General features: G+C 36.8%; 2 protein-coding genes and 1 pseudogene across 3 annotated transcripts; 1 reads left to right on the forward strand and 2 right to left on the reverse strand.

Annotated features, from left to right (window-relative positions):
• Positions 1–24,844: 24,844 nt before the first annotated feature.
• RBL15 (RHOMBOID-like protein 15) lies at positions 24,845–41,091 on the forward strand. The gene is made up of 13 exons (XM_039026805.2): positions 24,845–25,069; positions 26,365–26,530; positions 27,276–27,579; positions 27,938–27,970; positions 28,087–28,178; positions 28,274–28,347; positions 35,142–35,236; positions 35,326–35,395; positions 37,911–38,056; positions 39,204–39,252; positions 39,323–39,379; positions 40,596–40,670; positions 40,766–41,091. The coding sequence occupies exons 1-13, from the start codon at positions 25,046–25,048 to the stop codon at positions 40,769–40,771; spliced, it is 1,191 nt and encodes a 396-aa protein (XP_038882733.1). The 5' UTR covers positions 24,845–25,045; the 3' UTR covers positions 40,772–41,091.
• A 3,177-nt stretch (positions 41,092–44,268) lies between these two features.
• On the reverse strand, positions 44,269–47,241 carry ANT1 (aromatic and neutral transporter 1). Of its 2 annotated transcripts, none has more exons than XM_039027962.2 (3): positions 46,957–47,241; positions 45,444–46,091; positions 44,269–44,733 (listed from the first exon to the last, which is right to left on the reverse strand). In XM_039027962.2, exons 1-3 carry the CDS (start codon positions 47,167–47,169, stop codon positions 44,326–44,328), a joined length of 1,269 nt encoding a protein of 422 aa, XP_038883890.1. In that variant the 5' UTR covers positions 47,170–47,241; the 3' UTR covers positions 44,269–44,325. The 2 variants fall into 2 exon arrangements, with proteins under 2 accessions (XP_038883890.1, XP_038883891.1); XM_039027963.2 differs by having other exon boundaries at positions 46,971–47,222.
• On the reverse strand, positions 47,178–52,703 carry LOC150037383 (uncharacterized; annotated as a pseudogene).
• Between the last annotated feature and the right edge of the window lie 19,386 nt (positions 52,704–72,089).

Below are 72,089 nucleotides of genomic sequence, written 5' to 3' on the forward strand. Positions count from 1 at the left end.
CAAGCTCATGTCCCTGGCAATGGCGCCATAAACTTTGACACAATGAATTTTATATCCTATCTTACAGCATGTGAACAAATATGAATATGAATGAATGAACACCAAGCTCATGTTGCCATAAACTTGTAACGCTAAAAAAATGGAATGTCATGTTGTGTTATCGCTTATGCACACTACTTCTAAATATATGCGTTGTTAATGATATGCTCGTAGTATGCGATAGAGTAATCCATGTCACAAGTTTCCTTGCGTTGAAAGAAACTATAATTCCAATGCAAGTTTCTCAGAATAATCTGAGGTCGAACATAGGGATTGTTTTCGTTAATGTGTTACTTTTGTGATACAAGTGATCGGTTTTACAATTAATAAAGAATTGTTGTTTATATAAGAATTTAAATTGTGACAAGATAAAATTGCGTTGATAAAATAAAATTGCGTTGAAAATAAAATCCTAAACTAAGATGATACAAGATACAAGATACATGATACATGATACCGAGTTCGAGACTGACTGTGAAGTTTATACAAAGGATCGTGGTATGTGATGGCAAGGCTTTATGGATGAATCAGAAATAGGAAGAATAAATAGTAAAAACACTACAAGTTTGTTAATTGCGTTAAATATATAACTAAGGTTCCGCTTTCCCTTGGCGTACACCTCTCGGTGATCGGCCGCATTCCCATATCTCTATGGTGAAATAGGGATGAACGTTATGAATGTAAGGTTGCTTCCATCTCTGGAAGTTCTTCTTGCTTTAGTTAACACATTCTTCCAACCCTCTCTCGATAGGCGGAATAACATCTTCACTTCTGCTTTCATAGGTGAAGATGTCGTCAAGCATGTTTTAGCTAAACATAATTATTTCCTTAACACAAATTAATTTACTTGCTTAATTCTTGCTAATTACCCAGGGAATTTAGGAAAACATCATGGAGAAAATGGATTATGGATGAACAGAAATAGACAGAGAGATGATAATGGTAATGGTCATAACAATTAATACCCTTTTATTCTGGAAGGGGATATGACCGTGGTAGCTACTAGCCCTACTACCAGCACTCACCACCTAAGCCTTCTAATCTAGAAACCAACCTATTCATTTAATTAGTAATATACGCAAACAGTTAACCTCCCCCTTAAGTTCTCATGAAGATTACATAATTACAAGCATACAGCCAAGACGTCACTTTTATAGAAAAATATTCATAGGTGGCCCAACATTTCTACAGAAACCCTAGTCCCTCACAAAATATGTGTACATAAACGGATTATCAACCTAAGTCTTTTAATAAGCCGAGTCTTTCGGTGGCAAGCAACAGCAGGATCAATCTTGAGGAAGCTGACTACTACTTGAAAAGAGAAAACACAGAAATTCTGTGAGCTAAAAGCTCAGTAAGTGACTATAGAATTGTAAAGCAACAAGCGTAGCATCACTATAAACATGTAAATATACCAATGTGTAAACTCAAACATTTGTGTCTATATGTAGCTGTAAACCATTCTCAGACATCATTAAACATTATTATTCCCTAGTTAAGAACGAGCCTAAACGCTCTAGCTCCCAAACCTTTATTACCATCTAAGACACCCATACTTCGGTTTCTCATTCATAACTGCCTACGTGCACGTGGCCACACTAAGTACCATCATATTTTAGGTACTTCCACTCAGATACCTTCTCAAATTTGTCCTTCAGTATCGAGCTACTATGATACTTTCTCATATGTCCTTCGGTATCAAATTGGCCAGATACCTTCTCAAATGTCCTTCGGTATCAAATTGGCCAGATACCTTCTCAAATGTCCTTCGGTATCAAATTGGCCAGGTACCTTCTCAAATGTCCTTCAGTACCTAATTGGTTAGATACCTTCTCAACATCCTTTGGTATCAAATGTGTATTTTGTAACACCAAATTAAGTTCTATTGCCTAGTATTTACACAAGAGTTGTTCTCTTGCCACTCATTTACAACAAAACTCATTCTCTCATAGTCTTCCTCTAGGAACCATAAATCAAAATTAGAAACACAACTTTTGTAATGGTTACATAACATACCTTGGCCTGTGTTACACACATACAAGCAGGGAAACATGCATTAAGTTATTCTCCAACCATTTGTTGCTCGAGGAAATTTAAATACATCATTAATGTCACTGTGCTTTACTTGATCATATATGCATGAGTATTGGAAACCTTAAGTTTACTGAGTCACTCACTATTCGTCAGGCTCTTATTGGTTTATACGCTTCCCCTAGCTCTTATTGGCCTGAAAAGACATAATTCCCGATTAAACTACTTAGAATTCCTAGTAAAATATCTCAAATATTCATTTATTACAGGAACTTCAATCAATACAGACAGCTCTACTAGCGAGATTCCCCTAAGCGAGGTCAGTGAGATCCCCCTGAGCAATGCTAGCGACATCCCTCTGAGCGAGGCTAGCGAGATCCCCCTAAGCGGTGCTAGCGAGATCCCCCCCTGAGTGATACCAGCAAGATCCCCTAGAGCGATATCAGTGAGATCCTCTAAAGGGATACCAGCGAGATCCTTTAGAGCGAGATCAAGCTTTTCCTGTGAAATTCATAGCGATACTCACCTCAATTCCTAGCGAGATTTCCCCCTAGAGCGAGATCCTCCTTACAAAATCAGTGAGATTTCTTTATAAACGAGATCCTCATGCCCAAATCTTGCTATAATTCTCCTTGATGAACAGCTTGCTTGTTCCTCACAAGCAGCTGTCTGCTTATGCACCAATTCCCTGTTATATCTTCAAAAATTCATAACTCAAAATCCAGAGCTCTTTTCAAGCAACTTCCTTCTACAAACTTGTTTAGATTTGAGTTACTTCCTTACCTTAAAATTTCAGCCTAGAATTCCTTATAGTTTGGCTTAGAACTTCCAAACTTCACCTCAGGCCCTGATTAATCTGTGGTTCTGCCTCTTTTGCAAATTTTCCACTTTTTTTCTTTTCCTCTTGCAATCTTTCTCCAACAAAACAACCTTGAAAACTAGATTCTCCCAGCTTTCAAATGGCACCGAATTCGCTAAATTTACTCTTGTCAATTGCCAAAACCATGTTGTTGAAGTTTCACTTCCCTTTTTAATCTTCCTGCCGCTTCCTGAGTTCAAAGAATTAATTACCACGTCACTCCACACTTAGTGCCTCCAGCAGACTAATGATTGAGTTTCTTCATTTGATATTTTTTTTCCTTCCTTCATAATTCCTATAAACAACATGAATTTCTATTTAATAAATATATAATATAACATTCCTTTGGCTAAAAATGCTTATCTAGGGAACCTAAGTTCAGGGGTTTACAGTCATCCCCCCTTAAAAGAAATTTTGTCCTCGAAATATTACCTGATATGTCATTTGAAAAGTTGAGGGTATCTCTTCCTCATTTGCTCTTCAAGTTCCCAGGTTGCTTCCTCGATCCCATGATTATGCCACAACACTTTCACCAAAGGAATCGTCTTAGTTCTGAGTACCTGATCTTTCCTGTCCAAAATTTCGATGGCTTCTTCCTCGTAAGATAAATCTTTTTTGAGCTGCACCAGTTGTGTTGCTAGTATGTGCATAGGATCAGGCACGTATTTCCATAGCATTGACATATGAAATACGTTGTGTATACGAGCTAGCTCCATCGGCAATTGCAACCTATAAGCTACTGGACCAATTCATTCCACAATTTCATATGGTCCGATGTATCATGGACTTAACTTCCCTTTTCTCCCAAACCGGAGAATTCCTTTCCATAGGGATAGCCAGAGAAATACCCCTTCTCCGACTTCAAATTCTAGTTCTCTTCTTCGTTTATTGGCGTAGCTCTTCTGTCTATCACGAGTTGCCTTAAGATTATCCCTGATAAGTTTCACATTCTCTGTTGTTTGTTGAACTAATTCTGGACCCAGTAATTTTCATTCTCCGACTTCGTTCCAGCATATTGAAGTCCTGCAAGGTCGGCCGTACAATGCTTCATAGGGAGCCATTTCGATACTAGAATGGTAGCTATTGTTGTAGGTAAATTCAATCAACGATAAGTGTGTATCTCAACTTCCTTTGAATTGTAGTACACAAGCTTTTAACATATCTTCCAGTGTCTGTATAGTTCTTTCCGACTGTCCATCTGTTTGCAGATGAAAAGCTGTATTGAAATGCAATTTAGTGCCCATAGCCTTCTGTAAACTAGGCCAAAATTTTGAAGTGAACCTCGAATCCCGATCCGACACTATCGACACTAGGGCTTCATACTGATTGATTATCCTATCCACATAAATCTTAGCTAGACGGTCTAGTGTAAAAGTAACTTTTACTAGTATGAACTTGGTTGTCTTAGTTAGTCTATCGACTATTACCCAAATGCCATCAAATCCTAAGGGTGTCTTAGGCAAACCAAAAGGAAGTCCATTGTCACATGTTTCTACTTCCACTCAGACACTGAAAGTGGATTGAGTAATCCTGTTGGTCTTTGTCCTCAGGTTTTACTTGTTGACAGACTATACATCGGTCCACGTATTGTGCTATGTCTCTCATCATCCCAGGCCACCAGTAAGATTTCTTCAAAGTTCTATACATCTTGGTGCTACCTGGATGCATGACATAAGCAGAACTATGTGCTTCCTCTAAAATGGCTTGTTTAAGCTGTAGCTTGTTAAGCACACACATTCTCCCCTCCTTTTCTAGCACACTGTCTACTCCCAGTTAGAAGTCAACCCTGATGCCCTTACTCACATCATCAGCAATCTTCTGCAAATCAGGGTCTTCCAATTGATCCCCCTTAAGGTTTTCTACTAAGGTCGGCCTTATCTGAAAAGTAGCTATCAACCCTCCTGACGGTTCCACTAATAAGGCGGTTCTGGAATTCCTGAACTGCTGTAATAACATTCCTCTTATTGAACCAGTAATGGCCTTAGGTCCCGAGGATTTTCTACTCAGTGCATCTGCCACAACATTAGCCTTACTAGGGTGATATTCGATGGAACAGTCGTAATCTTTAATCAATTCAATCTATCTTCTTTGTCTTAGATTCAACTCCTTTTTATAACAGATATATTTCAAGCTTTTATGATCTGTAAATATCCTGCAGTGCTCTCCAAATAAATAATGTCTCCATAACTTCAGAGCTTGCCAATTCCAGATCATGCATGGGATAAATGCCCTCGTGTTTCTTAAGTTGATGAGAGGCATATGCAATTACCTTCCCATCCTGCATCAACACACATCCCAATCCTTGTCGAGATGCGTCGCAATAAATCTCAAATTTCTTACCTGGAATAGGCAAAGTAAGCACTGGTGCTGATACTAGTTTCTGTTTCAGCTCCTGGAAACTATATTCACACTCCAACGACCATTCAAATCTCATGCCTTTCTTGGTCAGGTTCGTCAACGGAAGGGCTATCTTAGAGAAATCCTCCATAAACCTCCGATAATAACCTGCCAACCCTAGAAAACTTCATATTTCTAAAACGGTTGTGGGTCGATCCCAATTAACTATTACTTTCGTCTTCTGAGTATCTACACTAATGCCCTCTGCTAAAACAACATGCCCAAGAAATACTACCCGGTTTAACCAAAAATCGCATTTACTTAATTTAGCATACAACTGCCTATCTCGCAACGTCTGCAACACTATCCTTAGGTGGGTAATATGATCCTCCCTACTGCCGGAATACACCAGTATATCATCAATGAATACTATCACGAACTGGTCCAAGTAGGGATGAAATATCCTGTTCATGAGATCCATGAATACCACAGGGGCATTTTTCAATCCGAAAGGCATTACCCGGAATTCATAATGTCCATATCTCGTTCTAAACGTGGCTTTAGGGATATCGGCTTCCCTCACTTTCAGTTGATGATAACTCGATCTCAGGTCTATCTTCCAAAACACCGTGGCTCCTCTTAGCTGATCAAACAAATCATCAATGCGTGGTAACGAGTATTTATTTTTAATCGTTACCTTATTCAGCTGCCTATAGTCGATACACAATCTAAGTGTACTATCTTTCTTCCTCACAAATAATACTGGAGCTCCCTAAGGCGATACACTAGGTCAAATGTATCCCTTGTCAATTAACTCTTGCAACTAAACCTTTAGTTCTTTCAACTCAGTCGGCACCATTCTATACGGTGCCTGCGATATAGGAGTTGTTCCTGGAACTAAGTCAATAATAAACTCCACCTCCCTGTCAGGTGGTAATCTCGATAATTCTTCAGGAAATACATCCTGAAATTCATTTACTACTGGGACATCTTCTGGGTTCAGCTCTTTCCCTTGAGCAACCATCACATGAGCCAGATAGGCTTTACATCCCTTGCTCAATAGCTTCCGAGCGTTCACTATCGATATCAAATTCCCTACGACCAATCATTTGTTTCCTGTTAGCATTGCATCTTGGCCATTTGATTTTCTGAGCACTACCTTCTTTTTGTAACAGTCTACTGAAGCATAGTACTTACTTAGAAAATCCATCCCCAGGATAGCATCAAACTCCAACAGTTCTAAAGGAAGTAAATCAGCATAGAAGTTCTGATCAGTATCTCACAATGATTATACCATCTATCTATTACTATCACATCTCCCAAAGGGGTAGAGATAAATAACTCTTCAGGCATAGGTTTAACCAACCTATCTATAAGTGCATACATGCTAGATATAAATGAATGTGTGGCACTAGGATCAAATAAAACATAAGCAGACTGCCCACATAATATAACATTACCAGTCACAACATCTGGAGACTCTGCTCCCTCCTGGTGTGTCACGGCATACATTCGCCCCTACTATTGAGGTCAACCTACGACATTCTTCTGCTTGGCAACATTTGACCCTTCGCCCCGATTTCCGGCACACTTTGGTTGGTTAACTGTCTGGGAGGTCGGCTATTGTGCTATTGGAACGTCCCTATTCATTTGGGGACAGTCCCTCTTGAAATGCCCTGTTTGTCCGCATTGGAAACATGTACCTTTGCAACTATAGCAAGCCCCAAAATGCCTCTTGCCACAACTAGGGCATATCGGTCTCCTGTCTGTGCTAGCTACCGACTCACCAGCTCATGGCATCTCTGATCGGCTAACTGCACCGGCCAAGGGTCTCGTTTTCTTTTTCTTGGATCCCTGCCAACTGGTTCCCCTGAAATGGCTTCCACTAGTCTGGGTTGCCACTAGAGATCTAAATCCCTTGTCTCTAGGCCCTACTACGGTCTCACTACCTCTTGGCAACTGCTCAACATCTGCCAAACTCCGCTCGACTCGTATTGCTATTTCTACTAACTGGTTAAAATCTAGCCAATTAGCCGTAGATGTCACTGGAGTTCTGATTTCCTTTCTCAAACCTTGTTCAAATTTCCTGCATCTATCTCTTTCCTCAGCAATAATCGGCAGGGCATACTATGATAATTCTGTAAATTTCTGCTCATATTCTGCCACCGACATCGTGCCCTGTGTTAATTTGAGGAACTCATCCCTTTTTGCATCTCGAAACGAGCTGGGGTAATACTTATCTTCAAAGGCCTTCCTGAACTCAGGCCATAACATCACATCTGTACTGACTCGTCTGGCGGATATCACTTTCCACCATTTCTCTGCTCCTTTCTATAATAGAAAGGTGGCTAATCCCACTTTCCTATCCTCTGGACAACTCATAACTTTGAAACATTTTTCAACTACATCTAGCCACAACTCGGCTTCAGCTGAATCTGTTGTACCTTCAAATGTCACAGCCTCTAGGGCTTTAAAACTCTCAATACCATATTTCTTTTCTAGGTTGGCTCGTGGCTGCTAACCTCTGCACTATCCTGTCAAACACTGCATCTTCTAGCTACGAATTTGCCCTTGCTTGGGGAGTACTAGACTCTCCCTCGGACATCGTCTCCTGACCCACTGAATCATTCACCTTCTTTTTGCCACCCGGTGGGTTCTCCCCAACCTCCGGGCCCCTATTGGTAGGTTCAGTGTTCCTGCCACCTGTCTGCTTACTTGGTCTGCCATGTTGCCTCGGCATTTTACCTAATACAATGTACACATGTTAGGGACTCACACTTAGGGACTTAGACTTATGCATAAACTTCCCTCTCATTCCCAAAATCTTATGCTCTGATACCAACTTGTCACACCCCCTCACAGATTACCATTTTATTCTGGAAAAGGATATGACCGTGGTAGCTACTAGCCCTACTGCCAGCACTCACCACCCAAGCCTTCTAATCTAGAAACCAACCTATTCATTTAATTAGTAATATACGCAAACAGCTAACCTCCCCTTTAAGTTCTTACGAAGATTACATAATTACAAGCATACAGCCAAGACGTCACTTTTATAGAAAAATATTCACAGGTGGCCAAACATTTCTAAAGAAACCCTAGTCCCTCACAAAATATGTGTACATAAACGGATTATCAACCTAAGTCTTTTAATAAGCCGAGTCTTTCGGTGGCAAGCAGCAGTAGGATCAACCTTCAGGAAATTGACTGCTACCCGAAAAGAGAAAACACAGAAATTCTATGAGCTAAAAGCTCAGTGAGTGACTATAGAATCGTAAAGCAACAAGTGTAGCATCACTATAAACATGTAAATATACCAATGTGTAAACTCAAGCATTTGTCTCTATATATAGCTGTAAACCATTCTCAGACATCATTAAACATTATTATTCCCTAGTTGAGAATGAGCCTAAACGCTCTAGCTCCTAAACCTTTATTACCAACCAAGACACCCATACTTCGGTTTCTCATTCATAACTGCCTATGTGCACGTGGCCACACTAAGTACCATCATATTTTAGGTACTTCTACTCAGATGCCTTCTCAAATTTGTCCTTCAATATCGAGCTACTATGATACCTTCTCATATGTCCTTCGGTATAAAATTGGCCAGATACCTTCTCAAATGTCCTTCGGTACCTAATTGGTTAGATAGCTTCTCAACGTCCTTCGGTATCAAATGTGTATTTTGTAACACCAAATTAAGTTCCATTGCCTAGTATTTACATAAGAGTTGTTCCATTGCCACTCATTTACAACAAAACTCAATCTCTCATAGTCTTCCTCTTGGAACCATATATCAAAATCAGAAACATAGCTTTTGTAATGGTTACACAACATACCTTGGCCTGTGTTACACACATACAAGCAGGGAAACATGCATTAAGTTATTCTCCAACCATTTGTTGCTTGAGGAAATTTAAATACATCATTAATGTCACTATGCTTTACTTGATCATATATACATGAGTATTGGAAACCTTAAGTTTACTGAGTCACTCACTATTCGTCAGACTCTTATTGGTTTATACACTTTCCCTAGCTCTTCTTGGCCTGAAAGGATATAATTCCCGATTAAACTACTTAGAATTCCTAGTAAAATGTCTCAAATAATTCATTTATTAAAGGAACTTCCATCAATACAGACAGCTCTACTGGCGAGATCCCCTTGAACGATGCTAGCGACATCTCCCTGAGCGAGGCTAGCGAGATCCCCCCCTGAGCGATGCAAGCGAGATCCCCTAGAGCGATACCAGCGAGATCCTCTAGAGCGATACCAGCGAGATCCTCTAGATCGATACCAGCGAGATCCTTTAGAGCGAGATCAAGCTTTTCATATGAAATTCTTAGTGATACTCACCTCAATTCCTAGCGAGATTTCCCCTTAGAGCGAGATCCTCCTTATAAAATCAGCGAGATTTCCTTTATAAACGGGATCCTCATGCCCAAATCTCGCTATAATTCTCTCTGATGAACTGCTTGCTTGTTCCTCACAAGCAGTTGTCTGCTTATGCACGAATTCCCTATTATATCTTCAAAAATTCATAACTCAAAATTCAGAGCTCTTTTGAAGAAACTTCCTTCTACAAACTTGTTTAGATTTGATAACTTCCTTACCTTAAAATTTCAGCCCAAAATTCCTTACAGTTTGGCCTGGAACTTTCAAACTTCACCTTGGGCTCTGATTAATCCATGGTTCTGCCTCTTCTGCAAATTCTTCACTTTTGCAATCTTTCTTCAGCAGAAAAACCTTGAAAACTAGATTCTCACAGCTTTCAAATGGCACCGAATTCGCTAAATTTACTCTTATCAATTGTCAAAACCATGCTGTTGAAGTTTTACTTCCCTTTTTAATCTTCCTGCCGCTTCCTGAGTTCAAAGAATTAATTGCCACGTCACTCCACACTTAGGGCCTCCAGCAGACTAATGATTGAGTTTCTTCATTTGATATTTTTTTCCTTCCTTCATAATTCCTATAAACAACATGAATTTCTATTTAATAAATATGTAATATAACATTCCTTTGGCTAAACATGCTTATCTAGGGAACCTAAGTTCGGGGGTTTACAGCGTCATATCCACATCTGGGGTTGCCCAGCACGTGTGCTTGAGACTAATCCTAAGAAACTGGAACCATGTTTGAGGCTGTGCTTGTTTGTAGGCTATCCCTAAGGGACACGAGGGGGTTACTTTTATGATCCTAAGGAAAATAAGGTGTTTGTGTCAATCAATGCTACTTTTCTTGAGGAGGATCATATAAGGGAGCACAGTCCAAGAAGTAAAGTCGTTTTGCGTAAACTTTCCAAAGAAACCACTGATACTTCAACAAGAGTTGTTGAAGAGCCTGCTACATTAACAAGAGTTGTTGAAGAGCCTGCTACATTAACAAGAGTTGTTGATAGGAGTTCATCTAGTAGGTCAAATCCACCTCAAGAGTTTAGGGAACCTCTACGTAGTGGGAGGGTTGCGAACCCACTTGTTCACTGTATGGGTTTAACTGAAATCCTATCTATGGTAGCCGATGGCGAGGTTGAGGATCCGTTGTCTTACAGAAGGAAATGGAGGATGTTGACAGATATGAATGGGTCAAAGTCATGGATCTTGAAATGGAGTTTATGTACTTTAACTCAGTTTTGGATCTTGTAGATCAACCCGATTGGGTTAAACCTATAGGTTGCAAATGGATCTACAAGAGGAAATGGGGTGCCGATGGGAAGGTGCAAACCTTCAAGGCTAGACCTGTGGCAAAGGGTTATACCTAGGTGGAGGGAGTTAACTATAAGGAGACTTTCTCACCTGTTGCCATACTTAAGTCTATTTGCATCCTCCTATCCATTGCCTCATATTATGACTATGAGATATGGCAAATGGATGTCAAGACTGCCTTTCTGAATGGTAATTTTAAGGAGGCCATTTATATGGTGCAACCCGAGGGATTCATAGCCCAAGGTCAAGAGAAAAAGGTTTGCAAGCTGAATCGGTCCATTTATGGGCTAAAACAAGCATCTCGATCTTGGAACATAAGGTTTGATACTGCGATCAAATCTTATGGCTTTGACCAAAAATGTTGATGAGCCTTGTGTCTACAAAAAGATCATCAACAGTTCAGTAGTTTTCCTAGTGTTATATGTAGACAATATCCTACTCATTGAGAATGGTGTAGGTTTACTGAATTCAGTTAAGAACTGGCTAGTGACCCAATTCCAAATGAAAGATTTGGGAGAGGCTTAGTTTGTTCTTGGGATTCAAATCTTTCGAGATCAAAAGAACAAAGTGCTAGCACTATCTTAGACATTGTACATTGACAAAATGTTGATCAAGTACTCGCTGCAGAACTCCAAACGGGGCCTATTGCCTTTTCGGCATGGAGTTACATTGTCTAAGGAACAGTGTCCTAAGACACCTCAAGAGGTTGAGGAAATAAGACGGGTCCTCTATGCATCTGCCATTGGCAGTTTGAATGTTATGTACTAGACCTGCATCTGCAATGTTGTAGGGATAATCAGTAGATATCAGTCTAATCCAAGACAGAGTCATTGGACTGCCGTCAAGAACATCCTCAAGTATCTTCGGAGAATGAGGGACTACATGCTTGTGTATGGTTCTAAGGATTTGATCCTTAGGGATACATGGACTCTGGTTTTTAGACTAATAAAGGATTCTTGGAAATCCACTTCAGGATCAGTGTTCAATCTTAACGAAGGGGTTGTAGTATGGGAAGCACCAAGTAGGGGTGTATGCTGACTCCACCATAGAGGCCGAGTACGTAGTGGCTTGTGAAGTTGCTAAGGAGGCCGTTTGGCTCAGGAAGTTCCTGACTGATCTAAAAGTTTTTCCAGACATGTCTAGGCCCATCACTCTTTATTGTGATAATAGTGGTGTTATGGCGTATTCCAGAGAGCCTCGGAGTCACAAACGCGGCAAGCATATAGAGCGAAAATACCATCTCATCCGCGAGATTGTGCATCGAGGGGACGTGATTGTCATAAAGATTGGAGCACAATTTTGTTGATCCGTTTACGAAGGCTCTCACAGCTACAGTTTTTTAGGGTCACCTGCAGAGCATGGGTCTACGGGACTGACCGTGGCTTGACTAGGGTATTTGAGAGATCTTTTACTGGGCCTTTGTGCAATAGTTTATTGTTTTGAGTACTTATAATGTGATTATTTTGTACACCCCACTAGCTTTAGGACAAGTGGAAGATTGTTGGGGTTGATGCCCTAAATCTTGTAGGGTCCTGTAGTTTGTAAACATCTGTATGAACAAACAGTTCTGTGATTTATAATATGAGATATTTTATTCACTTCAGTCTATGAAATATAGGATATTTTAGTTGTATTAACCACAAACCAATAAACTAAGATCCCTGGTTATCATTGTAACTTAAGCATATATGTGGAGACATACAAGTAAATCATGCTTTAAGTGATAACATAAATGGTTTGTAGTATATGGATAAAGGAGGGAAACCTTATCCTGGTGACACTACGAATACGACCTGCTTTGTAGATGTTACAAGTGTTGTAAAGTGCTACAAATGATATGATCCTGATCATTCATGTGGAGACATGCAAGCGGGGGTATCCTATACAAAGGAGTTTATATAAGACCAGACCACGAAATGCTTAGTCTCATTATATAACGTTGTTCATGATAAAGACTTTCATTTCATTAGGATGACCATAGGTAACATGACCTTAATCATGAGTGAGTTGAGAACTCCTACCTATGAGGGCGATCCTTTGATTTGCATGGATGCGAGAGGCCAGATCGCCGACTAAACCCTACCACTTTGGGGATTTGTTTGATTGGGGAGCTAGAAACTCAGCTACACAAGACGGAATTCACTCCTTCCTCAAAGTAGGGGTAAGTAGATAAATTGCTCCCTTAAGGGCTGTTTCCGGGGCTTGAACAATGTGGCACCGCACCTTCTTTTGGCCTGAGAAGGTTTCACTCATAGTGGGACTATGATGTATTGTTTATTAGAGAAATCAATGGTACTTAAGAAGTTGGATGTAACTACAGGGGCAAAACGATAAATTGGCCCAGCTATACTTACAAGCGATTTGTGAATGGTCATTGTACTATTGATTGGTTATATCCAATGGACACAGAAATATATCTGTAATACGAAAAGTGCAGTTGTCGGTCTTTAGTGGAATGTCCGACAATTAACAGATGGTGGATATCGTGATTAAAGAGTTTAGTTAGTTATCCACGTATCGTTGGAGCTTCAAGCTACAGGTCCATAAGGTCCCCTTGGTAACTCAATGGATTCATATTGAGAATCAGTTTTTGGGTTAATTTGAAGTGTTCAAGTTAACAAGAGGGAATTTTATTATATATGATATAATTCAATTAATTCAATTACATGTGATATAATTGGTTTGATATATTAGATACATTATTGGAGGAATTAATATAAATATGATTTATATTAAATGCAATAAAGAAGAAAAAGAACTATAGCTCATATGTTGTATATGATGTGATATTAAAACTATTAGTTATAGCGTCTTCCCCTGGAGTTGTGGACTGATAGGGGTTTAGCAGTATTAGCTAGTGTTGTTGGTAAGCCAGTCTATTTTGATGTTGCAACAAGAGAGCGGCGGCGGTTATCGTATGCGAGTGTTTATGTTCAGGTGGATGGTGATTCATTATTGCCCCCTTCAGTCACTGTTAAGATGCAAGGTCAGGAGTTTATTATTCCAGTAATGTATGAGTGGGAACCTCATAGGTGTGTTTTTTGTGGTTCCTTTTGGCATACTGGGGCTATGTGTGAGAAATAAGGTGTGGCAAAGGGTCAAGAATTGTGTATTGTGGTGGTTAATGAGGGGTGTTTGGGGGAGAATGTGGAACTTGAGAGTGTGAGGAAGGGGCAGGATTTGGGTATTGGTAGGAAGAGAGTTAGCCCAGTGGTTAGGAATAGGGGTGCAAGGAGTGATGATGAGTTTACTATGGTTAATCGTCATCGGCGTGATAAAGGAGGTATAGGGCACAGATGGCAGTGGGTCACAGGGTTCGGCGCTCTTGAGAAGCAGAGTAGTTTATGGGTCCCCTAGAATTATGGGATTTGTAAAGCATGTTGATGAACATAATCAGTTTGACGTTTTGTGTGATAAGGGGGGAGACTCATTGGCACTGGCTTTAGTGCAAGAAGATCCTGATCTGTTGTCTATTATGGAGGGGATGTTCGGGAGTTCAGGAAAAAGCACAGTGGGAGGTGGTAGGTGTGATTTCTTGCAAGGTTCATGATTTGGTGTTCTTGGAATGTTAGGGGGTTGAATGACCCTATCAAGTGTAGGGTGGTGGTAGACTTTCAGGCTTCCTCCTTTATTACTTTCTGTTGTTTGCTCGAGATGAGGGTTCGTTGCGAGAACTTTGGTATGGTGGTGGGTAGGTTTGGTGATGCTAGGAGTTGTGTGTGTAGTTATAGTGTGAGATGAGTTGGGAGGATCTGGGTGATATGGCGGAAGAGTGTATGATTTTTTTATAGATTTCAGTAGGGATGAGTTCATTTCTGGAACTTTGGAGGATATTGTATCTAGTGCTAGGGTACATATTGGTGTTGTGTATGCCTCTAATCACGTGAGCGAGAGGAGGAACTTGTGGTTTTAGTTGATTGATGTGTATGCCTCGTGGTAGCTTCCTAGAGTTGTTTTAGGAAATTTTAATGTTATTCATAGTAGTTTGAAGGATTTTGGTGGTTGCCCTAGCTTGAGGGAGATGGAGGAGTTTAATGAGGCGTTATTGGAGGCGGATCTGGTTGAGTTGGGTGTGACAAGTAATTAGTTTACTTGAACTAGTAAAATTCTGGGGAATGGTATCTTGCGCCGATTGGATCGTTGCTTGTCTAATGAGGCATCAAAGGTAGCTTTTCCGTATTCGGAGGTTACGGTTCGTCAGTGGGGGATTTTTTATCATAGCCCTCTTCTGGTTTCTACAGGGGAGATGGGGAGTAGGTCGCCTCCTACGTTTCGCTATTTTTCTCATTGGGCGGAGGCTGATGGTTTTATTGATACTATTAGGTCAGTGTGGAGTAGGTCTAAGGATGTGTCTCCTATGGTTAGTTTTGTGTGAAATTTGAAGGTAGTGAAGCAGGTTTTACGTGCATCGTTGGTAGGCGTTGATAGGCAGATTATGGAGGTTACTCAGGCTGAGGTGGAGAGGGATCCTCACTCAGAGTCGATACATGTAGAGGTGGCTCGGGCCACTGAGATGTTCTGGTTAGTGGCTAGATTGGAAGAGGCGTCGCTTCGACAGAAGGCTAGGGTGAGTGACAGGAGTTAGGTGATATGAACACGACATTTTTTTATCGTTGTGTTCGCTCTTGACGTAGTTACAGTGGTTTATTTATGGTTGTGGATGTTGGGGGGGACTCGTCAGACGGTGCAAACAGGGTAGCGAGGGTGGTGGTAGATTTCTTTCGAAGTAGTTTAGGGTCTCAGCCTGTGGGGTATAGGGATCTTACTGCCCGAATTGGGGATATTGTGCAGTTCAGCTGGTCCGAGGAAGGGGTGGAGACGCTTGGTCGCCCAGTGAGTCGGGATGAGATTCAGAAGACTTTATTCTCGATGAAGTCTAGGAAGGCTCCTAGGCCTGATGGGTTTTCGGTGGATTTTTACTGAGTTGCTTGGAGTGTGGTTGGGGATAATGTCTGTGATGTTGTTCTAAATTTTTTTAGTCCTGTTACCTACCTGGTGGAGTTAATTCTACTGCTATTACTTTTATCCCAAAGAGGCGGGGAGCTGAACGTATAGAGGAGTTTCGTCCTATTACTTTTTGCAATGTTATGTATAAGTGTATCTCGAGGATCTTAACTTAGAGACTGCAGCTATGGTTGCCTTCTTTCATCAATGGTAACTAGTCTGCGTTAGTTCCTAGTAGGTCGATTTTCGATAACATTTTATTATGTCAGGAGCTTGTGAGGGGCTATATGTTGGGATTGGTGTCCTAATTCTCCTGGAGTTTTGTTGTTTTGTAAAGATACACATTGTTTAATGAATAAAATAAGTGTTATTTAATTCTGGCATTTACTCATATCCAATAAACAAAGCTCCTTGGTTATCTTATGTGAACTTAAGCATGTATATATGATATACAAGTGGATCATGCCTTAAGTGATAACCTAAATCGGTCTGTAGTATAAGGATTAAGGTGGGATACCTGATCCTAGTGATACTACGGATACGATCCACTTTGTAGAGGTTTGCAAGTGTTGTAAACTACTACAGATGGTAGATCCTGGCCATTCATGTGGATATGTTGAGCGGGGGTGTCATATACAAAGAGTTTGTATAAGACTTGAACCATGAGATGAGTAGACTCTTTATATAACACTATTGATACTAAAGACTTACATCTCACCTAAATAACCATAGGTGACACGACCTCAATCCTGAGTGTTTTGAGAACTCTTGCCTTTGGGCGGTCCTTTGATTAGTATAGGTGAGAGTAGCCAGATTGCCAACTCAACATGCCTACCCTTTTAGGGACTTGTCTGATCTAGGAGCTGAGAACTCAATCCACAATATGGAATTCACTCCTTTCCCGAAGCAGGGATAAATAGAGAAATTGCTCCCTTAAGGACTGATTCTGGGGCTTGAACATAGTGGCCACAGCTTCTCTTTGGAAGAGAAGACTCGGTCATAGTAGGACTATGACTTATGTTCGTTAGAGGGATCAGTGGTTCTTAAGGAGACAGATGTAACTATAGGGACATAACGATTATTGGCCCAGCTGTACTTACAAGCGATCTGTAAAGGGTTGTTGCACTGCTGATTGTTTAAGATGGACACATAATATATATGTAGTAAGAAGAGTTCAGCTATTGGTCTTTAGTGAAGTGCCTGGCAGTTAACGGATGGTGGATCCCTTGACTAAAGAGTTTAGTCAATTATTCACGTACAGTTGGAGCTTCGGAGCTATGGATTCATGAGGTCCCCTTGGTAGCTTGGATTCTGTTGAGGATCAATTCTTAGTATTGATTTGAAATGTTCAAATTAACAAGAGGTATTTTGATTATATATGATATAATCGGTATGATGTATAAGATACATCTAGTGGAGGATTGATGTAAATGAGATTTACATTAAATACCATGGAATAGAAAAAGAACTATGGTTTATATGTTTCATGAGATGAAATATTAAAATTATAGGTTATAAATATAGTATGATAAGTTGGTTATCATTTATGCTTATAATAATATTAATTATTGGATAATTAATTCTTTTTCTTTTAAATAACCAAAGTAGTGGGTGGTTATTGGATCATGGTAACCGTGAGTTTAAAAGGAAAGTGGTTTCCTATTTTAAAAAGAGGTTTTTTCAAAAGATTGAAAAGGTTTTAAGTTTTTCTCTCTGCGCCCAAAGAAACTCACGGTGATCGTCAAGTAAATACAAATTTACTAAACGATTGCATAGTTTTGCTAGACGATCGTTGGCCTAAAGTAAACAATCGTGTATTGTCTGTAGGCGACAGACTGAGCTAGACGATGAGCTAAACGATTGCATAGCTTTATCTAAACGATTGGGCATCGACCTATACGATAGGTCTCCGTCTTCTCCCACTTGCCCAGTCGTGTACGCGATTGTTGTTTCCTCATTCATCTGCCTCATACCAAGTCCGAACAAAGCCCACCCTCTGAATTCTCACATCGAGAATACCAAGGTCAGCTCGTTGTTGGTGTCAGACTCAATTCAACACCGTTAAGCTTTTCTGGAGGTCGTTCATGGTGATGTGGAGGTCGTTTGTGTTGCAGAGTTGTTCATGACCGAGGAGATCGTTGAGGAAGAGTGCGAAGTGTTCGTGCTGTGTTCGTACGGTGTTGTGGTCGTGTAGATCGAGTGTTCGTGGTCACTGTTGTTCGATCAGAGTCACTCAACAGAGTGTGGAGACGTTGATGCATCTGTTCGTAAAGTTTCTCTCTTATTCATTTGATTTGTTCATGTTGTAATTTATGTATAATTTGCATAACCGTTTATGTTCGAAGTCGACTGTAAAATGTTATGTTCATTCATGATTGTAATTTGGAATAGTCTTGTTCCATTGCTCATGGAAATCTCAGTTCCGATTTCCTTTAATATAAGGAGGGTAGAGGGAAACCATGTTGTGTGTTGAAGGTAGACCTTCAGAAGGCGTACGATTCGGTCAATTGGGGGTTTTCTATTTGGTGTGTTACTGGCTATAGGTACGCCCCTTCAATTTGTTAGTTGGGTGAGTGCTTGTGTTACTTCACCTACATTCTCTATGATGATTAATAGTTCCCTTGAGGGGTTTTTTTCCTAGTAGGAAGGGGTTGAGGCAGGGGGATCCATTGTCTCCTTTTTTGTTTGTGATGGTGATGGAGGTCTTGTTTAGGTTGTTGAATAAACCTCTTATGTGGTTTAGGTTCCATGATCGGTGTGAGCATGTGAGCCTAACTCATTTGGTTTTTGCAGACGATTTGATGATTTTTTGTGTAGCTGAGAAAGATTCTTTGGAGTTTGTGAGGCAAGTCCTGACGAATTTTGCAGGGCTATCTGGGTTAGTTGCAAATGTTGGGAAGAGTTCCGTGTTTGTTGCGGGTGTGGAGTCTAGTGAGGCGGAAGAACTAGCTGCGCTTATGGGATTCTCTCTTGGTTAGCTGCTTGTTAGGTATCTAGGGTTACCTTTATTGGCTGGTCGGTTGAAGGTTGTGGATTGTATGCCTTTGATACGGAGGATTATAACTCGTATTAGAAGTTGGGCGGTGCGGTCCCTCTCTTTTGCTTGGAGGATGCGGCTTGTTAGGTCTATTTTACAATCATTTCAGGTGTTTTGGTGTAATATCTTCGTGTGGCCTGCGTGTTTAACTTATGAGGTTGATCGTCTATTACGTAGTTATTTATGGAAGGGTAGTGTAGTGAGTCGATGTGGTGCACGAGTGGCGTGGGATGAGGTATGCTTGTCGTTGGGAGAGAAGGGGTCAGGTGTGAAACATGTGGCCTCATGGAATCAGACTGCTATTATGAAGCTGCTCTGGCTTCTCTTAATTAAATCCGAATCATTATGGGTGGTGTGGGTGGAGGCATATGTTTTGCATGGATGATCTTTATGGGTTGTTTGAAGTGAGGTTGGGAGGTCTTAGTGCTTGAGGGCTATCTTGCGTTGTAGAAATAGATTCAAGCATCTAGTCCGTTTGATGGTCGGTGATGGACGGTCTTGTTTTGTTTGGTGGGATCCTTGGTTGCTGTGGGGTGCAATTTTGGATCCATATGGGTCTACAGTGGTTTATGATACAAGGAGTAGTTTGGAGGCGCGATTGTCGAAGTTCTTGGATGGTGAGGGAGGTTAGAGGTGGCCTACAGTTTCTTGAGAGTTTCTTGAGATCTAGGGTCTTAATTAGGCAGTGGGGCCTAGGGTGAAGGGGGAGGATTATTAAGTTTGGGTGTTAGGTGCTAGTGGTCGGTTTTCTATCGATGGTGCATAGGAAAGTTTACGTCCTCGTCATCCTAGGGTGTCTTGGACTAGTATTTTGTAGGCGGGGAGTGGTATTACACGTCATTCCTTCTGTGCGTGGTTCTCTGTGAGAGGCAGGTTGGGTATGCGGGATTAGTTGAGGAGCTGGGGTGTGTTGTCAGAGGGGAGGTGTCTTCTGTGTGGGGGAGGTGTGAAGTTGCAGGATCATTTATTTTTCGAGTGTGGGTTTGGGAGAGAGGTGTGATCTGGTGTGTTTGCGTCACTTGGGTTCGTCGCATCAGGTGGCGGGTTGGGATGTCGAGTTGAGTTGGTTGTGCTGAGTGGGATTGGGTAAGGGGGTACGTAGTAAGTTGTTCCGTGTATTCTGGTGTGCTTCCATCTACTACATCTGGCAGGAGCGTAATCAACAGTTGCATGGAGGTCGATATCTGCTCTATTTCACCTTATGGTCTCTACGGTTCGTGCTCGAGCTGCTTCCTGACGGGTTGATCTTCTTGGTTTTATCTATTGTATTTACGATTGCTTTTCTTCTTTTTGAACTTGTTGTTGCTCTTTGTTTTGTTGTTGTCCCTAGTTGTGGGGTTTTGGTTTCTTTTCTCTGACTTTCTCCCTGGTGGTTTTGGGGTTTTTTTGCATTTATGTTTGGTTATGTTCTAGTCTTATCTTGTTGGCTTTGTTTGCGTATTGTTGCCCTGTCTTTGCTCGTGCTTTGTTACTTTGATGCCTTGATCCCAGGCTGTGGGATCCCTCTTGTTGTTGTATAATAATATCATCTATTCTTAATATATATATATATATATAAGTTATAAATATAATATGATAAATTAGTTATTATATTTATTTATAATTAAATCAATTTTGAGATAATTGAAATTCAGTTTTTTCTCCTAACAATCGACTAAATGGGAAGTTATAATCAATTTTTTCATAACTGATGGATAAAATGAAAATCGTTTTCATTTTTTCATAATGGAACGCGCAAGAAGTAAAAGCTATACGATAGCTTTGAGAGAGTAAATGATCAAGGAACGAGTAACCTATACGATAGCTACTCGCTGCTAAACGATCGAATACCTAAGTCTAGACGATAGACTTCTCTCTTCTCCCACTTACTCGATTGTTCAGTTCCTTCTTTCCTTTTCCAAATCCATACAGAGCCCATACCTCCTGGATTCTCACACCGAGAATACCAAGGTAACTGAGTGATGGTGTCGAGTTTCTTGTTCGAGGGTCGAGGATCAAGTGTTAATTGTGTTTGAGGATCTATTAGTTCGTGAAGTTTGCTGATTTACTCGCATTGCGTTCGTGTTGTTGAACGTTGTACTGATTGATTGAGGGAATACTAGAAGAAAATTTCTTCAAAGATATGTTCACTTGATCCCTTTGTGTTTATTCTTTTGAAGCATGTTGTAATTTACTCCTTGATGCATAACTATGTTGTTAGATTGTAAATGTTTTTGTTCATGAATAATGGGATTTGGAACGATTTGCTTCCGCTTATTGGTTCTCTTGTTTAAGAGTTCCTTCAGAGATATATAGGTGGATCATGTTTAAGTGATAACCTAAATGGTCTACATTAGATAGATAAGGTTAGATACCTTATCTTGGTGACACTACGAATATGACCTGCTTTGTAGTTGTTACAATTGTTGTAAAGTGCTACAAATGATTTGATCCTGATCATTCATATGGAGACATGTGAGCGGGGGTATTCTATATAATGAATTTGTATAAGACCGAACCACGAAATGAATAGTCTCTCTATATAATACAAAGTGACTTACATTTCATCAGGATGACCATCAGTGACTTGACCTGAATCCTGAGTGAGTTGTAAACTCCTGCCTATGAAGGTAGTCATTTGATTTATATGAGTGATAGTGGTCAGTTTCTTCGACTCAATATGCTTATCATTTTGGAGATTCATCTAATTCGGGAGTTGGGAACGCAACTTCACATGAAGGAAATCACTAATTCCCCATTCTTAGGATAAGTAAAGAAATTGCTCCCTTAAGGGCTGATTCCGAGGCTTGAACAATGTGGCACCACACCCTCTCTAGGCCCGAGAGGGTTTGATTATAGTTGGACTATAACTTATTGTTCATTAGAGGGATTGATCGTACTTAAGGAGTTAGATATAACTACAGGGGCAAAATGGTAATTTTGGTCAAGATGTACTTACGAGTACTTTATAAAGGGTGAATGCACTTTCTAATCCAATAGGCACAAAAATATATATAAATATAGTGCAAAGAGTGTAGCTGTGGATCTTTAGTGGAGTGATCGAAAATTAATGGAAGTTGGTTTATTCAATTAAAGGGTTTAATTAATTAATCAAGTACCATTGGAGCTTCAATCTATAGGTCCATATAGTCCCCTCGTTAGCTCAATTGGGATTAATGAGAATCAAATTAGTTTAGATTAATTTGAATTGTTCAAATTAATAAATGGAATTAATTATATAAGATATAATTAATATATAATTAGTTATATGAGACATAGATAATATAATGTATATAATACATCATAATATAAAGTTTTATTTGAAAGAAAAATAAGTATTTAAATCAAAATTTGATTCATATTTAATACTATAGGTTAAGTGAGAAATATTAAACTATAGGTTATATTATATATAATATAATATAAGCTATAGGATATATGTTATGTTATATTATATATAACATATAGTTTTAATATATGATATATATTATATATTATACATATATAACATATGGTTTTAATATATATATATATTAAGATAACTAATTAATAAAGTGAAAATTGTTTTTTAATTAATTAATTCAATTATTAGCGAATAACTCCCTCCCCCATTATTTACTCTTCATTAACGTGTGGAAGACAAAGAGGGATGACTTTTCATCTTCTTTTTGCGCTATCATATAACTAAAAATGAATAGATTTTGTTTTTGGGGTTGTGATGAGATCCTTTGCTCTCTCTTAAATCAATAACATCCATCACATTCCAAATTAATCTTGAAACCCACAAACTCAATGGTTCTCTACCCCGAGAATACCGAGGTTTATGCATGGTAGTGTCCAATTGATTGGGAAATTTGCTATATTTTTTGTTGCTTGTGAGTTCGAAAGGAATTCGAAAAGTTCGTGATTTTGAGAGGAACATGAAGTTTTTTTTTTTGTCTTCAAGGGTATGTAATTCTCGAATCTCTTCTTCCTCTTTAATTTCTATACAAAAGCATGCTTGTTAGATTATGTATATATCATTTATGTCCTTTGTGTTTTTTGTATATTCTGTAAAATTAAAATTGGGATTGCTTCTGCAAGGGACATTCGCATATCCTTTCACATGGCACATCAGATGAAAGAAAATACTAACCCGATCGTGTTTCAGGACTATAATGCACAACACTCAACCAATAAGAAAACTCTACATATGATTTTTTCCAATCACCAAACACAACAATTAGTGTTTTTCTCTTTGCTTGCTACAAACGTCTATAATTAACATTATACCCATATTGTTTTTTAATTGTTTCTCAGAGTAAGGCCACAGAAACCCCAAGATTAGCTCTAACCATATTTTGAATTTCAATACTCGTAAAATTCAAATCAAGCTGTGAATGATTCTATGTCAATTCTGAGTACAAACATGAATGCTTCCCTTCAAGTCTAGTAATTTCAAACATCCCACGAGTTTTACGCTGACAGTCCCGTAACCTCCAATCACAACCATCATTCCATTGTTTGCATCTTACGTACCAAATATCTAGGTTCATTCTACTACGAAAATTTGATAGTGTTATGTAACACTGTACTTCTTTACGGCTAGTTATAGATATTCTTTAGGGTCAAATAACATTCATTTTTATATTAAGCTAGAACTATATCCACATCTATTCCTTTCCTCTAATATCGACTCTTGTTCACATATTGAATTAATAGCATCCTAATCTATTTGTGTGAACATCTCTAACGGTACTAACTCATTTTTGTGTTATGCACTTCTATCGTTTCCAAATAATTCATCAAGATCTATATCAATATTACTGTCCCCAACATTTCCAGGTTCAAGAATGAATAAATGTTCAGGACACAACGACATATTTACTCAAATATATACAATTGTTATAGTTGACAAATATTAGTTGAACTTAATAGATTCAAATATTAGTTGAACTTAATAGATTAATACTAACAGCCCAATCCAACATCAATCAAAAAATAATCTAAACTCAAATTCAAGATCAGTCCAAAAAGTTATTTTTCCTTAAAAAATCATTAAATATACAACCCAATTCCAAACTCAAATTCAAGATCAGTCCATTTATTAAAAAAAAAAAAAAAAAAAAAGCAAACAAACTACAATCCAAAAAATCCAAGATAACTACCAAGCCACAATCTAAAATAATAAACTTTAAAAAAAAAATAGTCCAAATTTTTAATTCTAAACCCAGATAGTAAAAAAAAATAAAATTTAAATCCAATCTAACGGTCATAAAATACGAATCTTAGAAAAACAACCTTTATACACTAGATCTCCACGTTTTAAACAAAACTAGTTCAAATCTCTAATTTTTCATGCATACATCTAAACAAAATATTAGATCTATGGATATTCAAGCCACAATCTCATATATTGAAGAAAATAAAATTACCTACGGTTGATGACGACACGGAGGACGACTAACGACTAATAGTAGATGACAATTGATGGTGGGTTGGGCAGAGAGGAAAAAAGAAAAGTATTAGAGAAGAGGAAGGAACTGATCAGAGAAGGAAGGGTTGGGGTTTTTGGGACCTCTAACTCGTGTATCCGGTACACGAGTTAAGAAATCGTGAATCGGTCCACAATTACGTGGGCAATGTTGCATGCCAGTTATGTGACAATCATATGACATGTTAACGTCAAGTCAGTAACTGCTTCACGTGATGTGGAAGGAAGTCGTGGACCTCGTCTACGATTTGGGTTAAATCGTGAACCAAGTACATGGTTTATTTGTAATCGTATATCGGGTTCACGATTTCACTACCCTATTTTTTACACTTTCTTCGGTTGAATTATATTTTTGTCGATAATTATTAAAAAACGTTAATTTTTTTTTGGAAAAATGTCCATTATTTTTCAGGAAGGGGGTATGTTTAATTAAGGAGCTATGGGAAAACTTATTTAAGAGGACAGAAGGGGAAAAACAACTCGAGCTAATGAATTCGAAGAGACCCACAAGATTTTGAAAGAATACCCGTTTACGTGAAATACGTTAAATTTGTAATCCTATATATCATCTTCAATCTTCAAAGCGTTTGCAGTTGCTTCAAGAACTCTCTAGACTTACTGGGAATTTGCAAGGAAAAGGATGAGATCCAACATCGTTACCGAGGTAAACTTTTGAATTAGTATTTTTTCCCCTAATGTAATCTTCAATTTGGCCTGATTTTGTCCAGAGCTTTGAATTTCTGTTCAAGAATTCGAACCTGTAAAGCCAAACTAACACAATATGAAGTTTGTTTTGTTGCTATAAGAGTTGGAGGAAAATAACTCTTCTGGGGTTCTGAAAAGTTGGTGCTTAATTGATTGTTTTTCTTTAAAGATGAGCGTAATTAACTGGGAAGTTCTTAAATGCCGTCGTAGTTTGATTTATTAAGTGTTTGATGCACTCCCAAAACTGTACATATAAGGAAATGACTTTATGCCTTGAGAGATCCAAACGTTGATAACTGATGCCAATGTCAAGCAGCTGAGTTACAGCTATCTCAGCTGGAAAAATGCAGAAGTACACAAACCTCAAGTAAGAATTAGGACTAAGTCAAAATCTTGATGTAATTTCCTCCCTCTCAAAGTGAACCTTTGTCCTTTTAGGTGAAGTTTGAAAATGGCCCAACCATCATGTTTATGTTCTTTTGAAGCTGCTTCAACTGGAAGGCCTTTTCCTTTCCATTCTTTTCTCCGGTCGTCCAGTGAGGTGTTATAGAGTAGGGAAAAGCCCCACTTCCATTTGTTACGGTTGTTGGAATTGTGTTTGGAGAGTAACGTTATTGCCAATCTTGCTATTTAGTAAATAATACATATGGACTGTGACGATGGCTACGAGAGTTTCAGGCAGTTGAAACCTATTTTTAGCGTTAGTTTCAAATCGTTCTGGCGAGTCTATAGGGTTGCAACCTGAAGTAAAACCCAATCTCTATCACTGCACTTTTTTTTTTTTTTTTTTGAGTTCCTTGCATTGTATAGTTTCTGATGGCAACCTCAAATATCAATTAAATCCAGTCTCCCACTGCAAGCTTCAGGAAATAAACAGATCAAAAAAGGAAAATGTAAACTGACTGTATGCTTCAAGGGATTCTCCTCGACATAATGTTTATTTTATTCATGGAATACTGGTATGTAAGCTAGTTGACCCGTAACCTTAAGCATGGTCTTACTGGCTTATCCACATTCATGATAATAGTGAGAAATTTTTTTTTTTAATAATTAATGCCAGAGGCAAACAACTAGTTTATACTCTATTGTGTATACTAGCTGAATTATAATTATCCAAGAAAATTAATTAAATAGACTTCTAATGATATTTAAAACTAAGTCATAAGCTTGATAGTATCATCATTATGTTTTTCCTAGTATAGCAGAAAAGAGAATAAAAAAGACCACCTCAATTTTTGTTTTGGTGGCTGATAGGTAGGAGTGCCGACAAGGGTGGGACAATGGTGGGAAGGCATTCCATTCTTTACTTCAGCTATTATGCTCATCTGTGGAACCATTTACTTGATGTGTCTCTTGGTTGGATATGACTCATTTGTCGAAATATGTTTCTTACCTGCGGCAATCCTATCACATTTTCAAGGTACATTCCTCCTTTTCTCAGGTTGTAGTGGTTGCCTTTCGTATCATTGAATCTATTATTCACTCTCTCTTAAATCCCTTTTTATAGTGATTTTTTTAATGCTCTGGAAATGGTTTTAGGGTGCTAGAATTTAACCAATGCTCAATTTGAGATTCTTAGGATTCTGACATCATTTCAAGTGACCACAATTAAGGACCTGGGGCCTTGTAGTAAACGTTAAACAAGTATATTGGAACTGCCTTTAAACAAATCTATCTTGTTTCTGTAACTGAATTAGATTTTGTAATGTTAACTCTAGTTTAGGGTGCCCATGCCACCATGTTATGTTGGAATTTATGATGGACAACTATCTTGAACCAGCCAATACCTATGATCATTCTTTCAAGCAATATGTAGAGCAGTCTCCTACTTAATTGAGCACATTTGTTTAAAAATTTTGTGTTCTATAGTTTTTAAATGAAGGTCAATTTCTCTTCATGTTCAGTTGGAGTACTGTCTCAGGGTATGGAAATAGAAGGAATTAAATTACTTGTACCCTGAACTGATACTTGGTATCATAATTTATACTCATAATTCACTTTGCAATGGGACCTATGTTTCTTAGTTTATAATTTCTGATTGTTATGATTACACGGCAGTATACACTCATTCATAAGATTTTTTCTTTTTACTTTGCTAGTTGGTTATTGTTGAAGTCGGCCAATTCTTCTCATGGATCTTAATGCTATTTGGTTCTGCCATGCAGTTTACAGGATTTTTACGTCCATTCTTTTTCATGGCTCACTACTTCATGTTTTATTCAACATGTTGGCTTTAGTGCCTTTGGGTTCTGAACTAGAGAGAATCATGGGATCAATCCGCATGCTCTACCTGACAATTCTCCTAGCCATAAGCAATGCTATTATTCATCTTTCCATCGCAGTTGTCATGGCTCATAACCCCTTTCATCATTATGACAACTTTATGAATGAGTGTGCCATAGGATTCTCTGGAATTTTGTTTTCATTGATTGTTATAGAGACAAGTTTGAGTGGTATTCAATCCAGGAGGTAAGTCTTTTTAATCAATGACTCATAGTGCATGATATTTAGTCTTTGCTTTGTTTTTTGAACATTGATACAAAAAAAATATAGTTCTCTGATGTCCAAAGGCATCATGTTAAATGAAACTCTAGATTAGATAGCAAGGAGAACTTTCCTTTGGGCCTCAAAATTGGATTATTTTCTTTGCTCTATTAGATAACCCATTTTTCTTATGAGTCTTACACGTACAACATTTGGAGGATAATTCTTTTATATAGACATGTTTTGATAATAATAATACCATTGTATATGGTGGTTTCCATTATTGATTAGTGCATTTAGGTTAACTAACACACTTTTCTTTTCCCTGCCCTTTCTTTTGCAGTGTTTTTGGCCTCTTTAGTGTTCCTGCTCAATGGTAATTTTAATATTTATTAATATGCTTAAATATTAAAATATGCTAAATGGTAACTAATTTAAACTATTATGTGTATCCACGTTAATAATTGGTTGAAGACCTCTGACCTGGTTTAGGTATGTGTGGATTTTGTTGGTGGTGTTCCAGCTTCTAATGACAAACGTCTCATTTCTAGGGCACCTATGTGGCATAATGACTGGATTTGCATGTCAGTTTTTCTTATCTGTGCTTATCTCTTAGGCTAAATTTTCCATATTATATCGTGGAATTAAAGGTGCTGATTCTCTTATGCCAACATTGCAGATATTTATGGGCTATTAAATTTTCTTTTACCTGGAACGTCCTTTTATTCTGCTATGGAGTCCTCCTCTTTGCTTGTAAGTATTTTGTTGCCATGGCAATGGATGGTAAATGAGATTATTACTGTAAATGTAGCCTAGACCAAAGAAACTTTGTACCTTTACTAGTTTCTCCGTTGGCCAATCTCTGATAGCCTGAACACTGGTAGGGGTTGACATAGATGTCCTTGCCACTTGCAATAAAACCAAGAAGAAGATCCGAAACCTTGAAGATACATTTTATAAGATTAACATATACTTTGTGATCTTTGAGTTTAGTAATATCGTTAAAATAAAGAATGACAGAGAGTTTGAGAAAAGATTCTAGAACCTGGTTTATTACTATGGTGAAAGTGTCTTTGGCGGATGGTCCAAACGGTATAAACAGCCATATGAATAGTCCCTTATTAGTCTTTCGCAACACTTTGCCATTTATTTTGCAACAAACTTCAGAAAATGGTTTGCCAATTGGGATGCATCTGTGGGGGATAAAGTATTCTCCACAGTAAAAAGTTCTTCCATCAGGTTCAGTGTGACTTCCCTTTGTGGGGCGGGGAGCTTTGAACCTCCAACCTCGAGGGAGGAGTTCAACTGTTCAAGGCTTCAAGCTATGTTCATGACCACAAGTCTAATTATCTCACCAAAAGTCTGACAATATGGTTGAATCTTTAAGACTAGGGCCAACATGCAAGTTTAGTTGACTTAGTTGATGTGAAAGAATCTCGTCACAAGTCTAGCAGAGTAAGTATTCAAGTAACAGTTTTGAAGAGAAAGAAGCCTTACAACCTATCAGGATTGGAGAGTAGAATAATGATGTTGAGTGGTCTGTGATATTGAACACTTCATGCTTCCTTTGGGCATCACCCCATCTCCCTCAAAATCTTGTCCTAACTTGTTTTAACTTTTGATTTTTTTCTGGTTTCTTTTCCTTTGTTAGTTGGCCTTGGTCTTTTGCACGGCATTGCTTTGTCCTTTCATTTTTTCTTATGGGAGTGATTTCTTATCACAAAATAAAAAAAGTTATAAAAAAATTCAGGATCATTATCTAGGTCTTTTCTTTAGAACTTAAAACTCTATCTTTTTAATAGTTGTATCTGATGAAAATAAAAGAAGAAAAGAACACACAATGTTTTACGTGGAAAACCTTAGAACAGGGAGAAAAAACCACGATACAAAACACTTTTTATTATTTTCTAATAATACATACAAGAGAGTGCACAAATATAAATAGACTGGTCGGAAACCCTAATACAACTTAGGATGAAGATAAATTACTAAAATGTCCTTAGGGTTAAACGGTGAAGCCCTCTATTTTCAACACCCCCCTCAAGTTAGGGCATAGATATCAATAAGACCCAACTTGCTAACACAAAAATCAAATCTTTACCTGAGTAATCCTTTTGTGAGAATATCTGCGATCTGTTGAGCAGAAGAAATGTATGGAATACAGATACTGCCACCGTTCAGTTTTTCTTTGATGAATTGTCTATCTATTTCCATGTGTTTTGTCCTATCATGTTGAATTGGATTGTTTGCTATGCTTATCGCTGCTTTGTTGTCACAATAGAGCTTCATTGGACAATCACTATCTTGATGGAGATCTGACAAAACTTTCTTCAACCAGATTTCTTCACGTATTCTGCTTCAGTGCTGCTTCTAGCAATCACCCCTTGTTTCTTACTTCTCCAAGTAACAAGATTACCCCACACAAAGGTACAGTACCCGACGTCAACTTTCTGTCTATAACAGAGCCGACCCAATCAGGGTCAGTATAAGCTTCAATACATCTGTTGTCGCTCTTTCTGAATATCAGACCCTTACAAGGAGTAGTTTTCAAGTATCTCAAGATTCTGTTTCACAGCCTTCATGTGCTCCACGTAAGGTGCTTGCATAAATTGACTCACCACATTGATAGCATAGGATATATCCGGTCTAGTATGGGATAAGTAGATCAATTTTCCTACTAGACGTTAGTATCTTTCTTCATTGACAGGAACTTTGTCAACAAAATCATTAAGCTTTGTGTTAAATTCCACTGGAGTATCCACGGGCTTACATCTAGTCATACTTGTTTCTTTCTTTTATTTGATCTAGTGTATATTTTCGTTGAGAAACTGAAATCCCTTCTATTGACCGTGCTACTTTCATTCCTAGAAAACACCTTAATCTCCCAAGGTCTTTAATCTCAAACTCCTCAGCCGTTTTCTTTTTAAGCCTGATAATTTCAGTGGCATCATCCTCTGACAAAACAATATCATCCCCATACACAATAAGAACAACAATATTCCCTGATACCGACCTTTTTATGAATAGACTAGAGTGCCCTTGAGCATAACCTTGGGACTTAACAAAGGTAGTGAATCTATCAAACCACACTCTTGGAGATTTTTTCAATTCGTACAGGGACTTTCTTAGTTTACACTCCCGGTGATCAAACTGAGCCTTAAAACCTGGAGGGGGACTCATGTAGACTTCTTCTTCTAACTCACGATTAAGGAATGCATTTTTCACATCGATCTGATGGACTGGCTAGTCTTTGTTTACGACCACTGACAGAAGAATACGGACGGTATTTAGCTTTGCTACAGGAGAAAAAGTCTCTGAGTAGTCTATCCCAAAGGTTTGAGTAAACCCTTTAGCAACCAACCTAGCCTTGTACCTGTCAAGAGTTCCATCAGACTTATACTTTATAGTGAACACTCACTTGCATCCAACTGTCTTATGCCCTTTAGGAAGAGAAACACGATCCCAAGTATTATTTTTCTCAAGAGCTCTCATTTCCTCCATAATCGCAGCTTTCCACTCAAGAATCTCCATTGCCACATGTATACTGTTTGGTATTGTTATCGTATCCAGGCTTGTAGTAAGTGCCTTGAACTTAGGGGACAAATTACAGTAAGACAAATAACTATGCATAGGATACTTAGTGCAAGATCTAGTACCTTTCCTCAGAGTAATGGGAAGATCAAGAGAGGCATTATGACTCTTTATTCTATCTGACCTTTCATCAATAACCCCACATCCATCCTCCTGCTATAGAGTTTCTACCTCTGGTACTTTTTCCACTCACTCTTCCTCACCGACCACAATATCACTTTCTGGGGTTGTTTCCTTAGACTTGTCACTTTCAGCTTTATCGGCTCACACATGGTCTCCTTGGTACAAGCGTCGGTATTGTCAAAGACTTCTACATTCTCACCTCATTACACATATCATTCTTAGCACAAACATCAATATCATTAGAGACAAGGGTACGAGTACCTTGAGCTGATGTTGGATCTGGCTCATGGACTGAAACCAGAGAAACAACAACAGGTGGCACCATTTCCTTCCTGAGATTCTTCCTGTAGTATGTTATCAACGAGACTTGTTTGGTAGGTAGGACAATATCGTTAATGCTCAGAATAGGTTCAGGGAGTGACTTGAATGACTCTAATGAAATAGAAGAGTTGGACCAATTAGTTCTTCACTAGAGCTTTCCCCCCCTGAAGATGACTAACGGGAAAGAAGGGTTGATCCTCAAGAAAGGTAACATCCATCAAAACGAAATACATTCGGGATGATGGGTGGTAACACTTATATCCACGTTGATGAAGGGGATATCCGACAAAGACACATTTTTGGGTATGGGGAGTAAATGTAGTGCGATTAGGACCATGAGTATGGATGAAGACAACACACCCAAACACAAGGAGAAGAATATCAGGAATAAAACGTGTGGTTTGATACGACTCTTTGAAACACTCGAGGAGTGTAAAATTGTAGAACTCGTGAAGGCATGCGATTAATCAAATGCACTGCAGTTAAGACAACATCACCCCCACAAGTAAGACGAAAGGGAGGTAGACAACATGAGGGAACGAGCAACCTCAACGAGGTGGCAGTTTTTCCGTTCAGTGATCCCCTTTTGTTGTGGAGTGTAAGCACGAGAGCTTTGATGAACAATTCCTTTAGATGCCAAAAATTCACGAAAGGTATTGTTAAAGAACTCCCGCCCGTTGTCACTATGAAGGATGACAACCTTTGTGTTAAACTGAGTTTCCATAGTGGTATAAAACTGTTGGAACACCGATGACACCTCAAACTTATCGGTAAGAAGAAAAACCCAAGTAGGACGAGTGTGATCGTCAATAAAGGTCACAAATCAACGTTTGCCAGTAGAGGTGGTGATGGGTGAAGGACCAATGAATGGTTTGGATGGTTTATAAGGTTGAGATTGAAATGAGACTCGATGTTGTTTAGCACGAATACACACATCACAATTCAAGGAGGAAACATCAACATTATGAAACAACATCGAATTGAAATGAGACTCGATGTTGTAATTTTACTGATAGACAATAAATTGTAGGATATTTTTGGGGCATGTTGATCTTGCAAGGTCAAACCCTTAAATGGGGAGAGATGACCTTTTCCTGCAATAGGAGCGAAGGATCCATCTGTAATCCTAATTCTATCATTGCCAACACTCGGATAATACGAAATAAATTGATTAGATGAGCTGGTTAGGTGATCCGTAGCTCCCGATCAAGAATCCACGACTTTTTACCATTAATACTAATAAGACCAAAGGATTGAATCGTACCTGACTGGGCAATAGCATTGATACCGACAGCACCAGAATCATGCTGATTATTCACCTGAGATTGAGGCTGAGAATTACCATTTGTTGAATCACCCACAAGTGCTCGTCTCGAATTTGACTTATCATGTGACTGACGCCGTCTACTATTCGGTGGTCAACCATGCAACTTTTAACATTGATCTTTAATGTGCCATGGCTTCTTGTAGTGTTCACATACCGGAGGAGGCTTACTATTATGCTTATCACCATCAGGTTCAGATGACTTTGCATTAAACGCAGCGGAATCTGTTAGAGAAATAAGAAGGTTATTCATGGCATTGGACTTGTCTTCTTCAAGACGAACCTTTGAGCAAACCTCCATGGGGGAGGGTATCGGTCGCTGTCCCAATATCCGACCATGCACCATATCGAATTTTGAATTCAAACCAGCAAAAAAATCATAAACCCGATCTGTTTCCTCAATCTTGATAGACTGAGACCATGAGAAATAGTTTTGGCCATTCAACTTCTCCCCACTAATAAATCCTACAAAATTTTCCATTGAACCAGACAAGAAATTTGTTGTGGGTAAAGAAGGAAAGAATTTACCGGATTTTCTAAATATATCGGTAGATTGGAAGAAGGTCTGAGTGGACCGGGGTTGACTGAATATTTGTGGTTGTCCCGAGGGCTGCCTCAAGAGCTGCTATCTGTTGTTGAAGATGGGTGAACTGTTGTTGGACCTCTGTTTCGGATAGATTCATGGGGTCTGTAGTGCCCTGTTCGCCTGAAATAAAACCCATATGGTCTGTGGTGGCTGCCTATACGGGTTGCTGTCTGAGATATGGTGAAGAGGACTCTCCACCCTCAAAACTACTCCGTTGGCTACTGGTGCTGCCGCTCGACACCGTTGGGGGATAGCTACTGCCGTTTGGAGCCATCGGAACCAGACCACCAGCAATGGCGTAGCTGGTCAAAGCTTTGATTGAAGCCGACTGGTGATCGAAGACGGCTAGAGTAGTCTGAAGGCTGGGTTGCAGCTAGTTGAAGCTAGGGTTCGGCTAGGTGAAGGATTGGCTGGGATCAGCTGGAGTTGGGTTTGTTCGAAGGCATCGATGAGTGGATTTGGCTGGGCTGATGCAAATGGCTGGACCAACGCTGCCTGGAGGTAGCTCGGCCCGATCGGAATAGCAGTTGGCTGGGTTGGCGCCGTCTGAAGGCCTCTCGGCTCAACTGGGAGCGTGGCTAGCTGGATCGGCCTTGTTTGGGTGCTTCTCGGCTCGATTGAGAATGCGACTAGCTGGGCTTAACTTGACTGTTGCGCCTGCTGGAGGAGGTATGGATACGTCATCTGAAAATACCGTTCCATGGCAGCTTGTACGGCGGTGGCTATGTCAGCGGCGGTAACGCCATTGTTGCCGACTGGTGGTGATTGTGACTCACTTGATTGATCTTCATTGATGACGGCTAGGGTTTCATCGCCACGCTCTAATACCATGTTGAAAATAAAAGAAGAAATGAACACACAATGTTTTATGTGGAAAACCCTAGAACAAGGAGAAAAAAACCATGATATAGAACATTTTTAATTATTTTCTAATAATACGTACAAGAGAGGGCAAAAGTATAAATAGACTGGTAGGAAACCCTAATACAACTTAGCACGAAAATAAATTATGAAAATGTCCTTAGGGTTAAACGGTGAAGCCTTCTATTTTCAACCGTATCTATAGTCATTAAATATTCTTAAATCATATACAAGTATTAAAATTAATTAAAATTTCAGTAAATTTCTGAATCTTAGGTCCCTGGTCATCAATTAACTGTAGATACTGTTATGCATATGTTAGGCCCCTAGTTATGAAAATAGTAGAATTGTTAGTAGAATATTTGTATGGGTATTAGAAGGGGAAAATTAGTACATAGTTAGTTGATTAGGTTTTTTAGTTATAAATAGAGGAAGTAGGTTGGGAGTAAGGGTGTGAAGAATTTGGTAGTGGTTTCCTTGTGGGAAATTTGGGAGAGTAGCCTTCTCGAAAGGCTATGTAGTATATTGTAATTTCTTCATTGATATTGCAATACAATTCTATCTTTTAGTTTGCTTGTTTGTTCTTCATGTTCTTGAGTTCTCTTGTTAGGAGGTAGCATATGTTCCATTTTCATTTTTGACCTTTTTAATTTTAATTGAGGAAATGATCTATTTTTCTTTGCTTATCTTCTTTGCTGTAACAACCTTGATTTTGGTTCATAATGGTAAATTTTTTTGTAGTCTTCCTGTGTGAGGCGACATAAATTTATTTTGTGCACTGGTGGAAATCCCTCTGCTCAACTTCCAACATATTCTGGCCAAAATACCATGTCCAAGTAAATTCTTACGCTGATTATATGTATTATATTGCCCAGTTTCATATATATTCACATTTCCATCCATTTTACCTTTTCCATTTTAACAGTGGCCTCTCCTTTCCAAATGTTTGGAGAAACTTATCTTCATGGATGCCACACAGAGAGACGGTTACTGAGGTATCTTATTCTCTTAAAATGGTTAAAATTACTTTATACATGTATGATTTGGCTTTTGATGTAGAATGGGGAAGTAGATAGAACAGGGAAACATGAGTTAGCACCAATACAATACAGAATCAGGTTATTAACAAAATCATTCGAAGAGAACATGCTGAGTAGTTCATGAGTGCTAGAAAGGAACTGCATTGTGGTTAGGTTGATCATTGGCACTATTTAGTTAGGGTGATTAGTTTTTTTTTGTAATTAGTTAGGGTGATTAGTTATCTTGGCAGTTATAACTTGCTGAGTTAGTTTGTTAGGAGTTAGCAAGAGAGTGTAGATGAAGATTGAAGACAGGAGGGCAGTGCAAGCTTTTGGAGTTGCTTGTGGAAACTTCGTTGCAATTGTGAATAGATCACTAAGATCTCTCTTATTCTTTTGGATGTCATTAAGGCTCCTTTTGCTAACCTGTTGGTTTTTAGTTTTTGGTTCTTAAAAATTAAGCTTATAAACACTACTTTTACTTCCACTCATGAGTTTCTTTGTTTTGTTATCTACTTTTTAAAAATGTTTTAAACACAGTGAAGTTTTGAAAACTAAAATAAGTAGTTCTTAAAAATTTATTTTTGTTTCGGGAATTTGACTAAGGGTGTGTTTAGTTTAATTTTTCAAGTGTTTAATTTTGAAAATAAGTCATTTTGGAAAAATTGAAGTGTTTGGCAACCACTTAAAAAAAGCTTTGGTAACATTTTTAAAGTGTATCTTAAACCGTTTTTATCAAAAGAATTCAAATAAAAATGGATTTTTTGACAAATATTTTTTTCTCATTTCCAAAAGAAGAAAATTAAAAACAAAATGGTTATGAAATTAGACCTAAATATTTGGTTTATTTTCAATTTTGATGTTCTTATTGGAAAGTTGTCAACCTCTTTCTTTTGGGGTCGGGAATGTCTCTTAATGTTAATAAATACTCCATTATTGGTATTAACCTTGATAGAGAGGAAGTGAATCTTTATGCCACTAAGTTTGGTTGCAAGGTGGACAACCTTCTCTTCACCTACTTGGGCTTTCTTATCGATGGTAATCAAAGTGCCAAGGAAGCTTGGAAAAACCTAGAGGAACGGTTCAAATTGAAGGTGGATAGATGGAGAGGTATTTCCCTCTCTAAAGGTGGCAGACTGACTCTAGCTCATTCGGTTCTTAATAGTCTTCTGTGCTATTTGTTCTCACTTATGCAAGCTCTGGTTACTACTATCAATCATCATGAGAAGATCATTATTTGTTTGGAAGGGGTCCTTCCAATCCCACTACACACCTTGTAAATTGGAACTCTACCTCCCTCCCTATTGTCTACAGAGGCCTTGGGATTGGATCCCTCCATCAAAAGAACATTGCTCTCCTTATGAAATGGCTCCAGAGATTTTGCCACAAAGAGAATGCCCTTTGGAGGCGTATAATTGCTGCTATTTATGGTGTGAATGGTCTCGGGTGGTATACAGACAATCCAAAGAGGGATAGAAGTTCTAGACTTTGGGCTGGAATTCTTAAACATAAAGAGCAGTCTTTTTACTTCAAGGATTTTATCGTCAGTGATGGGAAAACTATCAGATTTTGGAAGGACAGATGGTGTGACTCTCAACCCCTCGCTCAAAAATTTCCTGACATTTTTACTTTGTCCTTGAAAAAGGATGTTGGGATTGCTGATTGTTGGTGCGCCTCTAATCAATCTTGGGATCTTGGCCTCAGAAGATATGTTTTGGATAGAGAATTGGGTGATATGATTGTTGTGGTGGAAATCTCTGAACGCTTGGATGCCCTAGAATGACCGTGATTGCCTTGAATAGAATTTAGATTCCTGGGGGAAGTTCACAACTTGAAAAACCTTTTTGAAATCACTCAGAGAAACTCTTCCCTTCCCATGGTGAGTCTCGTTTGGAGGCTCAAAATCCCCAAAAAAGTGAAGTTCTTTTGGTATCTTGCTTATAGAAGCCTAAATACTCATGGCATGCTCCAAAGGAAGCTTAAAAACTCCTCTCTTAACCCTTCTGTTTGTGCTTATGCTTGAACTGAGGAGGCCCTTGATCACATTTTCCTGCACTGTGGCTTTGCTTATAAGGGGTGGACTCTCTTATTTAGTATTTTTGGGATCGATTGCTGCCTCCCAAGCAAAATTGATGACTGGATGTTGGGTGGGCTGCACGGTAGTCCTTTCAGCGCTAGAGGGATTATTCTTTGGAGATGCGCTTTGCAGGCCCTCTTATGGTGCATTTGGAAATAAAGGAATGATTCTTTTTGGACTGTTAGTCAACATACAGCACCAATTACACTAAATTCTTTTATAATTGTAGCCTCTCCATGATTTTCGACAATTGGAAGGCTCTTATACATTAGTGTTTTTTTTTCTTTTTTTTTTTTTTTGGGGGGGGGGGTGCCATCTCATCCCCCGCCCTTGGCTTTTGCTCCTCTTTGAATATATTCTCTGTTTCTTATTAAAAAAAAAAGATTTTCTTATTGGAAAGTTGACGTGGTACAGCCACAACAAGACAGCAGATTTCCTGGACGTGGAAGAACACTTGGTTCCGCTCAAAACCAAACAATTTCTGCTGATGATTCAGAGTTTAACCTACAGACTAGGTTATTGGATAGGAGTTCTGCAAACCGTCAGTCATCTGATGGAAGGTAATAAGATGTTGGAAAAAAGAAAATCAATTTTTACCTCTGAAATTGCCAAGTTATATCAATTAACCAACAATAGCGCTAATTTTTTTTGTTAAATTGTGAGTTTTGGTGAAGCTATTCTATGGTTAATCTGTGTATTAATCAAATCAAAAGTGTTAAAAAAAATTGGTATTATTGAAATTAGGGAGATTTTTACATTAATGGGTGGAATTAGCTGAAATTGAATAGAGGGTAGATGTTGCAACGTTTAAATATGTCTAGGGTCTAATTGGATGAAAATTGAAGTTTAGGGGTAAGTACTTTATTTTTTCTTAATATATATTTTTTTCATTTTATATTTGTCCTATGATGTATACCTCGGCCTGAGAGATGTATAATCTGAACTCTAAAAGCAAATTTAATCACAATTTGGTGACATACTTATTCACTTTACAATCCTAGACGTTGATGATGTATTGACTTTCGAAATTGGTCCAAGTGAAAATTTCGGCATGCAGTACAGTGAGCAATGAAAAATGTCCATGCTGGTATTTGAAATCTATGGAAATCTAACACTATGGAAAACTAGAGATTTATATGTCATATATGTTTACTATGGGTCTGTTTGAGAATGCTCCTTGTAAATATTTGATAGTCTTTTACTTTTTGGCATAAAACCTACTAGGTGCTTTATCCAAGAAAACTTGAAAGAAGTGCTTTAAACTCTTCAAGAAGCATTTTATAAGTGTTGATACCAAAGATGAAAATATACGTCTATACGTCGATATATTCATAAATCGAAGGGTTCGATATCGATATTAAATATCCATAGATATGTCCAACATCTTTTACTAATGCTTGTAAAACATAAAAGATGTCATCTATTTAGTCCAATATGTACAGAATATCAATAACACTATTCATAACTTAGTTTGGGAGTAAGAACAACTTAATTATTAATCTAAATAAATTTTATGAAATTCGTGATATACAGAAATATTGTTTGATATCGATATTTTTTTCGATATATCTGTAAAATTGAAATGTCAATATCGATATCGACATCGATATTTTAATCCTTGGTAGATACAAACATCCGTACTTGATTGCCATGCTTGATTTTCTCACCTCCAACATCTTATAAGGTTTTACTTGATGATTTTGTTAGGCACAATGATAGTGCAGTAGTAGATCAAGCAACCCCAATCCAAAACCAGGTTCGACTCGACTTCCTGCATAATTTGCTCTTTCCAGAGTATCTTTGGCTTAATTGTGAACTTTTTGCAGAGATCAGTTGCCTCTGATGCAGAGATTCAAAAATTAGTATCGATGGGCTTTGAAAAGGTAACTTTTTTACTCGATGTCATTGCAATAATCCATTTTTATTACATTTAAAATATTCCTGTGAAGTGTGCGACTATATTGCTAGTACTCTTTTTCCGTCCTTCTGTCCTCTAATCTTTACAATACCATATTATTAGAATAGTTCTAGAGAGGTAAGGTTTTCATACTTGAAAGGTTCGCACCGAGATTAGTAGCCTTGTCGATTATCTCTATTAGTGAAGATTTCGTGCCATACGTGCTTAGACTTGACCATGTACCTATGTACTTTTCCGCAAGATATGTACTTTTTCGTGAGACTGGGTTTGTGTAGAGACGTTGACATTTTATATAAACAGTGTTTTCAAATGCCGAGGTGTACTAAGGCGTAATGACTCTCTGGAGTGTAGGCGCAAGCCAGTAAAAGACGCAGGCTTTTTCTTTTTCTTTTTTTCTTTTTTTTTTTCTGAAGCGCACTATATATAAAAATATTATATTAAAAGGAGAAAACATGGTTGAAGTGGAAATATAGAGGAAAAAAAAGATCCCAAACACAAGAAATTTTGCATTTAAGCTTAGTAAACTTGATTTTTTAAGTTAATAAAGAAGGAAAACCCTTAATTATTACTATTTTTTTAAAATAGTGAAAAAGCCCCAAGGCCAAGACTCGGCTTTGAGCCTTGGGACTTCACAAAAGGCGTGTGCCTGAGGCGCGCCTTATTTTGCAAGGCAAGGGGCCGACTTGCGCTCTAAGCCTGGCACGTGCCCGAGAGGGCTTTTTTAAAACATTGTATATAAATTTAGTTCTCTCATTAATCAGAGATGGAAGATTCTATTCGAGAGACCATGACTAAACAAATTGCTAGTTTGATCAGAGGCTTCCGTATGCTTCTGGAAAAAATATAGATCTGTCTAGATTTTGGATGCCTTTCATTTTGCATTCACTCTTATGTATGACCTTGCCTTTCAAGCCTGCAAAACTCTTTGTTAGGCGTTTGTTAAGTTTTAATTGGATAGTCTCCAACTTCCTACTCTTGAAAGGCTATATTACAATTAACAACTCGATCAACTTCTAAAAGAATATTTTGTTTCCTAAAGTTGTGAATCCACTTGTATTCTGACACATGGTTAACATTGCTTTATACTTTTATTGAAAAAAAGAAAGGTACATGTAAAACATAGCAGTCTATGCTATTACAGTGACAACAATTGACTCGAAATATTTTGAAAACGTTTACAGACCCAAGTGGAAGTTGCACTAGCAGCAGCGGACGGGGACGTTAATATAGCAGTTGAAATTCTTATGAGCCAAAAGGTATGTTTGTCTTCCAGGACTAGCATAAATTCATGATTGGTTACTGATTTGGTGTCTGTACTCCACTCACCATGGCAACTAATGATTTTCTGCAGGATTAGTTGAAAATTGCAACCAAGTAATTCAGCTTATGCCATAGTTTTTTTTCAGTGGTCATGGGATTTTCTTCAGTTTTTCTTGGCTGTAATTTCATTTTGTGTGGTATATTTCTAGGAAACCTTTTAGGTTTAGGGGATATGTGCCTAATCTTGAAATTGTGAGTAAAACTTTATAAGTAGGAAAGGCTGATTGAAATGTAATTAGATTCATAGTTATACTGTTTTTAGGTTTTGTTTTGCCTTTGTCTTTTTCCTTAAAGGATGGTATGTTGGCTCTAAAAAGAAAATAACTTCGTACAAAGAGGAACCCTGATTCTTAGAAAGAACCTTACATCACTTAAAGACCTTTCAATAGCTCCAAATATTCTATTGTTTCTCCCACTTTTAAAGGCCCTATAAGGCTATAAGATGGCACAAGTTTAGCAAATTCTATTATTCTATTATTCCTCTTACAAAAGGGTGAGTGAAGAAAAAATCCCTCGAAATTAAACATGAAAAAGAAACAACACCGCCAAATTGCGCTTGCAAAATCATACATCAAATAAATATCATCAGGATCTTCAATCCAAGATGTTCCTTTTAAACATGGACTTGATCTTAATTTCATCTTCAAATGATGAAAAAAGGAACCAAGAAAGTCTGTGGATGGATTGATAGTCTGTTTGGAATATATTTTTAAGTGTTCAATTTAAACAATAAGTAATTTTAGAAAAAATTAGTTTTTGAAGTGTATTTTAAACTGGATTGATAAAAAATATTTAAATAAATGAGTTTTTTGAAAAAATATTTTTTTTCTTAAGTAAATCCAAACAGACCCTAAAACTTCAAAGACTAACATCCCTTCTACCGGGGTTAAAGTGGAACTCTCCCACTAGAGATAAAAAGTGATTTTCATTGTTTTCCTAATGAACAATGGACAACTAAACTCCTACAAAGGAGAAAGAGGATTCACATAAGAGAGAAAAAAGTGGTTGATATAAATGAAGAAAATAGAGTAGAGAGGTCTATCCTACCATCGTTCCAGAAGTAGGAGAAACGAGAGATAAGTAAAACTATCTTTTCAAGGGTTTCTAGAAGTAGCTTTTAATTTTGCTTATGAATATTTAAAATGTAACTAAAACGTTTTAATAGATTAAAGTTACATTTTGTACTACAAAGATTATATAGACGTAATCTTGGAAGTTCCATTATATTGTATATTAAAAATGTTAAGACTAGGTGGATACTATTTTGAAAGTCAAGGAATGGGGACTATTCTTGAAGGTACTTCTATTATTTTATTTTTAGGAATTCGCTCACGGTACGATTTGTTTGGCTTTAATATGGTTTTGATATTATTTATTGTTTTATTTTATTTCTGTATTGCGAAATAAATTAAAATTTTGAATCCTGAAAATCATTACTTAAACTTTTAAGTTCTTCATTTTCTTCGTTAGGGTTTAGGGTTTAGGGTTACCTTTGGTCTAGGCTTTGACCCCAAAGTCCACTTTGAATTGGGAACACATATTTTTTTAAAGCTGTGGGATGAAGGATGGAACCTCCAACTTCTAGGGTGGAAAGACCGTGTCAACTAGCTCACCTCTGTCAAACACATGTTTTAACCTAAGCAAAATTGTATAGGTCATTAATAAGTCAAATATTAGATATATTCAATGTATTACATTTCATTATTAGAAAATAAAATAAATGTAGTGAAATCTAATATTGTATTTGCAACTTGTATATTGTTAAAACTATATTAGTTAGGGTTGGCAAAATTCTCTGCGGGGCCCGTCCCGATCAGGGTGGGGAATCCCCGGTTTGATCGGGGATGGAGTCAAATCGGGGAATTGTTTCGGGGTCCCGTCCGGGGACGGGGCGGGGACGGGGATGGTATCCTTGCCCCGACCTCGACCCCGACCCTGATTTTATATAGTTATATTTATAATATTTTATAAATATATATTTATAATATATAAAATAACTTATTTATATGTATGTTTATAATGTATACTATAGACTTATAGTGTTGTAAGCCCAATATTGAATATATAAATTATAAATTTAAACTCAAAAGTCAAGCTCAAACTTAAAAAATTAAAAGAAAAAAATGAAAAATCTCCACGAGGATCTAATAGGGGATTCCCCGCAGGAAATTAGTAGGAGAATCCCCGCAGAGAAACGAGGAATCCCCGCCCCCGTCCCCGCCTTCAAATGACGGGGATGAGGGGAAATTTCCCCACGGGGACCCTCCCCCGTCCCGTCTCGACCCCGTTGCCAACCCTAATATTAGTTTCTTGTGCAATTAAAAAAAATCCAATTCATTTTCCTTCTTGAAAAAAAGTACCATCTGTTTAGAAATACATTTTTGTTTGAACATTTTATTAACCCGATTGTTTCTATCAAAATGTTTTTACTTCTTACATTTTTCTTAGAAAATTTCTAAATAACAAATTTGCTATATTAAACGTGATTATATTTTTATTTTCTTTTTTTCTTTTACTACATATTTCAAAGACTGACAGTTAATCAATTAAACATCATTTAAATGTTGATAGTATTGATCTATGAAGTACATACACGGATACAACTACACGATACAGATATAATTGAATACGACGATTCGTCAATTTCTAAAAAACTAAGATACGGATACGTTGAAGGATAAGTCATTTTTTATATATTATTTTAATATATATTTCTAAAAAACGAGGATACTGATACATTGAAGTTACATTTTCTCTTGCTTAAAAAAATAGGTTGTCTAGTTTTAGATTGAAAATGATTAAATGAGTTATTTGTTTTTTTTTTCTTTAAAAAAAGTAAGCGTAAAAATATATACATCAAATCGCTCATCAGATACGTATCTAAGAAGAAAGTATCGGTATATGATACATGTCTGATATTATAGATACCAATTAATTCACTACTGATTATGGATTGAATGAAAATGTAACAAATTGAATATGTCTAAAGTTAATTCAAGATAAATGTAAGATAGATTTTGGAGTTATTTTTAAACATAGGAAAAAGAGCTAACTTATTTATAAATATAGCAAAATGTTATTGTTTATCATTGACTCTAATATATATTTATCAATATTTATCATTATATAGTGACATTTTGCTATATTTAAAAATAGTTCCAGTAATTTTATCACTTAAAACAACCATCTTAGATTTTGGAATATATCAAAATCAATTTAACAAAGCAGAAGTTAAACACCTAAAAGAAATTTATTTTTTTTAATATTAATTCTCTTTTCTCTTCTTTTTCGATGGGTGGAGTTTTGTAAACATTGAAAGGGACGGAGAGAGGGAAAGACAGAGAAAAGAAAAAGAGGAAAATAAAGTTTTTCGATAGAACGTATAAACTTCAATAATGAATATGTTTCTACGTAATGAAGGAAAAGTAAAAAAGGCATCTGAGCAAATTACCCAAATTACCCCCTAAAGACTTACGGTCCTGTTTATATGCTAATCTCTAACCTAAAAGAGAAATTATAAAAGGAAATGCAAAGTGTACAAACAGCCATTTTACTATAAGAATGTAATTAAAGTTACACATAAAGAGCAGCTCAAATACCAACAAGAGAATTGTAAGTACCATAAGCTGCAAAAAGCAATCCACATATCAAAATGAAAAGATCCAAAACTTTTTGCCCCAAGCTTAGAGAAGAACCCATTAACATAAGATGAAAAATGGCAGGTAAAACAAATGAGATTAAAGCACATATAGTACTGCCAACAAGTGAGGCAAAAACACCAAAACCTGGAACAAATGAAGCCAAGATCGCCAATCCAAGCACGATGATCATCCGACTGATGTACTTAGCTGCATTCGCTCGTTTTCCTGAAAATATATTATTAACATTGTCTTCAATCTTCTCAAACCAGCTGATTTGTTTCAACTTACCCTCCACAATCTCGTTAATCGGATGCAACATTATAGGGAATGTGAAAACTAGACCCACACACAATCCGACCTGAAGCACATTTAAGATTCATGTTAGAAAATTTGCAATATTTTCTCAAACGTCATACGGATGCAAGGCAAATACAGAGAAAGACAGATCAGAATCCTAAAATCCATGCCTTTTAGAGTAGAGGAAGAGAAAAAAAACTCGAGATTTGATAGCATCAGAAAGATTCTTTTGACAACATTGCTTATGCACAATTCTGAATGTTCATTAATTTGTTTGTGAAAAAAAGGTGGTGTTAATTGTTAAATTGCAGTAGATGATTCGACTGTTGAACTGAAAGGCGCAAATGCGCGATATATTTCCATCGATCATTGACAATACCTCAAATCAAAGAAACTAATCGAGCAATGAAAAAAGAAAAATAAAAGAGATAAATTTAATCAGCAGCACATGCATAAGGACACGGACAACTACATGAAAATGACAAATTCGGCTCAACTTGCAACGGGCAACATGTGATGTGACATAATGACAAAGCATACAGCTAGCTGATGATTTATAATTTATTCCCGAGAGGAGATCTGGTCATAAGTTTAAATTAACCCTCAAAGACGTGAATGAGTACAAGAACACAAATGGGATTGATCTTGTCTAATTCTGAAACCTCATTTAGAGGAGGATATGGTGGAAAGTGAATGAAAAGTTATCTAAACGTTACCATGGAAGAATAATAAAATCTGAGAAATTATTAGCGCATCGGAAACGATTATTACCTGAACTACTTTTGTAGACCAAGTATCGGGGAGATTCAGAGTGATAATATCTCTTGTATCATCACCATAAGCCATGTATCCAGAGAATCCAAACAAAACGTACACAATGGTTATTCCTACAAGAGCCTGACCAAGAACTTTTGGGAATGCAGCCTTGTGTTTCATAGAGGACTCCAAAGCCAATGTCATGCCAAATCCTTCAAAACAGAACACTGCCATCCCTCCGGCAAATGGCAAACCTCGCAAATTTGATGTAATTGCTGTTCTTTCCTTAAATGAAATTCCACCGGCTATTGCTTTTTGTATATCTTCCTTCACCACTATTCCCATTGCTATTGCATTACAAATATCAGCAAAGATACTGAAGGGTACTAAAGCAGCAAGACTTCCAATCCATGACAACACTACTTCAACTGCTGCTATCAAAAATATATAGGATGATAATGTGATGCCATGACCTTGAAATACAGATGAAAGGTTTTGTCCAATAAATACCAGGTATGCCACCGAGCCTCCACATTGGGCGAAGAAAATGAGAAACTCCGTAAGGTATCGACCTTTGTTTCCCATGCACATGTATCCCAAATCCCCATATGTTTTTGATTCGTTGGATTGTCCTTGTGACGTTAATTTCTCCCTACACTTCACCTTACATGAGACAAGAAAATTGAACAAAACTACAGCTTCAGAAAACCCTTACATAGGGATCAAACACAATAATCCAAACATTCAAACTTATTATTAGTTAACAATGTAGTAGAAAAGCGCAGTAGAATCACCGAACAGATTCTCTCAGATTCAGAAAATTAATTAGCCAAACAGGTCAACAGTATACCTTAATGTAACCACGAAACGAGAATACTGAATTGAACTCCCAACTTCAAAATATCATTCCAAGGAATCAACAACAATAATTCAAACATTTACACATACAACAGCATTCAAACATTTCAATAGCTAACAAGGTTTAAAAGAGAAAATTAAGAAATATATATATATATATTTATATATATATATATTTATATATATATATATATATATCAAATTAACACTATACCTAACCGTAATAGCTTTCCAAGGAATCAAACACAATAATTCAAACATTTAGGCATACAACAACATTCAAACGTTTACATATACAACTTCAAAAAAGCATTCCAAGGAATCAACACCAATAATTCAAACACTTACACACGCAGCAGCATTCAAACATTTCAATAGTTAAGAAGAAGAAAAATACAGCATTCCGAGGAATCGAACACAATAATAATTCAAACATTTAGGCGAACAACAACGTTCAAACTGTTCATTAGTTAATAGTGTAGAAAGAAAGCGAAGTAGAAGCACCGAAAACATTCTCTCGAATTCAGAAAAATCAAATTCACCAAACAGGCTAACACTACACCTTACCACAATCACGAAAGGCTATGGATCCAATTCCATCAACCGAACAGGTAAATCCAGTTGTATCTATGAATCTAAAAATATAAAACAATAAGAAAACGAAACGAACCAGAAGAAGCATACAATAGTAGGTGGCGACGGCGGCGAGTAAGACGCCAAAGGATCCGGCAGCATAACCGGCGATTCTGAAAGCAAAAGGCAAGCCTAGGACGCCGGTGCCGACGACGGAGACGATTATGTTTGCAAGAGCTTGAAGAGTGGAAGTGGTCGGTGGAGAAGAATTGAGCAGAGGAATCTGTAGAGTATCGGTGGGTAGCTCCATTGTTTGGGTATGGTTTCAAGATGAACGATGAAGAAGGATTTTCTACGTCTCTTCTTAAAACCTTTTATTTTAATGAAATTTATAAAATATTGTTATAGCTTTTTTTTTTTTCCCTCAAAAAAATCTGTGTGACGTTTTTCTTTGATTTGCCAGCGTTTTATAGCTCACGTGTGGGTATATATGATTGGTCTCTTTTTTTTATTTTTTTATTTTTTTCCGAAGATAGGAAAATTAAACCTCTAATTTCAAAAAACGAGAGTACGAGTTTTATATCTATTTATATTTTTTTTCTTTTTGATATTGTATGGAGTGGAGAATTAAATCTCTTACTTCGAGATTGATAGTATAAGTATTATTTTAGTTGAGGAACTATAGCCTATATTTATTTTGGTAGTTATATATGATTTTTTTTTAATAATATGTGGAGTGGAAATTAAACGTCTAACTTCGAGATCGATAGTACAAGTTTTATGTCAATTGAGTTATAATCATTTTGGCAGGTATGATTCGTCTCTTGTGGATAGTTTTTAGCCTATGGAATTTATATTGCGATGATTCATATTTTAACTTTGAGGTTAGAAGTACAAAACTATATACTAAATTCAATAATAATAATAATAATAATAATATATTCTATATCACATACTACCTCAATTAATTACTTGTCATGCTAGTAGCATTAAAGAATAATGTGAGGTCTACAAAATAAGTTAATATATCATTTGATGACATGTCAAACCATGGATGAGAGTAGTTGACAATACATTAGAAGTAGACGTTTTGTGACAAGGGGTGAAATTGTTTGGTCGTGGAATCCACAAACTTTTAGGACCAAATAGGAGGTGACAACTCTACTATACCACCTCCTACTCCTTAGGCCAAACATATCTTGGAGTTTTTCGATGAGATGTTAATTTTATGGTTTAAAAATATCATTTTGGTTCATATACTTTAGTTTTGTTCCATTTTAATCTTTCTAGTTTCAAAAGTCTAATTTAGTCTCTATACTTAAAAAAAAATCTTAAATTCAATATCTATCGCTAGTTTATTGCTAATTTTTTAAATTTTCTTTGTTATTGGTTAACATTTTCATTCTAAATTTTTGAAAACATATTCACATATGGTATTTCTTGCCTGAAACTTATTGTTATTATTTAGCCAATTTTGATAAAATTTGATTTGGTTGGACTAAATTTGGTTAATTAAAAGTACAAAAAAATAAAATCAAACAAACTATAAAATACATGAACTTGTTTTAACCTAAATTTATTTGATAACTTGGCAAATAAATTGAACTTTTAATTGAAAATCACGATTGAAGTGTATTTTCTAAAACTTAAAGACCAAATGAACTTTTAATTCCAAATCTCAAGAATGAAAATTGCATTTGCCTAAAAATTTACTTCATTACTATAATTGCAGGACAAATAAAGCTTCGTTTGATAACCATTCACTTTAAATTTTATGGTTTTTTTTTCTTTTTTTAATTTATGTGGTCTCCTCATTATTTATTTAATATGGTTTTTTACATTTTTCTAAGAAATATTTGAATTATTAGTAAATGTTGAAAAACTAAAACAAATTTTAGTAATATAAAAAAAAAATAACTTTTAAAAATTTGTTTTTGTTTTTTAAACTTGACAAAGGATTTAATGTTTCCTTAAGAATTACCAAATATTATCGTAAAGAAAATTGGAGAAAACAAACCATTTAAAAAAAAAACAAACAAAATGACTAAAAAAACCCTCATTACCTATTTTTAGATACCTCCAATTTCCATCAATGAATGGTGTCTCCAACCTAACACAAACAAGACCCGTAAATTTGAAAACACTACAACAACCATCTCCATAATGTCAACAAAACAAAACTCTTAAATGCCTCGTATAACCTTATATGGGCCACTACCCTTTTTGTCTTTATTTTCACCCAGTTATTTATTGAATTGTTGATTGATCCAACAGCTTAAATTTTTGGCAATATTTTGAACGTATAAGATAAATTTAATTATACCAATACTTCAACGGCTATCCACAATATTTGTCATTAGCGGGTTGATTTTCATTAGTTGTCGTTATTGTTGGGAATGTTCTAAAACTCACAGTTCGTGTTAAACATTCTATTTTATCAATAACAATGATTTGTTGATTTTGCATCTTATTATGAAAATCCAATAAACGCATCCTTGGCTATAGTCTGAATGTTGTAACTTTATGTAGTGACATAAACAGGATCAAGGCGACAGTATATAGCCTAAATGATCTAATAAGTATATGGATGAAATTGGGTATCTCATCCTGATAACACTATTGGATGCGACCCACTCTGTAGTTGTTACAAGAAGTTGTAAGGTGCTACGAACGATGTGATCCACAAATCGTTCATGTTGAGACATGAGAGTGGGGGCATCCTATGTAATGAGTTTGCATATAGACTAGACCACGAAAATAGTCACTTTTCTTTATAACGACCGTTTACTGTTAGAACTGACTATTTCATTTATTATATAACCTAGGTTAACTCGATCTTAATCCTTAGCTAGCTATGAACTTCTGTTTGTTTGGGATTATCCTTTGATTTGCAAACGGTGAGAGTAGTCCAACAGCACTGCTCAATAAGCTTACCATTTTTGGGATAAGACCGGATGAATAGCTGGGGACATAGCCTTGCAAGATGGAATTCACTCTTACCCTATTTAGGGTTAGCAGATAGGTTGTTCTCTTAAGTACCGACTCCAGATCTTGAACAATCGAGGCCCTGCCTTCTCATGATAGAAAAAGGATTTGATTCATAGAGATTATGAATCAGAATTGTTCATTAGAGGATCAGTAGAAATTTAAGGAATAAGATGTAGTCACAGAGGTAAAACGATATTTTTGACCTAGCTGTGATTACGAACAATTTGTGAAGGATCGACTTACTGATTATGGTTATTAAGTGGACATAATATATCTACAGTGAGGGGAGTTCAACTATGGACTATAGTGGAGTGTCCCATTAGTTAACGAATAGGGGTTAGATCGGGCTAATGAGTTTAGCCGATTAATCTCGCATCGTTGGAGCCCATGATCTGTAGGTCCGCGAGGTCCCCCTACTAGCTCGTAAATGGATAAGCTTTATGGTAGTTGGAGAAATTAATTTGAAATGTTCAAATTAAACGGAACAAGAGAATAAATATTTAAATATGATCTAAATATATAAAGATGACTATTGTGCAAAAATTAATTTAATATTTGATATTAAATTAATTTATGAAATCAATTTAAGAAAATCAAATTTTGAATTAAAATGATTTAAAATCATTTTTTTGTTTTAAAAAGAAAATGAAAATTCATTTGCATGGTTCACAAAAATGGAAAATGAGTTTTCTCCATTACCATCATCTTTATGCTCACACAAAATGCATTATCTTCTCTACTTTGATTCTCCAAGCATGAGCTGCAAGCCATGCACTCCATCTCTTTACATGTTCATCAAATATATATAAAGAAGATTGGAGTTGTTGGAGAAGAGATAATACAAAATTGTGAGAGAAAATTTTCAGAAGAAGAGATTGTCTTCTTCAGTTGAGCTGCTGTGAGTTTTTCTTGTTTCTTCACATCTTCAAGCTGTTCTTGAGTCCCACAACTCTGCCTAAAGCTCCAAGAGCATAGTAGGGAAGGCTTTGAGGTGGTTCATGTTGATATCAAGTAAAGACAGCAGTTGAACAAACGTTTTCTTGGAGAGTTCATCAAAGGTATGTTCTGAAAACCCACTTTTTGAGAAGAGCATGCTTTAGTTTTTGCCAAAATTAGTGAATTAGAATGCTTATGGATCCTTGATACTTTTGTTGCATGTTGTTTAACTCTTTCAGTTGCTTGGTAACTTTAAAGAAACGATGTGACAATATTGAAAAAGAATGTGAAGAGTTGGAAGTTAAAAAGAGAGAGAAAATGAAACAAATAATATAAAGGGAAAAAATATCTTTTGGGTCCCTAGGTTTTGGGCGTAGTTTTTATTTGGTTCCTGGGATTTCAAATGTTATACATTTGGTCAGAAAATTTCACGAAATGACTTGAAACCCAAAAATTTTTCTACCAATTTCTTATTCCTAAAAACTTTTCTACCACTGACATTTTTCCCATGCGAAATTTCAAAATTACCCTCATTTTTTAAAAAACCTTCAGACCGCGCGGTGAACACGTTTCTACGAATACTTTAAGTGAGCAGTTAGATATTACTAAGCGATTGGATAGATATTACTAAGTGGTTGGATAGATATTACTAAGCAATCGTTTAATTAAATGTTACGCGATCGTTCAAATATATATTATGAGATCGTTTGGCTAAATGTTATGCGATCGTTTAGTTTTTGTTATACGATCGTTTAGGTTTTGTTATGCGATCATATAGAGAATACTAAGCGATCGTTTAGCTAACTGTTACGCGATCGTTTAGATATCCATTATGCGATCGTTTGGATAATGCTAAGCAATCGTTTAGGTTTTGTTATGCAATATTTTAGATAATACTAAGTGATCGTTTAGCTAATTGTTACGCGATTGTTTAGGTTTTGTTATACGATCGTTTAGATAATACTAAGCAATCATTTAGCTAATTGTTATGCAATCGTTTAGTCTTCGTTTAGATAAATTTATGCTAAATTTGTAGAATACAATTGGTGTTGTACATTTTAAGCAAATAAATAACTAAGCGATCGTTTAGATAAATTTGTGCTACAATTACATATTGTACAGTATAATTAGTATTGTACAGAATATAATTGGTGCTAAAATTACATGTTGTATAGTGTAAATTTGTACAGTATAATTGGTGCTAAAATTACATATTATATTGTATAATTGGTGTTGTACAGAAAAATTGAAGCGAAAGCAAAAATTACATATTATTTAGTCTAGATGGGCCAGTGCCAGTGTTATCAACGCTTGTCTGCACGTTTTCTTGTTATGTCTTGTCTAACCACATCGTGTACACCTGTGTATTTGTCGTGGCTCCTCTCCAATTGAAGGTACCCTGACGGTTTGACGTCGACCTACACTTACTACCTTTTGCGGTGGTAGAATTGGTTCAAAATCTCCAACCCATTCTTGACTGTGTTCGACTGGGAAGATTGTTCGGCATAAGCAGCAAGCACACACTCAACTGTAAACCATTTTGCACATAATGTTTGAACATTAATGTTTCTCAGGGTCGCTGCAGATATTGCATGGGAGCATGGGATCTTGAGGCAATTAAACTCCATACACGTACATGTCCGTGAACGAAGATCAACCAACCCCCAAATATCCATCATCCACATTAATTATATGCATATCCACCGGAGAAACACGATATGTTATAGACATCAATTCTGATTCCTTAAGAATACTCATTGCATAATCAGTTACCATGTTTGTGCATGCCATTACGTGTGTATGTCGGATATAGAACCAACCTTGTAGCCACTTGCGGATATGCTCTAATAGCTTTGTTATTGGTAGTTCTCGGGCATCTTTCAACACTCCATTGAGGCATTCTACTATATTTGTCGTCATCTTGTCATACCTACAATGGACTTGATAAACCCTTGCCCACCGTTGTAATCCAACCTCCTCAAGATAGGCCGTTACACCAGGATATTGATGGAGCTTAGCCCAATATATCTGAAAGTCAGACATTCTATATGCTTTCGCCGCTAGGTAGAAATATGGGATTATGTCCTTATTCTTGAATTTGTCCACCAAATTGTTCCGGATATGGCATATACACAGGGCATGAAATGCATCGGGGAATATCCTTGCAACTGCCTTTGCAATTGAGATGTGACGATCTGATATAATCACTAGATTGTGAACGTCTCCTATTGAAGCCTTCGAACGAGTCATGAACCAAGTTCATAGCGCATCGTTCTTACCATTTACAATACTGAAGGTGATAGGATATATGTTGTTATTTCCATCGACACACGTTGCTATTAACAACATACTTTTGTATTTCTCATGCAAATGGATACCCCATCAACAACAATTACTGGGCGGATGCAGTTTAGAAAACCCCTGATCCACGGACCAAGTGCCATGAAGACGTACTTAAAGTATTGTCTGTCTTCTATTTCAACCTCAAATATGATACCTGGATTTGCAAGCTTAAGTGCCTCGCCGTATGCCTTGACAACAGCATATGATCCTTCTGGTGACCCTCGTGCATACACCCTCGTGCAGGTGGGGTTGGAACATGGATGTTAGGTGTTGAAGAAGTTTGTCCATATCCATGTTCAGTATTGAATTGTGAAGTATATCTGGGTTCACTGTTCTGACCAAACCAAGCTTCACTTTGGTCATCCCCCAAGTTACATGGCTCAATATGATCATCAATTTAAGACATGGTATGAATTGGATTGAGTTAATCGGTTGGATTGCAATGTTGGTGTACTCCATGACTGTTCAGGTGTAACTGATACAAATAATGGCATTTAGGATGCCTCACTGCCTTCTAAAAAGAAGCTAAGATCTTCATCGTCGACTATGTCAATTGGGGGAGCCGGAACCAACAAATTGTAGCAACATTTGATATGTATATCAAACATATCTGGATCGATATTCAGTCATTGGTGCATCATTCTCACTAATTCACTGACTGTTATATCATTTTTGACTTTCAGATCTTTCATATGACCACCAACATAATTTCTTCCGGACTCATCCCAATCCCCACCAAATCGTACAAAGATGCGAAGTAGCGCCATTGATCTATAATTGGATAAACAAATCATTGATAAGTGAACGATCATGTATAAATTACTATGCGATCATGTATAAATTACTATGCGATCGTGTATAAATTACTATACGATCGTTTATAATTTACTAAATGATCGTATAGTAAATTATAAACGATTGTTTAGTAATATATGCAATGAGTATAATTATACACGATCGTTTAGTAATATATGCAATGAGTATAATTTACTACATGTATAATTTACTACACGATCATGTAGTAATTTATAAATGATCGTTTGGCATTAAATTACTACATGATTGATGCGTTGTAAATGTGATGCAATTATGGTGTATATTTTTGGTGATGAGTTATTCATTGCACATGTAAGTTTTCCTAGTAAAACCCAAGTATAAATCTCACTAGGTTTCCTGGTAAGTCCAAGGTCGAATGCAGGGACTACTGAGTTACTATGCGACAGTAAATGTGATTCCTTTGTAGTGGCAAAAACAAATAAGTTGGATAGTGTTTTGTTTTAAGTATATTTCCTATGCGACAGATTCGAGTAAAGAGTTGATGAAATCGAGAATTACAATGAGTATGCGATGAACGGGTTGAGAAGAGATTTAGCTAACACTTCTTAATATTGCGTTCAAGTTATGCGATCATGTTACACACACACAACAGTATGTCATCTCTCAATGCAATTGCCATAGTTCCTATTTCTAGGATGCATGTGATGTATACGATAATGTCGATAAGACTTATGTCTAAGCCTCTATTCCTATCTATGCGATGATGAATGATGCACACATACACAAGGTGACCGCATACTATCATATCCTATTTCTAGGGTGCATGCGATGCGTAATAGCAAACAAAACTTATGTCTAAGTTTCTATCTCTTACTTGTGTGGTTCTAATCTGACTCTCTTAAGCCTAGATTCTAACCCGACTCTCTCAAGTCTAGATTCTTTCTTTAGACTACTCTCTCAAGTATCTCTAAAGGGTGAATGATGCATACATATGACAAGATGATTGCATAAAGTGTAATCTTAGGTCATGCTAGCTAAGTACTTTTCAACCCATTCGGAAATTCAGCTACTCATGCGAAGTATGGAGAGATTGAACATAAGTTGAAATGAGATTTCCATTGTTTAGAGATTAAATGCAGAATACATAATAACAATAGAATGTAGAGATGAGAAGCCTAGTAGCAATGTCTTGCTTCCCGTGGCCTTTTACACTGTCTTTTCACTCCAACTTTGCCCAGAAGAATATCCTTGCTCTCGCAAGTGTTGGCCCTCTCTCCGTTTGTAGCGTTTCCCGACAGTCTTTCGAATTGTTCAGGAATGATTTCTCGACGTTTTCTTCTCTTTGCTCGTTTCCGTCTTCTAAGTATAAGAATAACTATGAACAGACTAACGACTATCTATTTTGTATATGATCTAACTTGTTAACCCTATTATAATGGTGGCCTCCGGTATTTATAGAGCTCAAGGTGAAGAATCTTTTCTCTCTAATGATTGCAATGATGGGCAGTCATTAAATCTTCTACTCTGATGGGTCGATTAATGGTCACTGAAAAGTTGAGTATACTTGCTACAGTGTGTTGTTAACGGCTTGTCAACTAAATTTGGATTTGACCGTCATCAGCTTTCCGTCCCATCATGATTTATTAAGCGTTCACCTTAATGCGTCGTCTTTATGCAGCCATCTTCTTGAGCAACTTCTCGCGACCGCATATGATTGCATGCCTTTGCGATCGCAATCTTTTAATGCGCGCAGACGCCTAATTCCTTGGATCACAATTTCCTTTGCGCCAATGCATTTTTCCTGCATAAAATAAGTAAATTAGCTACTTTTATGCAATGGGCGCATGCGATTGCAATTTTCTCGGTTTAGTGCTTTTGGACATGATTTTGTATATTTTTACCATCGCATTCCTTCATTGTTTTACTTATTTACGCTGTAATAACGTGCATTTCTACCCGTTATCAACGATGTTTATAATTTACTACACGATCGTGTATAATTTACTACACAATAGTTTATAATTTACTAAACGATCGTCTTGTAATTTATGAACGATCGTGTAGTAATTTATAAACGACCACATAGTAAACGATTGCATGGTAATTTACTAAAGGATCGCATAGTAAACGATTCCTTATATTATAAACGATCGCATAATAAATGATTCCTTAAGAATACACATTGCATATATCAATAAATGATCATTTATAATTTACTAAACGATCGTGTATAAATTACTACACGATCATTTATAATTTACTCTACGATCGTGTATAATTTACTACACGATCGTTTCTAAACGATTGTGTAGTAATTTAATGCTAAACGACACTTATTATGAAAGCGATCTGAGAGAAGAAATCGTACATTGAATGAAGGGCTGAAGAAACCATTGAAGGAAGAAGAAATGTGGACTGAATCCGATGATGAAAGCTATGAGAGAAAGCTATGAGAGAATCAGAAGATGTTGGGCTGAAACTCTAAGAGAAAGCTACGAGAGAACAATGAGAGAATTTTGTGGGGAGATCGACAACAGAAAGTGAATAATGAGAGAAACATTCCATTCTCTTTAGAATATTAGTTGGAAATAAATGTTTTGGTGGAATGTTGGTGGTGTATTGAATACACATTGAATGAAGGGCAAAAGAAATCGTAGAAGGAAGAAGAAATGTGGCGGTCTGAAGGCTTTTTAAAAACTAGGGGTAATTTTGATATTTCGCGTAGAGAAAATGTCAGTGGTAGAAAAGTTTTTAGAAAGAGGTCATTGGTAGAAAATTTTTTGGGTTTTGGGTCATTTTATGAAATTTTCCCATTTGGTCCTTAAGTTTTGAGTTTTGTTTCAATTTAGTCTCTAAGTTTCAAAATGTTATAATTTTACCATTAGATTTGAGTTTTGTTTCAATTTGGTCCTTGGGTCTCAATATTTTACATTTTTTAAATCAATTTTTTATTAAGTACTCACTTTCAATCATTGACATCAATTTCTATTAATTAATTAAAATTAATTATGAAGTGATATTTTGAATTTAATTTTAAAAGTGATAAAAATAGTGAAACTTAATTAATTATACTTCTTTTTAATGACTTTTAATTTATTAACATAAATTAATACTAAAGGCAGAATATGAGTATTTAGTGAATAATCGAGGTTAAAAGTGTAAATCATGAAACATATGGACCAAATTGAAGCAAAACTTAAATGTCAAAGATAAAATTGTAACATTTTGAAACTTAGAGACTAAATTGAAACCAAACTCAAAAGTTAAGAATTAAATATGTAACATTTTGAAATTTAGGGACTACATAGGAACTAGACGAAAAACCTAGGGGCCAAAAAGATATTTTTCCCTAATATAAATTAAAGATGAAAAAGAAATTAGTTGGTTGAGAGAGAGAATATTTTTTTAATAAAAGAAAAGAGAAAATTTTGTTTTTAAATTTATGTGGGACCCATTTAAAAATTATAATAAAAATGCCACATGTTACTCATTAAATGGAGGAGGTAGAAAAGATTTAGTAGGACTAGAAATTTTGTTGAATGACTCAATTCTAAAATATTAATGAAAATTAACCTTATGCTTATATCATAGAGTACTCCACCACTCCATCACCAGGTTTCATATTTTAATTTTTATTCACCAATTGGCCGTTGTTGATGTTGGGATTGATGTCCTAAATCTCTCTCGTATTCCCGTAGTTTGTAAACTCTGTAAATAAATTGTAATTTTATGTGCTTGTACATAAAATACATGTGTTTCTTTTTATGTAATTTAAACATGTATGTAGAGACATACAGGTAAATCATGTTTAAATGATAACCTGAACGGTCTATAGTAGATGGATAAGGCTGGGTACCTTATCCCGGTGACACTATAAATACGACCTACTTTATAATTGTTGCAAGTGTTGTAAAATACTATAAATGATTTGATCCTAATCATTCATGTAGAGACGTGTGAGCGGGGGTATCCTGTACAAAGAGTTTGTATATGTTGGGGTTAATGCCCTAAATCTCGTAGAGTCCTATAGTTTGTAATTGTAATGTACAAACATCTTATTTATTTAATAAAATATATGTTGTTTTATTTCAATTTTAGTTGTATCAACCACAAACCAATAAAATAAGATCCAAGGTTATCTTGTAGCTTAAACATGTATGTAGAGGCATATGGGTAGATCATATTTAAGTGATAACCTAAATGGTTTGTAGTAGATGGATAAAGCTGGATACCTTATTCTAGTGACACTACGAGTATGACCCGCTTTGTAGATGTTACAATTGTTGTAAAGTACTACAAATGATCTGATCCTGATCATTCATGTGGAGACATGCGAGCGGAGATATTCTATACAAAGGAGTTTGTATGAGATCGGACCACGAAATGACTAGTCTCATTATATAACATTGTTCATAATATAGACTTACATTTCACCAAGATGACCATAAGTAACATGACTTGAATCCTGAGTGAGTTGTGAACGAACCTATGAAGGCGGTCCTTTGATTTGTATGTGTGAGAGTGGCCAAATCGCCGACTCAACAAGTCTACCATTTTGGGGATTCGTTTGATTAGGAAGTTGGGAACACAGCTACACAAGAAGGAATTCACTCCTTCCCCAACATCGGGGTAAATAGATAAATTGCTCCCTTAAGGGCTGATTCCGGGATTTGAATAATATGACGCCACACCCTCTCCTGGCCCGAGAGGGGTTTGGTCTTAGTTGGAGTATGATTTATTGTTTATTAGAGGAATCAGTGGTATTTAAGGAGTTAGATGTAACTATAGGGGCAAAACGGTATTTTTGGCCCAGCTATACTTACGAGCAATTTGTGAAGGGTCATCGCATTATTGACTGGTTATATCCAATGGACACATAAATATATCTAGAATGCGAAGAGTACAACTATTGTTCTTTAGTGGAATGCCCGACAATTAACGGATGACAATTAATTTAATTAATTATTCACGTACCATTAGAGCTTCAAGCTACAGGTCCATTAGGCCCCCTCTGTAGCTCAACGAAAATTAATGAGAATCAATTTTTTTTATTAATTTGAATTGTTCAAATTAATTAAGGTAATTAATTATATGTGATGTAATTAATTTAATCTAATTATATATGATATAATTACTATAATGTATTTGATACATTATAATATAAAGTTTATTTGAGAGGAAATAAATATTTGGATATGATTCAAATATTAATTATATGAATTTTATTCATATAATTAATTTTAATATAAATGGAGAATTTATATTAAATGTCATTGATGAAAGAATAGAAATTATAGGTTATATTGTATTTGATACAATATAGAAAATATAGATAATGTGTTATATTTGATATAACATATAGTTTAATATATATTATATGATAAGCTAGTTATCATATAAATATATATTAAATTGATTTATGAAAATATATTAAATAAATTTAATTTATTTTAAAAATCATTTTGGGAGGGAGTTGTAACCCTCTCCCCCTTTTTTCTCTCTAATATGTGATAGTGGGGTAGAGGAGAGTAGTTCTTCTTCTTCTTCCTGGTGTGGTTTCACAAAAACGTGACATATCCACAGAAAAGTTTCCAGACAATTTGAATCGCATGACTTCCTTTCATCACTCTCAAAATCTCTCTCTTCTAGAATAGCTAGAGCCCACAAAACTCTTAGATTCTCACCTAGAGAATATAGAGGTAACATTCATGGTGGTGTCCTCATTGATGGTTAGAGGGTTCAAGATTGTACATGACAAGATTCAAAGAAAGAATCTCATGAAGAAGAGTTTTTCAAGGGTAAAGTTTCTTAAGCCCATTTTCTACTCTGTGATCTTTGTTTAAAAGCATGCTGCAATTATCTTTTAAATGCATAATCTATATGTATTTGCTGTAAAATTTATGTTCTATAAATTTTGGATTTGAGTTTGATCCCATGTTCCGCTTAAGGACCTTCAATGGTTTCTTCAATTGGTATCAAAGTCAGGTTTCTAGCCCAAAATTTTCCAAAAAGGTTTCTAGCCCAAAATTTTCCAAAAATTTCGAATTAATTTTACAATGTCTGGTGGGATTTTGCATTCTGTAATTCATGTGAAGAATGTTCTGTGGAATGTATAATTTTGCAATTATGAATTTTTTTTGAGATTGGGCATTTAGTTTACTGTTTTCTTTTTACAAAATTGGTTTGTAAGGGCCCATGCTTTGGGGCGTTTAAATAGATTGAGTCTATATTTAAATTTTTGAGCCACTCGTGCTGCTCTCAGTGTGCTTTCTAGGGAAACGAAGTCCAATTTGGAAGAAGAAGAAAGATCGTTTGATCGTTACTGGGCGATGATTGCTATGCGATGACACTAAGCGTGAGTTTCTATGCGATAGCACTGTGCGATTGTTGTTATGCGATAGTGTTGGAGTTGATGCCCTAAAGTCTCGTGTACTGTAGTTTGTAAACAGTTTGTACGAACGCTTGTGTTGTTAATATTTACTTCACATCTTGTATTTTTGCTCATTTACTTGTTTTATTTGCTTTACTACAAACCAATAAACATAAAATCCCTGGTTATCTATATGTGACTCAAGCATGTATGTGGTGACATACAAGTAGATCATGTCTTGAGTGATAACAAAAATGGTCTGTAGTATATGGATATAGGAGGGAAACCTTATCCTGGTAACGCTACGGATGCGGCCCGCTTTGTGAAATGGTCACAAGTGTTGTGACTTGTCATAGATTGTCTGATCCCGATCATTCGTGTTGGGGATATGCGAACAAGGGCGTCCTATATAAAGAGTTTGTATAAGACCTGACCACGAAGTGTTAACATCTCGTTATATAACACCGTTTATGATAGAGACTTCACTTCACTAGGATGACCATAGGTAACATGACCTCAATCCTGAGCGAGTTGGGAACTCCTGCCATTGAGGGCGGTCCTTTGATTTGTATGGGTGCAAATGGCCTGGTCGCCGATTCAAACCTACTATTTTGGGGATTTGTCTGATTTAGGAGTTGGAAACTCAGCTATACAAGATGAAATTCACTCCTTCCCCGAGGTAAGGGTAAGTAGATATATAGCTCCCTTAAGGGCTGATTCTGAGGCTTGAACGATGTGGTGCCACACACCTTCTCTTGGCTCGAGAGGTGTTTACACATAGTAGGACTATGTTGTATTGTTCATTAGAGGAATCAATGGTACTTAAAGAGTGAGATGTAACTATAGGGGCAAAACGGTAATTTGGCCCAGCTATACTTACAAACATCTGTGAAGGGTCATCGTACTCATGATTGGTTATATACGATGGATACAGAAATATATTTGTGGTAAGAAGAGTTCAACTGTTGGTCTTTAGTGGAATGCCTGACAATTAACGGATGGTGAATCTTGTGGCTAAAGAGTTTAGTCAGCTATTCACGGACCGTTAGAGCTTCGAGCCACAGGTGAAGGATCTCGTATCTAAGAGTTCCATGAGCGCATTTGGATCGCTCCGATCTCATAGTGACCGAAATACATATTATACATTCATTACATACAGTTATGCAAACAAAACTTAATTAATGGCATGCTAAGACAAAGATATAACAAGGGAAAAAGTGTCATACCAGTTGAAGACGTTCTTCACACTTCGGCACTCCAAGCAGCGGAACCCTCCAAGCGATCTACCAAAGCCCAGAAGTAGCATCAACAACAGCAGCACGAACAACCGCACGAACATGAACGTCGCGGGGACGACACCACAACTAAAGAGCCCCGGGTATTCTCAGAGTGAAAATCCAAAGGGTGGTCTTTGGTGAATTTGGTAAAGGAAGGATGAAAGACGAATCGTGTAGGTGATAAGCAAGTGGGAGGGAAAAAGACGCTATCGTATAGCAAAAATGCTTATCGTTAGGAGAAGCTACATGATCGTGTAGAATTTACTGAACGATCGTTTAGGAAATGGTACACGATCGTTTAGTAAAAACGGCATACTATACAATCATTTAGAGAAGCTATGCGATCGTGTAGGTGATAGTGTGCGATCGTTTAGGCACTAGGGAGACGATCGTTTAGACGAAGAATGCTATCGTATAGTCTCTCGATTTTCTTAAGCGATCGCTTAGAATTCTACCAACGCGCACCTGCGATTTCTTTTGGACGATTGACGGACCACCGGTTCAAAATGAAAACATTTTTCATTTTAATTCATCGGTTACAATAACCGACGGATCCCATTAACCCACGTTCAGACGTGGAATTTGGCTTAATTATCATATAATTAATCATTTAATTAATTAATAAATATAATCATATTATATTTTTAACCTATAGTTTGATATCACATATCTACTATAGTATTTTCTCCTTTACTTGGTATAAATCATATTTATATCTAATTTCCTCCAAAATAATGTATCTCATACATTTAGCCAATTACATCATATATAATTAACCAGTCCAATTATGTCATATATGATCGAACCTCCTCTTGTCAATTTGAACATTTCAAATTAACCCAAACACTGGTTCTCGAATTTATCCAAGCTACTCAGGGGACCTAATGGACCTGTGGCTCGAAGCTCCAACGGTCCGTGAATAGCTGACTAAACTTTTTAGCCACGAGATCCACCATCTGTTAATTGTCAGGCATTCCACTAAAGACCAACAACTAAACTTTTCTTACCACAAATATATTTCTGTGTCCATCAGATATAACCAATCATGATTACGATGACCCTTCACAGATGCTCGTAAGTACAGTTGGGCCAAATTATCGTTTTGCCCTTATAGTTACATCTCACTCTTTAAGTACCACTGATTCCTCTAATGAACAATACAACATAGTCCTACTATGTGTGAACACCTCTTGGGCCAAGAGAAGGTGTGTGGCGCCACATCGTTCAAGCCCCAAAATCAGCCCTTAAGGGAGCTATCTATCTACTTACCCCTGCCTCGGGGAAGGTGTGAATTCCATCTTGTGTAGTTGAGTTCCCAGCTCCCAAATCAGACAAATCCCCAAAATAGTATGTTTGAATCGGCCACCTGGCCACTCGCACCCATACAAATCAAAGGATCACCCTCAATGGCAGGAGTTCCCAACTCGCTCAGGATTGAGGTCATGTTACCTATGGTCATCCTAGTGAAGTGAAGTCTCTATCATGAACGGTGTTATATAACGAGACGTTAACACTTCGTGGTCAGGTCAAATACAAACTCTTTGTATAGGACGCCCTCACTTGCATGTCCCCAACTTGAATGATCAGGATCAGACTATCTGTGACAAGTCACAACACTTATCATTTCACAAAGTGGGCTGCATCCGTAGCATTACTAGGATAAGGTTTCCCTCCTATATCCATATACTACAGACCATTTTGGCTATCACTCAAGACATGATCCACTTGTATGTCACCACATATATGCTTGAATCACATACAGATAACCAGGGATTTTATGTTTATTGGTTTATGGTAAAGCAAATAAAACAAGTAAACGAGCAATAATACAAGATGTGAAGTAAATATCATATATTAACAACACAAGCGTTCGTATAAACTATTTACAAACTACAGGACACGAGACTTTAGGGCATCAACCCCAACAATCCATTAGGTCCCTTAGCTTGGATAAAGTCGAAAACCAGTGTTTGGGTTAATTTGAAATGTTCAAATTGACAAGAGGAAGTTTGATTATATATGATATAATTGGACTAGTTAATTATATATGATATAATTGGATAAATGTATGAGATACATTATTATGGAGAAAATTAGATATAAATATGATTTATATCAAGTAGAGGAGAAAATACTATAGTAGATATGTGATATCAAACTATAGGTTAAAAATATAATATGATTATATTTATTAATTAATTAGTTGATTAATTATATGATAATTAATCTAAAATTTCACGTTCGGACGTGGGTTAGTGGGATCTGTCGGTTATTGTAACCGATGAATTAAAATGAAAAATGTTTTCATTTTGAATCGTCCGTTGTTCGATCGCCCAAAAAGATCGCAGGCGTGCGTTGGTAGAATTCTAAGCGATTGCTTAAGAAAATCGAGAGACTATGCGATAGCACTCTCCGTGTAACGACTCGACTCCCTAGGACTTAAGTTAGGCCGTTACTAAAATACATGCATGCATGGAACTTAAAACGACACCCCTTTAGGATGAAATAAATGCTAAATAGATAAGGGGAGTTCAAAAGTCCTTTATTAAATGCAAATGTTAAAAACAATAATAGGGTACCCATAAATCATAAAGGTTAATAAATACATATGAAAAATAATTCTTAATAATAAGTTTCAAACATCAAACTAAACATTAAGAGAAACATGAAAAGAACTTTAAATCTCATGATTGCGGAAGCGTAAAAACTAGTCCCAGTGGCTCAATCACAAATTCCGCTTATCCATCGCCGGTGCATCTCTACCTTTATCTGAAACAACAACATGAAAAAGAATGAGTATAAAATACTCAGTAAGTAACCCCACTACTGAGGTCAGGCTGGGCATCTATGTCTTCTAGATACCCATCTCTGGTGAAATATATAAACTGCTCTAGTCCTCATGGGACACATATGCACATGAAACAAGAAGGAGACTGAGTCCTATCCTACTGTAGTTAAACATGCCCACTACCTCTGGTGAATCCCGAAGGAAACACAAAATCTAATAGGCATCTAACTAATCAGTAAGGACATTTGCACAGTCTCAACATCATAATCATCACTGTACGGATCTATGACATACATATAAACCTCAACATCATTGCTCTACAACATACACATATACCTCAACATCATGGTTCTACAACATACATGTATACCTCAACATCATCAGATCAAATACAACCATGGAAGCACATACCATCTCATACTAGCATTCAAGTGTCTATGTGCATAAATAAATAATTCGGATCTCGTAACAGAATATACTTTAATCATGTTATACTATCAATCTTTCATGCTGTCATTCTACCATAACCTTTATTTATCATGCTAGCATACATCCAATGCTTGGCCTGTGGGCAGTTCCAGTAGTAAGATTACTTACCTTAATTGAAAATCCACAGATAAAATCAGACAACCAAATGATGACAGTAGTTTAAAGTAACAACCCTAACATACGAATACAACTATTAAATTTTAGTCCAACAATAATTACGAAACCTCATATTCAAATTCAAACTACCCAAAAGCTTACCCCAAGAACCTGATCAACAACCACTCCCAAAATCTCGACTCAAAATCTCCTTCTAACAGATTCTAATTCCAACGAACGACAACTTAGAACCTTCAAAACATGAATTAAATGATTATTTAATCCAATAATCAATGGGTGCCAAAAATCCTTCAAGAAATCCATCTCATAACATTGACCTTACCTAAATCCAAGATCTGTTCAAAACCAAGAGTCGGCGGCAGAAACTGGAGTTGAATGGCGGCCCCGTGACAGATCCTCGAGCAGCCCCTTGGACAGATCTATGGCGGCAGACCAACGTCGTGGGGGTTTTTAGGGCTAGACAGAGGAGTGGCGCGCGGCTGCGAACGACGGCTCCTTCGATTTGGGCTCGAAGCAGGCGGTGGCGACTCAGACGGACGGATCCTTCGGCTGGGCGAGATCGGTGCGACTCCGGACGGCTCTTCGGCTGGGCGAGATTTGTGCAACTTAGACGAACGGACAGAGGAGGGTATGGGGGAGTCGCACAGCGCGGTCTGTGGTGGACGAAGGGAGAATCGGCAGCACAATGGACGATTGGAGTTTAGGTAATGAGGGAGGCGGCGACAGAAGAGATAACAACGAGGGTGGGGGTTCCTTTTTGCGAGAGGAAGAAGAAGATGTTTGGTTTTTTTAAAAAAAGAATAATAATAATAATAATAATAACAACAACTAAAAATAAAATAGTATAATTATATTTAATTCATTTCTTTATTCCACTTTATACTATTAAATTTATTTCCTTTTCAAAATAAAATTAATTCATGTCATTAATTTTCAAATTGAATTTCAAAATTAAATAATTTTCATGCCAACACTTAAATTCCCGTACTTATACTTGAAGTCCAAAATTCCAAAAATGCCCTCCAACTAATAACAATTACTAAATTTCTAAATAATAAAGTTACTGAAATTATATTATTACTAAAAAAATGTACGAGGTGTCATATTCCGCCTAAACGATCGTCTTCCTCGCGCCTAAACGATCACACACTGTCGCCTACACGATCGCATAGCTTCTCTAAACGATCGTATAGTGTGCCGATTTAGCTAAACAATCGTATACCTTTTTCTAAACGATCGTTCAGTAAATCCTACACGATCGTGTAGCTCCTCCAAACGATAAGCATTTCTGCTATGCGATAGCGTCTTTTTCCTTCCCACTTGCTTATCGCCTACTCGATTCGTCTTTCCTCCTTCTTCTACCAAATTTACCAAAGACCACCCTTTGGGTTTTCACTCCGAGAATACCCGGGGCTCTTTAGTGGTGGTGTCGTCCCCGTTGTGGTCGTGTGTTCGCGCTTGTTCGTGCTGCTGCAATCGACGCTTCCACTCGGCGTTGGCAGATTACGTGGAGGTTTTCGCTGCGTTGGAGTTCCGAAGTGTGAAGATTATCTTCAACTGGTATGAAACTCTCTCCCTTGTTATTTATCTTGTTCTTAGCATGCTGATAATTAGTGTTGTTTGCATAACTGTATGTAATGAACGTATAATATGTATTTTGATCACTATGAGATCGAAGCGATCCAAATGCGCTCATGGAACTCATAGATACAAGATCCTTCAGATAGCACTGTGCGATTGTTACTATGCGATAGCATTATGCTATCGTTGCTATGGGATAGCATTGTGCGATCGTTGTTATGCAATAGCTCTGTGCGATCGGTTATGCGATAACACTATACGACCATTGCTAAGCGTGGCATTGGATGATCATTGCTATAGGGCTGGCAACGGGGTCGGGACGGGGCGGGGGGGGGGGGGCGTCCCCCATCCCCGGTCCTGTGGGTGAAATTCCCCCTCATCCCCGCCCCCTCCCCGCCATTTGAAGGCGGGGGCGGGGATTTCCCATCGGGGAAACAAGGTCCCTGCGGGGCTCCATTCCCCGTTTCCCCATGGGGATTCCCCTACTAATTCCTCGCAGGGATTTCCTATTTTTTCAATTAAAATTTGGACTTGACTTTTGGGCTTAGATTTAGAATTTAGATATTTAATATTGGGCTCCACAACACTATAAGTCTATTCATTATAAACATACATATAAATAAGTTATTTTATATATTTATAAAATATTAAAAATATAAATATATCAAATCGTGGTCAGGGTCAGGGTGGGGATACCGTCCCCGTCCCCGGATGGGGCCCCAAAAAATTTCTCTGGTTTGACCCCATCCCCGGTCAAATTGCGATTCCCTGCCCCTACCCCGTAGGGAATTTTGCCAACCCTAGTTGCTATGCGTTGGATATGGGCGAACATTGTTGGACGGTTCAGATCTAGCGATTCAAAACCCGGTCACTTGTTTTGAATCGGCTGGCTCTTAATTTGTATATATTAGTTTTTTTTTTCTTAGATGTCCAATCCTGGTCCATTATTTGCCTTTAAATTATGCATGTGATGTATGATTTATTATATATCATATTGTATGCCATATAGCATGAAATTAAATGCATAACCTGTGGTGGGATTTTATGCTACAATATATGTTAATTTCATGCATAGGTTATACATTTAATTTCATGCATCATTTATATTATAAATGTTATAATATATGTTTAGATGCATGATTTAATTTTATGGCATGCTCATACATCATATTGTATAAATGTTATAATATATGTATGCATGCATTAATAACATATATATGCATTATTTATATTATAAGCTGTAGGGAGCCGAGGAGCAAAGCTGTAGATAAGATCGAAGAAGAGTTATAATATATAGTATGAATGTATGTTTAAAGTATGTTATTAATAATTTCATTACTTTAGTATATAATTGTTATGTATGTTAGTAATGAAATGAAATTGCATGAAGCATGTCACCACTTTAGGGTAATTTATAATTGTCATAAAATTACCTAAGTATGCTTTACTTACAATGTACAGTTTTAATTTATTTCATTTGCTTATAATTGTTATAACAAAAATGAAATTAGAAATTAAAATTAATAAATCAGAATTGCAAGCAAACCTTAGGTTAAATTCATTTTTTAAAATAGTTTTAAAATATGAATCATATAGACCTAATATCACTTTTCTAATGAGATTAGAAATTTTTAAGTTTAATATTTTAATTGGTTTAATAGGATTAAATTGATTCTTAATTAAAAAGTTAAATTTGTAACAAATGTATCTATAAGGGACCTTTTGTCTAAAGTTTGTTTTGTCTAGGCCGAGGTGTTAAGTTGACGGAAACGTAACACCTCTACCTGGAAAGGTGAATTAGATAGATTTGTTATAAACATGCAATGTTTAATTAAAGTTTATTAAAATGTTTAATAAACATTAATCAAAATTGTTTACCTATCCAAAGTAAGTATTATTTTTTAGCAAATTAAACAAACACTTAGTTAAAATCAATAGCCGGATTTTTCTAAGTTAATTACCTTAGATAAAATGCTCAGTGGAAGAAAAATGAGATATATGATGCTTCATTTTTCCTCTTCACGTTTCTCACTAAAAGTTCACAGCGTGAGATCTATCTTGGCCTCGAGGCACCTTGAGTGTCCCCCTACAGATGGTGTTTGTATAGATTAATACCAATGTAAATGGAGAGAGTGTTTATAATAAGTGGGAGGGGGCCAAGTGTCAACTCATCTCTCGGTCTCTCTCATTAGTTCGAAGTAAAGTTTTATGTTCAGCCTCGTGTCACCTTGAGTGTCCCCCTACGGATGGAATTTTGCATGATGCTTTATTCAAACTCCATAAATGGATAATGGTTACTTTAGTTTTTGTCCCAATCGGTTTTTCTCTACAGTTTACTCATTAGGGTGGAACTCTAGAATCTAAAATGAGGGGTTACACTTACAAGAAATTTTAAGCGAGTTTAACTATTTCTAGATCGAACAATGGTGACTGATAGTTACAGTAACAAGAAGATGTTTTGTCTATCGGTTGAGATAATCTCATTTCAGTGAAGGGGCACTTGATCACCCTACGGTGGCTTTCGTTTTGTCTCACTGAAGCATCGTTGCAAAATAGATGTCACTTAGGGTACATTAGATTATTTTGTTAAAAATTGATTGGTTTGTATTAAGTGGTTTATTACAAATAGACTAATGTAAATAATTTGTATGGTTTTAGCAAATTATTTCAATATGACTTCTGCAACGCTTAATTTACTTACAGTTGACAAATTAACGGGCGAAAATTATACTTCTTAGAAAAATACAATTAACACAATCTTAATCATTGATGACTTCCATTTTTTCCTAATGGAGGATTGTCCTCCTATTTCAACTCTAAATGTTGCTCAAAATGTTCAAGAAGCATACAAGCGATGGACACGAGAAAACGAAAAGGCACGAGCATACATCTTGGCAAGTCTTTTTGAAGTCTTGGCCAAGAATCATGAGACCATACTCATGACTCGTGAGATAATAGAGTCCCTGAAGGGAATGTTTGAACAACTGTCCACACAACTCAAGCACGAAGCTATCAAACACATCTTCAATGTTCATATGCAAGAAGGGACATTTATTTGAGAACATGTTCTCAACATGATGATCCACTTCAATGTGGTGGAAATGAATGAATCTGTCATCGATGAAGCCATTCAAGTTAGCTTCATTCTAGAATCTTTACCTGAAAGTCTCCTACAGTTCTGTAGCAATGCTGTTATGAATAAGATTGACTACAACTTGACCACCCCACTCAACGAGCTACAGACCTTCCAGTTCTTAATGAAAACCAAGAAAAGAATGATGAAGAAAATGTTGCTTCATCCTTTAAGAAATTCCATAGAGGTTCGACCTCTGGGAAAAAGTCTGTGCCTTCTTCTTCCAGCACCAAAATGTGGAAGAAGAATAAAGCTGAAAAGGGGAAAGCTAACCCACCAGCTACTGTCCAAAAGCGATAAGAAAGCCAAGGTTGTAAAGGGAATTTGTTTCCATTGTAACCAGGAGGGACACTAGAAGAGGAATTGTCCCAAATACTTGGCGAAAAAGAAGAAGGCCAAACAAGGTAAATATGATTTACTTGTTTTGGAAACCTATTTAGTAGAGAATGATGATCCAGCCTAGATAATTGATTTGGGTGCCACTAACCATGTTTGTTCTTCATTTTAGGGAATTAGTTCTTGGCGACAAGAAGCTGGGGAGATGATGATGCAGGTTGGAACTGGGCACTTCGTCTCAGCTACAATAGTGTGAGGACTTCAACTTTGTTTACAGAAATCATATGTTATATTAGATAATGTATTCTTTGTTCCAAGTTTGAAAATGAACCTTATTTCTGTAAAATGCCTTTTAGAACAAAATTATACTATTTCTTTTAATATAAATAAAATTTTAAAAATGGTGTATATATTTGTTATACACATCTCGAAGATAATCTTTATGTGTTAAGATCGTTAGCAACTAAATTCCTCCTTAACACTGAAATGTTTAAAACTGCAGTAACTCAAAATAAAAGACTTAGAAATTCTTCTGAAGAAAATGCCCAACTTTGGCACCTGAGATTAAGACACATCAATCTCAATAGGATTGAGAGGTTGGTGAAGATGGACTTCTGAATGGACTTCTAAGAGAGTTAGAAGAAAATTCTTTACCGATGTGTGAGTCATTCCTTGAAGGCAAAATAACTAAAAGATCTTTTACTAGAAAGGATCACAAGGCTAAAGAACCCTTAGAGCTAGTACATTCAGACCTTTGTGGTCCAATGAATGTAAAAGCAAGATGAGGGTTTGAATATTTCATTACATTTACTAATGATTATTCAAGATATGGATACATTTATTTGATGCAACATAAATCTGAATCCTTAGAAAAGTTCAAAAAGTTTATGGCCGAAGTTGAAAATGCATTGAATAGAACAATTAAGACATTTCGATCTGATCGAGGTGGAGAGTTTTTGGATCTTACATTCCATAACTATTTGATAGAGCATGAAATTGTATCCTAACTCTCAGCACCTGGTACACCTCAGCAAATGGTGTATCAGAAAGGAAAAATTGAACCTAGTTGGATATGGTTCGGTCTATGATGAGTTACGATTCCTTATCTAATTCATTTTGGAGTCTTGCAATATAGACTGCAACATATATTTTGAACTGTGTTCCATCAAAGAGTGTTACGAGAACACCTTTGGAGTTATGGAATGGTCATAAAGCTAGTTTATGTCATTTTAGAATATGAGGTTGCCCAACATATGTGTTTGAGGCAAATCCTAAAAAATCAGAACCTTGTTTAAAACTGTGCCTATTTGTAGGCTACCCAAAGGAACGAGAGGTGATTACTTCTTCGACCCTAAGTAAAATAAAGTGTTTGTGTCGACAAATGCTACTTTTTTAGAAGAAAACCACATAAGGGAGCACATGCCCTGCAGTAAAATTGTGTTGCATGAAATTTCCAAAGAAACTATTGAAACTTCAACAAGAGTTGTTGAAGAACCCAAAACCTCAACAATAATTGTTGAAGTTGGATCATCTAGTAGATCAAATCCACCTCAAGTATTGAGGAAGCCTCGACGTAGTGGGAGGGTTGCGAACCCATCTATCTATTATATGGTTTAACAAAAATCCTAGCTATGGTAGCCGACGGAGATGTTGAGGATCCATTGTCTTACAAGAAGAAAATAGATGATATTGATAAAGATGAGTGGATCAAAGTTATGGATCTCGAAATGAAGTCGATGTACTTCAATTCAGTTTGGGATCTTGTAGATCAACCTGTTGGAGTTAAACCTATAGGTTGTAAATGGATCTACAAGAGAAAATGGGGTGCTGATAGGAAGGTACAAACCTTCAAAACTAGACTAGTGGAAAAGGGTTATACCCAAGTTGAGGGAGTAAACCATGAGGAGACTTTCTCATCTGTTGCCATGCTAAAGTCTATCTGGATCCTCCTGTCCATTACCTCATATTATGACTGAGATTTGGTAAATGGACGTTAAGATTTCCTTTCTGAATGGCAATCTTGAGGAGACCATTTATATGAAGCAGCCCGAGGGATTCATAACCCAAGGTCAAGAGCAAAAAGTTTGCAGGCTTA

The sequence above is a fragment of the Benincasa hispida genome, chromosome 3 (genome assembly GCF_027475165.1).
Source record: "Benincasa hispida cultivar pf3 chromosome 3, pf3_genome.v1.1, whole genome shotgun sequence".
Lineage (NCBI taxonomy): Eukaryota > Viridiplantae > Streptophyta > Magnoliopsida > Cucurbitales > Cucurbitaceae > Benincasa > Benincasa hispida.

Coding starts and splice junctions, on each gene's coding strand:
- RBL15 (XM_039026805.2), top strand. CDS start 25,046: ATGAGATCCAACATCGTTACCGAG. Junction 35,237..35,325: donor GGCCAAAATACCATGTCCAA/GTAAATTCTTAC, acceptor CCATTTTAACAG/TGGCCTCTCCTTTCCAAATG. Junction 35,396..37,910: donor ACAGAGAGACGGTTACTGAG/GTATCTTATTCT, acceptor GACGTGGTACAG/CCACAACAAGACAGCAGATT.
- ANT1 (XM_039027962.2), bottom strand. CDS start 47,169: ATGGAGCTACCCACCGATACTCTACAGATTCCTCTGCTCAATTCTTCT. Junction 46,092..46,956: donor ACTATTGTATGCTTCTTCTG/GTTCGTTTCGTT, acceptor GTCTCATGTAAG/GTGAAGTGTAGGGAGAAATT. Junction 44,734..45,443: donor GGTCTACAAAAGTAGTTCAG/GTAATAATCGTT, acceptor AATGTGCTTCAG/GTCGGATTGTGTGTGGGTCT.